Source organism: Anolis sagrei, chromosome Y, assembly GCF_037176765.1.
Source record: "Anolis sagrei isolate rAnoSag1 chromosome Y, rAnoSag1.mat, whole genome shotgun sequence".
Taxonomy (NCBI): domain Eukaryota; kingdom Metazoa; phylum Chordata; class Lepidosauria; order Squamata; family Dactyloidae; genus Anolis; species Anolis sagrei.
In genome coordinates, this window is record NC_090035.1 from 65,789,392 (window position 1) to 65,861,480 (window position 72,089).

The 72,089-nt window shown below is 41.5% G+C and overlaps 2 protein-coding genes across 8 annotated transcripts; one reads left to right on the forward strand and one right to left on the reverse strand.

The window, feature by feature from the left end:
* The first annotated feature begins 6,109 nt into the window (after nt 1–6,109).
* Nucleotides 6,110–10,733, forward strand: LOC132780254 (hepcidin-2). The gene is made up of 3 exons (XM_060783862.2): nt 6,110–6,298; nt 9,436–9,501; nt 10,424–10,733. The coding sequence occupies exons 1-3, from the start codon at nt 6,221–6,223 to the stop codon at nt 10,526–10,528; spliced, it is 249 nt and encodes an 82-aa protein (XP_060639845.2). The 5' UTR covers nt 6,110–6,220; the 3' UTR covers nt 10,529–10,733.
* Nucleotides 10,734–12,719: 1,986 nt separating this feature from the next.
* On the reverse strand, nt 12,720–48,402 carry LOC132780253 (B-cell receptor CD22-like). 7 transcript variants are annotated; one of them, XM_060783860.2, is made up of 9 exons: nt 48,273–48,402; nt 36,164–36,303; nt 32,952–33,332; nt 30,782–31,075; nt 25,131–25,403; nt 21,936–22,226; nt 20,401–20,500; nt 16,167–16,368; nt 12,720–13,468 (listed from the first exon to the last, which is right to left on the reverse strand). In XM_060783860.2, the coding sequence occupies exons 2-9, from the start codon at nt 36,204–36,206 to the stop codon at nt 13,325–13,327; spliced, it is 1,728 nt and encodes a 575-aa protein (XP_060639843.2). In that variant the 5' UTR covers nt 36,207–36,303; nt 48,273–48,402; the 3' UTR covers nt 12,720–13,324. The 7 variants fall into 7 exon arrangements, with proteins under 7 accessions (XP_060639843.2, XP_060639837.2, XP_060639841.2 ...); XM_060783854.2 differs by having other exon boundaries at nt 36,164–36,314; XM_060783858.2 differs by lacking the exon at nt 48,273–48,402 and adding an exon at nt 47,334–47,520 and having other exon boundaries at nt 36,164–36,314.
* Nucleotides 48,403–72,089: the final 23,687 nt, after the last annotated feature.

The window sequence follows — 72,089 nt, forward strand, 5'->3', positions numbered from 1 at the left end:
CCCTGTAGTAACCTACGGATGTGAGAGCTGGACCTTAGGGAAGGCTGAGCGAAGGAAGATCGATGCTTTTGAGCTGTGGTGCTGGAGGAAAGTTCTGAGAGTGCCTTGGACTGCGAGAAGATCCAACCAGTCCATCCTCCAGGAAATAAAGCCCGACTGCTCACTGGAGGGAAGGATACTAGAGACAAAGTTGAAGTACTTTGGCCACATCATGAGGAGACAGGAAAGCCTAGAGAAGACAATTATGCTGGGGAAAGTGGAAGGCAAAAGGAAGAGGGGCCGACCAAGGGCAAGATGGATGGATGGCATCCTTGAAGTGACTGGACTGACCTTGAGGGAGCTGGGGGTGGTAACGGCCGACAGGGAGCTCTGGCGTAGGCTGGTCCATGAGGTCACGAAGAGTCGGAGACGACTGAACGAATGAACAACAAAAATATATATATTCTTCTGTTCTGTATCAAAAAAGAGAGAAGAAAATTGGGAAGGAAAGGGGATGGAATATAATGAAATGGGGTGTCCTGGGGAAGGAGCAGAATTAGATGACTGAGTAAAATAATGGAATAGTAACAATAACAGTAATAATAGAGTAAAATAATAAATGTAATAATAGCAATAATAAATAGAGCAATTTCATGATATATATGTCAGCTCAGTGAGTAATCTGTTAGGAATTTTTACTTAGAAATTGTGTAGATTGCAATCTCTCAGAAAGAGAAAGAACAAGGTACTGTATATACTCGAGTATAAGCTGACCCGAATATAAGTTGAGACACCTCATTTTACCACAAAAACCGTGGAAATGGATTGACTCGAGTATAAGTCAAGGGTGGGAAATGCAGTAGCTACTGGTAAATTTCAAAATAAAAATAGATACCAATATAATTACATTAATTGAGGCATCAGTAGGTCAAATATTTTTGAGTATTTATATAAAACTGTAATTTAAGATAAGACTGTCCAATTCTGATTAAACCATTATTCACACCTTCTTCAATGTGCTTACATATCCTTCAAATAATAATAGAGTAAAATAATGGAAATGTAATAATAACAGTAATAATAGAGTAAAATAATAAATGCAATAGTAGCAATAATAAATAGAGTAAAATAATAAATGTAATAACAACAACAACAATAAGGTAACACAATAAATGCAATAATGATAATAATAGAGTAAAATGATAAATGTAATAATAATAATAATAATAATAATAATAAATAGAGTAAAATAATAAATGTAATAAAATAATAATAACAGAGTAAAATAATAAATAACCTTGATTTGAGTATAAGCTGAGGGGGACTTTTTCAGCTTAAAAAAGAGCTGAAAACTAAGCTTATACTCAAATATATACAGTTTTCACTGAAGCACAATAAATGTATATAAATACAGAGATATTGCAAGATCATGGTAATCTAAAGCAAGTGCTAATAGGCTTACAACTTTTTAAAAATTAGATTCTATATTTGTGGCTTTATTTATAAATTATAGACCCAACATGTAGTTCCTAGTGTAAAAGACATAAATATGTGGGTGAAATGTCAGGAGAGAATGCTTCTGGAACATGGCCATACAGCCCAGAAAACGTACAGCAGCCCATATAAATATACTTATATTTAAAACAATTTTGTATTTGAAAATTAGTACCATAACGAAACACAGTTCAAGATTCATAAATATTGCTTCTTATATGCTGAGACCATAATACTGCTGCAAATCATTTATTCTAGTACAGGAAAATTTTATGCTTTCCTTACCTCCAAACAATATTCCAGAAATCAACCCAATTACTTTGGAGCATTATTTCCAAACTCTAAAGATTGTACTATAAAACAAAGAAAACAGTTAAGAAGAAGCATGTTTTATATCTATTCTATGGCTTAAATTTATAAACAAGTTTTGGGAAAACAATGTTCTTTGTTGATTTTGAAACTGGACGATTTGGAGATATATCGCCTGAAATAGATAACTGCTGTATCTATTATTTTAATCCCATTTTTTCCCCCAGAGACAGGAGAATTATATATGTTTAACATTTGTTCCTATTGTACAACATTTCAGCGTTATTAACTTTACTCCACTGAACGGAGATCAAAAACAAGAGACTCGTTCTCCGCGGTCCTGATACTTTGGACACGGGAAGAAAGTCAACAGATCTTGTCACTGTGTTCAACATCAAAAAATAAGATAAAAAGATGCCAAAGAGGAGCTTTGGTTAGAATATTTCTTAAATTATGAAAAGCACCAAAATTCCTAATATATGTCAGGTGAGAAATGAAATTATCTATATTTCAGTTATCCAGGGAAATTGGAAGATAGTATTTGTTTTTAATTCAAGAGGAAAAGGCAATGACATTAATCCTATCTGATAATGTGTATTATCGGGTAATCCTTTTATTTTGATACACGAAGCCTCCTTTAAAAAGGTAATGCGGAAGTTTTGTATTCAGAGTTAGAAATTACATTATTGAAGAAATAATTCTACCTGTTTGATTAAAACAAAGGCAGGGGTCTTGGGTAAAGTTACTAGGCAAACATTTAGAGATTACGACCAGACCTCTGGTTGAGAACTATTACATACTCAGGCTTCTCTAGTCTATGTTAGCCCAGTTATCATCCCTGGCCATACAACCACTCTGGCCACAACAACCTAACAATTTTGTGAACGATAGTTGGCTTTTGTAAATTAATGTAATTTTTTTATGTTCAGATTTTACATCATTGTATTATTCTTGTTTGATTATCATTGCTTTAATTTATGGATGTTAGGTTCTAATATTGTTTTAATATGTGGGGCTTTTCTGGGGTTATAATGTTGGTACTTGTTTGCTTTATGGAGGCATTGAATGTTTGCTGTTGTATGTTGGAATCCACCTTGAGTTCCCCTGGAGATAGATTAATAATAATAATAATAATAATAATAATAATAATAATATGAAACACAACAAGATTTGTTCACATTATCAGTGAATAATGCATGCAGATCCCAGTAGGGTGGCCTTTTGCAGCTGACAGATGGTAATTTTGTCAGTGCCGATTGTGTTTAAGTGCAGGCCAAGGTCTTTAGGCACTGCACCCACTGTGCTGATCACCACTGGGGCCACCTTGACTGGCTTGTGCCAGTCTTTGCAGTTCGATCTTTAAATCCTCATATTGTGTCAGCTTTTCCAGTTGTTTCTCTTCAACTCTGCTGTCACCTGGGATGGCAACATCAACAATCCATACTTTGTTCTTTAACACGATCGTGAGGTCAGGAGTATTGTGCTCCAAAACTCTGTCAGTCTGAATTTGGAAGTCCCAGAGTAGTTTGATGATGATGATGATGATTATTCTACTTGTTGTAGCCAATTCTTACTTTACATTTTGTGTGTGTGTTTTAGTTGTCTTCCTTGTTCTTTTCTATTTGTTAGAATAACTTGGCATTGCGGTGATGTAGCTGCTGTACATATGTCCCAACAATCTCCCTCTTATTATGTTGTCGAAGCCTGGCTACTGTCTGCTTAGTGGAATCCATTGTTGGGAGCTGCTAGCTGGCCCTGATTTTTTTCAGTCTGAAATTCCTCTGTTTTCTGAGGGCCCTTCCACACAGCCCTTTATCTCAGAATATCAAGGCAGAAAATCTTACAATATCTGCTTTGAACTGAGTTATTTGAGTCCAGCCTTGATATTCTAGGATACGGGGCTGTGTGGAAGGGCCCGGTGTGTTCCTCTTTATTTACTGTACCGAATCTAGAGTTTTCTTTAATACTGGTAGCCAGATTTTGTTCCTTTTCATGCTTTCCTCCTTTCTGTTGAAATTGTCCACATGCTTGTGGATTTTGATGGCTTGTCTGTGTAATCTGACATGGTGGTTGTTAAAGTAGACCAGCATTTCTGTGTTCCCACATAATATGCTGTGTCCAGGTTGGTTCATCAGGTGCTCTGCTATGGCTGACTTCTCTGGTTGAATTAATCTGCAGTGCCTTTCATGTCACAAATATTTGTAAAATGGGCACATGATATGTGCTACCTGATGATTACAAAATGCAAGCTCACAGCAAAATAAATACATAAAAGTAATCAGACTTGTTTTTATACAATAAATTAATGGTATTCCAATTTGAGACATATTTTAAAATGCATATTCAAGTCTTCTAACAGCTTTCTAGCAGCTATTAACCTCATAAATTTTACAAGAGTCAATTAGTTAATCAAAGCTTCATGTTCAAAAACAGTTTTGCTTAACAAGATTCCTGAACCTTTTAAGTCATGCATATCGTCCTCTTCATCCTCCCCCTTTTCATCACCAGTATTCAGGCATTGCATATTTTACATTACCTTGCAAAAATAACAGAAGAGTAAGTAGGACTGCAAGATCTCATAAACAGTGCCTATCTACTGGCATGTGCTTATTTTTTAAAAAGACCTCTTTCAAAAGGAGGAAAATAGTAGGTCTATAACTTTTTACAAAGTTGTCAGACTTTGCTCAAGAGTGCTGAATGCTCACCAAGCTACAAATCGCATGATTTCACAGCACTAAGCCTTGCTAAAGTTATGTCAAACCCATAGTCATGTTACAACAGATCAACTGAAACCAGTGGAACCTCGGGTATATATGTTGAATTTTAGTCACAGAGATTTCGATGTGACTAAAATAAGATCCAGTCCTTTGCGTATGGCCATGTTCCAGAAGCATTCTCTCCTGACGTTCTGCCTGCATGTATGGAAGACATCCTCAATATTGCAGTCAACTGTGCTGGGGATGCCTTTGACTAATATGTGGCTGTTTATATAGTTTCAATCATGCTGTATCTATTTGGTATTACCTAGTTTTTAATTATGCAGGTGCTAGTCCATGCAGTATGTAGTATTTTAAAGTTGCATCATGCCATTGATATCTGTAGCATTTTAATGATTTATAGGATTTTAATGGTGTATTTTATATTGTATTTAATAATTTGCTTTTTATGTATTTATCTATTTGACTTATACGTGAAAGACTTATGGTCTAAGCATTGAATAAACTTGAACAGGGAACTTGAACAGAGATTCCAGAAGCATTCTCTCCTGACGTTCTGCCTGCATCTATGGAAGCCATCCTCAATATTGCAGTCGACTGTGCTAAGGATGCTTTTGACTAATATGTGGATGTTTATATAGTTTCAGTAATGCAGTATCTATTTGGTTTTACCTGGTTTTTAATTACACATGTACTAGTCCATGCGGTATGTAATATTTTAAAGTTGCATCATGCCATTGATATCTGTAGCATTTTAATGATTTATAGGATTTTAATGGTGTATTTTATATTGTATTTAATAATTTGCTTTTCATGTATTTATCTATTTGACTCATACGTGAAAGACTTATGGTCTAAGCATTGAATAAACTTGAATAGGGAACTTGAACAGAGGTTCCAGAAGCATTCTCTCCTGATGTTTCGCCTGCATCTATGGCAGGCATCCTCAGTGGTTGTGAGGTCTGTTGGAAACTAGGGAAAGGGGGTTTATTATATATCTGTGGAATGACCAGGGTGGAAGAAAGAACTTTTGCCTGTTGGAGGTCGATGTGAATGTTTCAATGAATAGATGCAGGCAAAACGTCAGGAGAGAATGCTTCTGGAACATGGCCATACAGCCCAGAAAACTCACAACCCAGTGATTCCGGCCACGAAAGCCTTCGACAATACATTTATCAGTATTGGGTTATCTCTTTTTGCTGTTATGCTTTTTTGGGATATTTCTGATTTGTAAGTTACAGTAAATCTTCCACAACAGTGAGCGGAAACCCCTGGAAGGATGAAAGAGTTTTACAACACTGGAAAAAACATGTTGCGTACAGCAGTGTATTAACCCTAACTTCAGCCTGAGACCAGAAACATGGAGTTCTCCCACTTGCGCAGGCATAAGCGAGGATGGGAAGTGTCGCCACGCAACCTCAAGTTACATCAGTTGGGAAATTTGGCCCATTTTCTGTCTCTGTGGATTATGAGCTTTTGATCAAACATGATAAAGCTATTGACCTGTTTGCTCAAGGCTTATCTCTTTCCAAATGTGTTTCTCGTAGTAACACGGCCGATTGGCCAATTTGAACACGGGGAGGACCTCTCCAGTCTATAAAGGCCTTTCCCTTGTTCGTTCAGGTAGAATTCTACCTTTGCCTGTCCTAGAGAAAGACAGAGAGAACAGGGAAAAGAAAGCAATCTTAAGGAAAAGGAACGTGCTATTCCAAGAAGGAAAGATGAAGCTGCATCTGATCTGCGTTGTCTTCATTCTTCTCTGTGCCGCTGTCCAAAACCTCCATGCTTTCACATTTCAGGTAAGACATATTCTTATTCCTTACACTAGCTGTCCCCTGCCACACATTGCTGTGGCCCAGTCTGTGTAGATATGTTTTGAGTGTATATATATTTGTGTGTATGTGTCTATATGTGTGTTTGCGTATATATATGTGGTTTTAAGCATGCGTTATAATGGGGTTTTTTTGTTTTTTGGCGTTTAAAGTCTCTTATGCTGTGTTTTTCAGTGTTTTTATGAGTAATGGTCACCTGTTGGCCTGAGAGGTGTACTGTGTCCAAATTTGGTGTCAATTCATCCAGTGGTTTTTGAGTTATGTTAATCCCACAAACAAACATTACATTTTTATTTATACAGATTTTGGGGCAGTTGCTGAATTCCTGTGTTCTTTCAAGGGCCTGTCACTCTCTACACTACACCATGATAGTGCTATGAGAGTGGTTATCAACCTTCCCAATGGCACGACCACTTAGTACAGTTCCTCATGTTGTCGTGACCCCCAACCAAAATGGTTTTTGTTGCTTCCTCACAACTGTAATTTTGCTATTGTTATGAATCGTAATGTAAATATCCGATATGCAGAATGTATTTTCATTCACTGGACCAAATTTGGCATAAATACCAGATATGCTCAAATTTGAATACTGGTGGGGGTTTTTTTGGGGGGGGGGGTTGATTTTGTCATTTGGGAGTTATAGTTGCTAGGATTTATAGTTCAGGCACAATCAACAAGCATTCTGAACTCCACCAATGATAGAATTGAACCAAACTTGGCACACAGAGCTCCCATGACCAACAGAAAATATGGGAAGAGTTTGGTGGGCATAGACCTTGAGTTTTGGAGCTGTGGTTCTCCTACATGCAGAGAGCAGGGAGAGGGCTTTTGGTGAGAGGATTTGTCGTCTGTTGCCAAAAAGGAAGAGAAGGACAGGTGGAGAAATCTTCAGCCATCTCTGCCAAAAAGGTTCCTAAGATGATCAGAAATATATGTTTTGTGACCCCTCTGAAACCCCCCTCTTGGCCCCCCCAGGGGTCCTGACCCCCCCCCCCCCCCAAACCGAGAAACACTGCTCAGCAAACTTGGCTTCTTGAGTTTCTTGGCTTCCATAGAATGTAGCTATAAGAGTAGAATCATAGTGCTGTAATTTTGTGATGTGAAAGGACTCCAGTTCTCCAGGAAAGGAAATAAATCCTGAGGGGTGGAATGAGTAGAGATGGGAGGGGAAATATTTTTTGGATGTGAATTGGCTTTAAAGTCTTGACATCCATCCACCTCACCTAGTACCATATCTTTGTGGCCCAGAGCTAGTATTCGCAGCTATGTTGCACTTGTGAAACTGTATTAAGGGGTCAAGGTATTAGGAAGGTTGAGAAACAGTGATCTAGACAGATATCTCCCTCTGTCAGAGAACCACCCAGCGTGTTCTGGACTTACAAATAGCCTACTGCTGTCAGGTGAAATGGAGGACACTCTCTTGTCACTAGGACTGGAGTTAAATGGAGCTGCCAGCCCTGTTCTCTTCTATACTTGGAATCTGGGGAGAAGGCATGCCATCTCACCCTTTGTATGCAGCAGAAGTGTAGCTACAGGGGAACAAAATGAGAACATTTCCTCCCTATATGAATTCTACCCCACCGAATATAGTTTCCCTCTGGTCCTCCAGTTGCTAGCATTGCAGAGATGCTGAAAAGTATTCATTAAAGCAACTCTCACATTTGCTGTGTTCATATTTCCTCGGTCACTTTGCCTGCCATTTTTTTGGAGGCCTGAGCTTCAAGTTTCATGTGCTAGCAATTAGGGGATTGATGTAACATTTCATCTAGAAGTGCTATCCAGGAGCAGTGATTCACCTTTTAAATAGGTACATCACTGCTTCTAGATCAGTGGTTCTCAACCTGGGGTCCCCAGATGTTTTTGGCCTTCAACTCCCAAAAATCCTAACATCTGGTAAACTGGCTGGGATTTCTGGGAGTTGTAGGCCAAAAACATCTGGGGACCCCAGGTTGAGAACCACTGTTCTAGATAGCGCCAGAAAAAGGAGCAATATGCCAGCATCTATTTTTCAAAACCAGGTAAGACTTCTGGGTTTGAGTGTTTAAAACAGCAATAAAACTTCGATGTGGCCTCTGAAGCAGAAAATTGACCCATGAGGCCATCACATTTGCCCATCCTTTGAAAGACAAAGTAAAGTGATTGTGTAGAGCAGCGTTTCTCAACCTGGGGGTCGGGACCCCTGGGGGAGTTGCGAGGGGGGTTTCAGAGGGGTCCCCAAAGACCATCAGAAAACACATATTTCTGATTGTCTTAGGAATCCCTTTGGCAGCAACTACAACTCCCAAATGACAAAATCAATCCCCCCAACTGCAGCAATATTCAAATTTGGGCGTATCAGTTATTTCTGCCAAATTTGGTCCAGATTCATAGTCATTTGGGTTCACAGTGCTCTCCAGGTGTAGGTGAACTACATCTCCCCTAAATCACAGTCAATTCCTCCCAAATCCCTCCAGTATTTTCATTGGTAATGGAGCTTCAGATCTATCATTGTTTGAGTCCACAGTGCTCTCTGGATGGGGGTGAACTGCAACTCAAAAACTCAAGGTCAATGCCCATCAAACCCTTCCATTATTTTTTTATTGGCCATGGGGGTTCTGTGTGCCAAGATTGGTTCAATCCCATCATTGGTGTTCAGAATGCTCTTTGATTGTAGGTTAACTATAAATCCCAGCAGCTACAAGTCCCAAATGACAAAATTGGGTATTTGTGCCAAATTTGGTCCAGTGAATGCAAATACATCCTGCATATCAGATATTTACATTACGATTCATATCAGTAGCAAAATTACAGTTATGAAGGAGCAATGAAAATAATGTTATGGTTGGGGGTCACCACAATATGGGGAACTGTCTTAAGGGGTTGGGGCATTAGGAAGGTTGAGAACCACTGCGTTATATGATCAGTGTAGACTCATATACTGGGGTAGAGTAATGTGGTGATGAGAGGCAGCAAAGAAACCAGAGTTGAAAACTATGTTATCAAGTTTGGTGAGTGTGAACTTGATGTTTTCTTTTCTGTGAATGTTTGGAAAACATACCACACCCTAGTGTTGTTGTTTTTTTTAAATACCTAAGTAAAATGGCATCTTTTTTTTCTCTTTGCAGTCAGAAGTCCAGAAAGACACAGACACCTTGGTAGAACCAGTGGCAGAAACCTCTGGATTGCAGCAGGTGAGACCCAGATTCCAATCCTTGCTTGTGTTACTCCAGCATGAACGCAAGAAAGCATCCCACTTTGGATGCTATGCTTTTTCAGATGCTGTCTTTTAATAGTGTTGCCCGGTGTCCCTTACTATAAGGGATGCCCTCTGTTTCTGTTTCTCTATTTCTTTTTTTTTGTTAACTAAACAAGATATTTAAAAAAGAATATTTTTGAAATGGGAGGCCCTTCTACACTGCCATTTAAATACAGATTATCCGATTGGAACTGGATTATATGGCAGTGTAGATTTATATAATCCAGTTCCAATCAAATAATGTGGATTGCCTACTTTGATAATCTGGATTATATGGAAGTGTAGATTTATATAATCCAGTTCTAATCAGATAATACAGATTATCTGATTTGATAACCTGGATTATATGGCAATGTAGATTTATATAACCCAGGTCCAATCAGATAATGCAGATTGTCTGCTATGATAATCTAGATTATATGGTGCTGTAGAAGGGGCCTGAGAGAAATGTCATGTGCCTTCAAGTACTTTCTTATTTATGGAGACCTTAAAGTGATCCTATCATGGGGTTTCTATTCCCTTCCTCTAAGTCTGAGGCCCCTTCCACACAACTGTATAAAATCCACATTGTACTGGATTATATGGCAGTGTGGACTCAAGATAACCCTTTTCAAAGCAGATATTGTGGCTTATCTGCCTTAATATTCGGGGTTATATGGCTGTGTGGAAGGGCCCTGAGAGAGTGTGACTTTCTCAAGGTCACCCAGTGGGTCTCCATAGCCAAGCAAGGATTTCAACCTTGGTCTCCAGGGTCCAACAACCAAACCACTGCATCATATGAAAGCAAGCTTTCATATTCGGAGAAGAGCAGAATATCGATAAATAGCATTTCTCTCTCTCTTCATTTCCTACCACAGGGTTTATTACGGAGACTCAAGCGCCACAACTCCCATCTCTCCATCTGCACTTACTGCTGCAACTGCTGCAGGAACAAGGGCTGTAGCTTCTGCTGCCGGACATGAAGTGGCTCAAAGCCTCCACGGTTGACTGCTGTTCCCTGTTGTTCCACCACACACACACACACCAACCTCAACATAGTTGCTCTTGCTCTCCTCCCGATATATCTTCTGTATTTATTAATTTGACATTCTTTTTGATGTGTTTGTTTGCTTTGTACATTGTTTCGTTGTTACTAGAAATTAAAAGTGTTTTTACCTCATTGAGAAATAGTGGCGATTCTGATTCCTTCATGCCCCAACTTCCTAGGAAAGATTCTATGCTTAAGGCACATTTCATGCCACATAGTTAAAGCACTATGATTGACCTATTAAGGTCAATGGACTCTACTGTCAAATAAAGGTGTCTGGGATCATTAATTTGCATATTCAATTATAGTTTTAAAGATAAGAGCCTCAATAGAGTACCCATGTGGCTTTCCAGAACTGATGAACTATTACTCCAGCTATATGTCACCAATGGCCATCTGTTGGGGATGCTTTGAATGAGAATTTCCTGCTTCTTGGCAGGGGGTTGAACTGGATGGCCCAGTCTCTTCCAACTCTATAATTCTATGATTCTATTACTCCAGCTATGTGTCACCAATGGCCAAGGCTGATTACAATTGTTGGCCTTTCCCTCTATTTTATTATATACTAGCTTGGGGACCCGGTGCTGCCCGGGTTATTTGAGAAAGGCATTGTGTGGCAAAGGTGTTCTTTATTGGTTATCAGTTAGTGAAGGTACTGCGAATCCCATAGTGCATGGTCCATCCTCCTCCAAACATGGATGTAGAGTGGGTTATGGTGGCTCTGTGTGCCAAGTTCGATCTTGCTCTGTCATTGGTTAGGGTCACAGTGATCTCATGAAGTGTGTGAAGGTACTGCAGGTCCCATCATCCATGGTGAATCCTCCTTCATACCACAACAGGATGTAGAGTGGATCATGGGGGCTCTGTGTGCCAAGTTTGGTCTAGATCAGTCATTGGATGAGGGTCGCAGTGGTCTCAGAAACTGAGTTAAGGTACTGCAAGTCCCATCACCCATATTCTGTCCTCCCTAAACTGCACCAGGATGTAGAGTAGGTCATGGGGGCTCTATGTGCCAAGTTTGGTTTTTATCAGTCTTTGTTGGGGGCCGCAGTGTTCTGTGGAAATTGAAGGGTTGGAAAGTACTACACATCCCATCATCCATTGTCTGTCCTCCCTCAAACCTCACCAAGAACTAAAGGGGGTCATGGGGGTTATGTGTGCCAAGTTTGGTCTTGATCAGTCATCGGATGAGAGTCGCAGCGGTCTCGGGAAATGAGTGGAGGTACTTGAAGTCCCATTATCCATGGTCCACCCTCCTGCAAACCACAGCAGGAAGTAGATTGTGTCATGGGGGCTCTGTGTGCCAAGTTTGGTCTTTATCGGTCTTTGTTGGGGGCCACAGTGGTCTCTGGAAACTGAAGGGGTTGAAAGCACTACAAATCCATCATCCGTTGTCTGTCCTCCCTCATACCTCACCAGGACATACAGGGGGTCATGGGGGTTATGTGTGCCAAGTTTGGTTCAGGTCCGTCGGTCGTGCAAGTCTCTGTGGCCTGTGAAAGTGAGAGCCAATCAGAAAGCTGCCACATACACTTCCGCCCTCCGCATACATACATACAAACAAACATTCACTTTTATTATATAAATAGATATAGATAGATTGTCTCTTCCAACTCTATGATTCTATGATCCCATCTTAGCTACCATGACTGCATTCCATGGAACCCTGGGATTTGCAGTTTACAAGGGCATTTACAATGCTCAACCAGAGGAAGGCATCACCAAACTACAAATCCTAGACTTCCATAACCCTGGCAACTACTATGATGAGATTGGACAACGTTTTAATTAGGAGATGCAAATGATTTATGTCTCCTTGATCTTGTTATGGTTTTATATTGTATGTTAATGTTTTAAAATGTTTTAAATGTTTTTGTGGTGTTGTGGGGCATCGAATTGTTGCCTCTGTAAACCACCTTGAGTTGCCTGCGGGCTGAGAAGGGCGGTATACAAATGTAGTAAGTAAGTAAGTAAATAAATACTAGATTGCTGGATATTATGCAGCCATCCAATACAGAAGAATCTGGTTAAGTATATGTAGTAACTTCCAGAGATATCTCAGTGTGATATTCCCCATCAGTATCCAGAATCCAAAGTAATCACAGTAATAGAAGCAGTAAAATGTGTTGAAAGTACAAAAATAGACATATACTTTGAAAGTCTGACAGAAAAAAAAATGCACTGACACAATGGGCTCGGCACAGCAGGAAAGAGTTTGGTTGTACAAAAAGAAGAAAGGGATGAAAACAGCACATCTGCATTTCCCTCCGCAGGCAGTCCTGGAAGGCAACCATCCTTTCCACTATCCCTTTGCAAATTGTACATCCTTGCGGGGAAAGATCAATAATATATCCTCAGAAGGAAAGAGTCTTAGGAGGTAATGCCAAGATATCTTCCCTCAATACTTTGGAAACCAGGATTCTACACCCATGAAATATTCCCTCTCAGACAGGAGGAAGTTTTGGGAGTTAACATTAATACCGCTTCCTGCAGCAGGGCATTCCAAGGTTTATTCTAATCATGCTTCCTTAGAGCCTTCTGTGAGTTAACCCTTTAGGCTGTGGAACCCCCAAAGGCTTACTTATTTAGGTATCCTAATGTGACGCCACATCTCTCCGCCTCTCCTGCCCGATTGCACTTGTTGCTCTACCTAGTCTTAATTCTAGTTATACAAGCACTTGTTAAATAGAAAGAGATTCAGACACACTCTTTTGTCCATTCCCTTCTTGGATCACACGTTTGAATAGATTTGATCAGGGCCAGAGGTGGTTTGCCAATTGCTCAGGTTCCCATAAAGTCCTCCCGAGGCTCCCGTTGATAAATTCTCATAATCCTCTACTATTTCCATGGTCTCGTAGGCTTCTGTGCTTGAATCCTAAAAAAATTGGAGGAGCCAGGGAGAAAAAAAAATAGACAGATTTGTGAGCAAATAGACCTAAATAGCCTTCATTCATCAATCAATAATAATCAATCAAACCAAGAATGGCAACTTGGAAGTCCCAGACTCAGAAGCAGATCAAAAGACAACCTGGCAAAATGGCACTACCTAAAAGAATCCCACACCTTGTGTGACTGTGGAGCAGAACAGACAACTTTGCACCTGTATGCTTGTCCACTATGCCCTGCCTCATGTATAGAGGAAGAATTGTTGGAGGCTACAGACAATGCCATTGCTGTTGCCCATTTTTGGTCAAAAGATATTTAGCCACCTGCACTCTTTCTATTTTTATCGGTTTTATACTAACTTATGCAACTTTATTTATTTTGATACAAAATAAATAAATAAGTCACTTCTGACTCTTCGTGACCTCACGGACAAGCCCACACCAGAGCTCCTACTCCCAGCTTCTTCAATGTCAAGCCAGTCACTTCAAGGATACCATCCATCCACCTTGCCCTTGGTCGGCCCCTCTTTTTTTTCCTTCCATTTCCCCCAGCATCATTATTTCCTCCAAGCTTTCCTGTCTTCTCATTTTGTGGCTAAACTACTTCATCTTTGCCTCTAATATTCTTCCCTCCAGTGAGCTGTCAGGCTTTATTTCCTGGAGGATGGACTGGTTGGCTCTTCTTGCAGTCCAAGGCACTCTCAGAATTTTCCTCTAGCAACACAGTTCAAAAGTGTCTATCTTCCTTCACTCAGCCTTCCTTATGGTCCAGCTCTTGCATCCATAGGTTACTATGGAGAATACCATTGCTTTAACTATGTGGATCTTCATTGCCAGTGTGATGTCTCTACTCTTCACTATTTTATCATGGTCTAGAAATGAGCATTGTTCCATAGGCACAGAATGCTAGGTGTGTGATGGAAGGGAAACACAATAATAGAAAGCGAGAATATGGAAAAACAAAGCAAATGGAATGGAATGAATTATTCCAAAATGTTCGTGGCTGCCTTCTAGAATTTGGAAAAGACAAAACAAAATGTTTTGTAGTGGGGTGTTTGCTATTTTAACCAATGATAGTGGATGTGATGCCAGATAAAATTTGTTAGTATCTTTGTTATATGTGATGCAAAAAGTAACCCTTCACATTCTGAACCTCGTTGTCAACTATAATCAAGCATCCTTGAAAACTTTATGGCTAAAATCTTGCTGGGGGAGATGTAGCCGTGATGATGTAACTAATCCCTCTCCTGACCCGACCCTATAAAAGGATGGATCCATCCACCATGGATTTCTCCAACGCTGATGAGTGAAGTGCTGAATTATGACCCTTCTAGTCACTTCCTACGCATGACTCGTGACATGATGAACAGTAGCAAGGGCTCTTGTCATAACAGCTTATTGAAATGTAGCTTGATGGCAAGAGGAGGATGGTCACATCATTCTTCAGCATCATGCACACCAGCAGAACTCTGGCTGGTGCAGCTTCCAGGCAAATAAGATGCATTTTAGGGGATTATATGATGATGACAATGGTGCCACAATATGAATGCTAAAGTTTACAAGTCAGATTATTTGGCTTAAAATATCATAAGTATTTATGATACTGGTAGTGCGGTGGGTTAAACTGCTGAGCTGCTGAACTTGTGATCGAAAGGTCGCAGGTTTGAATCCGGGGAGTGGTGTGAGCTTCCGCTGTTAGCCCCAGCTTCTGCCAACCTAGCAGTTCGAAAACATGTAAATGTGAGCAGATCAATAGGTACCACTTCTGCGGGATGGTAACTGCGCTCCAAGTAGTCATGCAGGCCACATGACCTTGGAGACAAGGCCGGCTCTTCGGCTTAGAAATGGAGATGAGCACCAACCGCCAGCATTGGACACGATTGGACTTAATGTCAGGGAAAACCTTTACCTTTTACTATCACAAATATGGAGGAGCCTGGGTTGGAGGATCCTGGGAGTTTGGCACAAAAAACAATAACTTTTCCAAGCTCTGGCTCTTGCCGTGGCATCATTAGAGGGGTGCAGGCTCTATCGGGTGATACTACAAGAGACGATGACCCCAACATGACTGTCTATCATTTTTTTCCAGTTTTTCAGCAGGAACACAATCTTCAGTTATATGTTTATATCAACATACCTATGCTAATTTACTTTATGAATCGTCTAATATGGAAATGCTCTGCTCACTGCTGTCATTATTATACCATTACAATGATGCTGTCAATCACATGGTTTCAGTTGCATGTGCTACAAGCATGCACTGCTTATTTATTTATTTACGTCATTTATATCCCACCCATTTCAGTCCGAAGGCAACTCAGGTCGGAGTACAAATCAGCAACAATCAGATGCCATATATACATTCATAAATCAGTTAAAAGCAAATAAATCAGATCATAATACATATAAAAACCATGCAAGCAATAAAAACAATAAAAATTATAAAATGTTGTTTCCATTGCTGCTGGACTTTTATAATTGCAGATTTTAGCCATAATATCATGGTCTGGAGTGGTACATGAGGAGGTCCATGGGCTACAGCACTGGCTAAAACCAACCCTAAACACTTTGAGTCTCCTTGCAGACAGATAAAGTGGAATAAATAAACATCAACAAGCGAGACCACTTGTAAATAAGTTGGGGTAAACAACCCTGCTGAAACTACAGACCTTGAGAGTTTCCCCTTACCTTGTCACCAGCAGTGTTCCCTCCTTTTTGGGTCTTACTGTACATGTTGAGTTGTTCATCCTTCTTGGATTTGGATTGTTTCTCTTTTTTGGCAGGTTTCTCTTTTTTGACAGGTGTCTTCTGTTCCAGGGCTCCATCCGTGACAAATAGTGCAGGATCTTCTTCCTCCTCCTCCTCTTCTTCTTGCTTTTCTTCATTTTTCCTAGAAACACCAAAATAAAAATAAGGAGAGATAGTGCTGCTAGATCCACTGTGATGGGATGCAAAGAATAAATTGGCAATTGCTCAGAGGAAAAGCCAGCAACTTTGACAGCGAGCCCTTGCATAAAAAGTGACCAAAGAAGTTCTTCAATATGTGAACGTAAACACTGCCATCTGACCTGGTAATGCAATGGTGGACAAAAATGAGACCCTTAGCAGCACTGTGGGTCATTAGAAAAAGTAAAGAAATGGGATGCTAAACTAAAGTGACTTCTAATCTGGGTTGCTGTGAGTTTTCCAGGCTGTATGGCTATATTCCAGAAGCATTCTCTCCCGACGCTTTGCCCACATCTATGGCAGGCATCCTTGGGGTTAGGAGTCCCCAGTAACACAATAGGTTAAACTCTTGTGCAGGCAGGACTGAAGACCAACAGGTCAGAGGTTCGAATCCGGGGAGAGCATGGGTGAGCTCCCTCTGTCAGCTCCAGCTCCCCAAGTGGGGAGATGAAAGAAGCCTCCTACAAAGATGGTAAAACATCAAAACATCGGGGCGTCCCCTGGGCAATGTCCTTGCAGACCGGCCAATTCTCTCTCACCAGAAGCAACTTGAAGTTTCTCAAGTCACCCCAGACACGGAAAAAAAAATCCTCGGGGTTATGAGGTCTTTTGGAAACTAGGGAAGTGAGGTTTATATATCTGTGGAATAACGTCCAGGGTGGGAGAAAGAACTCTTGTCTGCTTGAGGCAAGTGAGAATACTGCAACTGATCACCTTGATTAGCACCGAAAAGCCTTGCAGTTTTAAGGCTTGGCTGCTTTCTGCTTGCGGGAACCTTTTGTTGAGAGGTGTTAGCTGGCCTTGATTGGTTCTTGTCTGGAATTCCCCTGTTTCTGAGTGTTGTTCTTTATTTACTGTTCTGATTTTAGAGTTTTTAAATACTGTTGTTACAAAGTACTCATAAATGGTCAGTGTGGTCAAGATGACAAAATATATTACTGGGGAAGAGCAGACAAGCTAGGAGAGGCAGCATCACTATGCATATACCTGAGTCTATAGAGAAGGGCAAGATACTGTCGAGTGAAAGGAATATAAACTATTGTTGCACTTTGAATTCAGGGCCCTTCCACACAGCCATATAACCCAGAATATCAAGGCAGAAAATCCCACAATATCTGCTTTGAACTGGATTATCTGAGTCCACACTGCCATATATTCCAGTCCAAAGCAGATATTGTGGGATTTTCTGCCTTGATATTCTGGTTTGTATGGCTGTGTGGAAAGGCCCTGTTTGCAGTAATGTAAGTAATCTGGGACAATGATGGAAATGGGAAGAGACAAAACCCTGAGGCTCATCTATCGTGGAGCTTGATCTGTGATCAGTTTGGAGCAGAAGTGCTCTAGACTGGCTCCCAAAGTGACCCCTCACTCCATTCCTTAACTCATACCAGTGGTGCATAATATACATGACCCAGCCAGGCTAAAATCAGTTAAGCCCTGATGGACCAGAGAGTACCTACATGCTGCAGGGAGCCTTTGCTGGTCTCAACAAAAGTGCCTGCACAGCCAAAGAGAAGGAGGGGGAATTGGCCCTTTGCATCTCCCGGGTCATGTAGACACCTCTTATGATGGCAGAACGAGGCACATGCAATGGCCAAGATCACTTGCAGAAATCTGAAGCTGTCTAGCAGTGGTGATGACCAGGGTTTAGCACAGCTAGTAAAATCACCAGCAATTATAGCATCTAACAACCAAAAGGTTGCTAGTTTGAAGCCCCAGGTTGGCGTGAGCTGCTGACTATCAAGCCCAGCTTACTGTTAACCTAATTTATTATTTATTTTATTAACTATATTTCTATACCGCTTTTCTCACCCCTGAGGGGACCCAAAGCGGTTTACAACATAATAAATGGCAAATTCAATGCTTCACACACATACACACACACACACACACAGATATATATATATATATAGATATATATATACATATCTAAATCAATAACATATAACTGTAGATAAAAACCGTTAAAACTATTAAAAAATCAAATATAGACATAATCATGAAACATATTATTGCTGCAATTAACAATGTAGACCCCTTCTCTTCTCCCCCCCCCCCCCCCCCGACTCCCCAACTCTCTCTCCATAACGTTTCAGTCCTTCTTTTTATACGGTCCCTGCTTCCCCCACATCCCAACAGACACAAAGTTATTTAGGTACAGATTGAATACAAAATGAGGAGGGTAAAAAAAAAAAGCAGTTCGAAAACAGCTTGTGCTATAATTAGAAAAATTAGGTACTCCTAAAACAAGTGGGGAGGTATTTTATGACACCATAAAAAAGAAAAAAATCCAGAAAATGCAAGCGACCCAAAAGGAAGGAGGAAGTCCTGATGCCTCTTTGTTATAGAGCAGTGGTTCTCAACCTGTGGGTCCCCAGATGTTTTGGTCTTCAATTCCCAGAAATCCTAACAGCTGGTAAACTGCCTGGGATTTCTGGAAGCTGTAGACCAAAACACCTGGGGACCCACAGGTTGAGAACCACTCTCACAGAGGATGGAACAACAGCACCCCCCTGTGGCTGGATTTAGAACACAACCTTCCAAGGCACTGACGTCAACACAACATGCCTCCTTTCTGTCTGTTCTATCCTTGTCTGTCCAAATGGAATTGAATGTTTCTGTGTATGTGTACTGTGATCCACCCTGAGTTGCCTTGGAGAGATAGGGCGGAATATAAGTAAAGTGTTATTATTATTATTATGGTGGAATCATAGGCACAGTGCATCTCTTTCTCTGACATTGATGAGTGCACGGAAAAGGAGATGTCGGCAGTGGCTCCTGTGGCCCATGGCTCTGTGTCAGGCTCAGTTATGCTGTCCACAATGTGGCCAAAATGTGGGGTTGCTCCAAAAATTTGGCCGAACTCCAAAGCATCCTACAACTTTCCTTAATATAGGCCTTAACAAAATTAACACAGGTAAGGACCAGAAGTCCCTGGATGTCATAAAAACACCCAGGAGCTAGTTCACAATCAATGCATACTATTCAGCCCATGGAGACAGGCTTTGGGACATTTTTAAACCAGCTGAAAATGTGAGATAACAGGAGATTAATCCGAACTGTCCACCTATCTGCTAATACCGGCAGGTGCAGATCAAAAGGTATTGTGAAAAAAGCTTCCCAAAGAGTTGTCTTTTGAGGAATGGGATGGGAATGAAAAATAGATTTTGATTTTGTTTTGGGTTTAGCAGTGTATGAGGGTTGAATGAAAAGTAATGCCCCCATCTTTGTAACTCCTCAACAGATGGCAGTACTGGTATGCGGCAGGTACTGGCTTGGTCAGTAGACTCTCCTCTACAGTTCCATTTTGATGGGAAGCCTTAGTATTGAATGGTTGTGTTGTTAAAGTGTGAAGTATGGAACCCTACACAGTCGGTTAATGAAACTTAAGCAACGTGCAGTCATTGAATTCTTGACAGCAGAAGGTGTCACTCCAAAAGAGATTCATCAGAGAATGCAAGCTGTTTATGGTGATTGTGTTTATTTGAGTACTGTGTGTCGTGGGTAAGTTTAAAGATGTTGAGGTGAGAACATCTGACTTGTGTGGAAAAAAAAGAGTTGGACATCCTGTAACAGCAACCACTGAGTTTCACAAGCAAAAGATTGACAGATTGATTCAGGACAATCGTCATATCATTTAGAGAAAAATTTCAAGCATAATCAGCATTTCACAAGAATGTGTGGTTCACATTATTGCTTGGCTTGGCTATCGTATCGGAAGATCTGTGCATGATGGGTTGCAGAAACAGTGTCGACTTCTTCGGTGACAGCTTCAGATTATGTGGGAAAGTGAATGGTGGTAATTAAAGAGCACATTCTAAGTATTATTTCTGTGTTTGATTTATTAAAATATCCCCACCCAAACCCAAGTAACGAAGGTGGAGGCACTACTTTTCATTCAACCCTTTTAGTTCAAAGTCGGCTTCTACATAAAACTGCTATTGATTGCATGGAATTGATCTTCTGGTCTTCTTACCTGCTGGTCACCATCTTGTAGACCACAATCCCCATCAAGGTAAGGAAGAGGAGGCCCCCAACAGCACCTCCTGATATCATGAGAAGAAAGTTCATGTCCACTAGGGAAGAAAAAGAGAAAATCAAACCTTGCTGCAGTGGTTTCTAAGGATGACAAATACACACAAAAAATGGACATTGTATGTTTTGGACAGCTAGTGCACAGGCAGAAATGCAACTGTCAAATAAAAGAAAAACACAGTTTCAATGACCCTGCAATGCAATAACGCCTGGAGAACAATACCGTTATGCAAAAGTGGGACTAAGGTATCACTATGATGCTATAACAGCATGGTATTGGAAACTGTGGGAAATTAAAAAGATGGCAAAGCTCTGGGTTAGGAAAAAGGACAGTTTGGTCCATGTAGGTGGGGAGATTCTGGGCAATGTCGTTCTGTGGGAAGTTTGGCTCAATTCTGTCGTTGGTGGGTTTCAGAATGCTCTTTGATTGAGGTGAACTATAAATCCTGGCAACTACAACTCCCAAATGTCAAGGTCTATTTTCCCCAAACTCCACCAGTGTTCACATCTGGGCATATTGAGTATCCAGGCCAAGTTTGGTCCAGATCCATTATTGTTTGAGTCCACAGTGCTCTCTGGATGTGGGGGAACTACAACTCCAAAACTCAAGGTCAATGCCAACCAAATGCTTCCAGTATTTTCTGTTGGCCACCGGAATTCTGTGTGCCAAGTTTGGTTCAATTCTATTGTTGGTGGAGTTCAGAATGCTCTTTGATTGTAGGTGAACTATAAACCCCAGCAACTACAACTCCAAAATCACAAAAACAACCCCCACCCCCCCCAAATTTGGGTATATCGCGTATTTGTGACAAATTTGGTCCAGTAAATGAAAATACATCCTGCATATCAGATATTTACATTATGATTCATAGTAAAGGTAAAGGTTTTCCCCTGACATTAAGTCTAGTCGTGTCTGACTCTGGGGGTTGGTGCTCATCTCCATTTCTAAGCCGAAGAGCCAGCGTTGTCTGTAGACACCTCCTAGGTCATGTGCCCGACATGACTGCATGGAGCGCCATTAACAGTAGCAAAATTGCAGTTATGAAGTAGCAACCCAAATAATTTTGGTAGGGGGTCACCACAACATGAAGAACTGTGTAAATGGTTCGTGACATTAGAAAGGTTGAGAACCACTGATGTATATGAAAGATAAATGAATTTTATCTTTGTGTGTTTTGGTAGGGGGTCACCACAACATGAAGAACTGTGTAAATGGTTCGTGGCATTTGGAAGGTTGAGAACCACTGATGTATATGAAAGATAAATGAATTTTGTGTTTCCTCTTGAGTCCCATCACCAAGAGATATCATTATATATACTTACATATTCAAAAATTTAAAAAAATCCAAAACTTCTGGCCCTAGGTTGAGCATCCTTTTTGGATAAGGGATGCTCAACCTGTCCTTTAAAAATGCCTCACCTGCTAGAAAGTGTCATAGAGCACAGGTTCACCTTGCTTTCTCTGCCATTGCTTACCTGCCTGGACGGTTGGAAGGGTGAGGTAGCTGGGCCCATGTTTGTTGGTAGCTGTGCAAGAGACATTGACCAGTGTGGAGGCAGAGCCTCGTAACATCCCAATGACGGCTTCTCCCCAAGAGGCTGAGGCAGCCTGTAGATCCGAGCTGTTGAATTCCCCGGGAACAGTACGGTTGAAGAGACGCCATTCGATGCCAGGTAAGGGGTTTCCCTCTGCCACACAGTAACAGGTGGCAGTCTCTCCAGTCCTTGAGACAGTGCAGTTTCCTTGTGGCAGGATGACAGGCTTATCTGCAGTGCGACCAGAGATATTCTTAAGTGTGCAGTATGAGTATATCATAAAGTATTTGTTTTTCTATCTAAACTAAACTTTTTCAATATGGTCTTTTCAAACATGTTCAGTAGGCATGTGCAATCCATGGTTCTAAATGGTTCTAAAGTACTTACAAGCGGTCAACCCCCCTGTTTAAGGAGCTCCACTGGCTGCCGTTTATTTTCCGGTCCCAATTCAAGGTGCAGGTTATCACCTATAAAGCCCTAAACGATTTGGGACCCGCCCACCTTCGTGACCGTATCTCCCTCCATGAACCAACTCGGGCCCTCCGTTCTTCTGGGGAGGCCCTTCTTTCAACCCTGCCAATTTCACAATCTCATCTAGTAAGTACAAGAGAGAGAGCTTTTTCCTCTGTGGCCCCTCGACTTTGGAACTCACTACCAGGAGAAATTAGGAAAGCCCCTACCTTAGAAACCTTTAAAAAGGACTTTAAAACCTGGCTCTTCCGCTGCGCTTTTGATGAATAGGTTTATATTCTCACACTATTGCATAACCTCAACGTTTTGTCATTGGAGTATATGTCCCCCCTCCCCTTTGTGGGAAAGCCTGATTCCACAACCCCCACTATAATGAGTCCTCCTCCGCAAATAATCTGTCTCTCTCTTATCTCACCTGAGTTTCAATTAGTTTTAATCAGTCTCTCTTTTAATCATTACATGTAGCCCGCCCATTGTCATTGTGATTGTGCCTATTGTAATTTTATATTGCTATGTGTTCATATGTTTTATATAATTATGTTGTTTGTTGTTTATTGTTTGCATTTTTGGTTTTATTTTATTGTAATTTTCTGTTTAGGCTTGGCCTCATGTAAGCTGCTCCGAGTCCCCATTGGAGAGATGGTGGCGGGGTATAAATAAATATTATTATTATTATTATTATTATTTAAAAAAACTAAAGTTCTGGTTGTGAATACTAGGGGGCACTGGTGCTTTGGTTCTACAGTGTTGCTACAGTGGTTCTACAATGGTGAAAATTTCAGAACTCTAACAAAACTTTCAAAATTTCATTATTATTTCATTATTGGTGATTTTTTTTATGACAGAACCTATTATGAACTGCAATTTATAATGAAATTTTGAAAGTTGTGTTAGAGTTCTGAAAGTTTCACCACCGGGACTTTAACAACACTGTAGAAGCAAAGCACCAGCGCCCCCTAGTTTTCACCACCAGAACTTTAGTTTTGTAAGTACTTTAGAACCATTTAGAACCATGGATTGCACATGCCTAGTATTCAGCCACAAGCCCTACCACATCCTGGATCCATCAGCTGGGAATGAAAGGCCCCAGTTGGAAAGCTTCTCCACATACCATATTTACTTCAGTATAAGCCAACCTGAACATAAGCCGAAGAACCTAATTGGACCACAAAAAACTGGGGAAATGTGTTGATTTGAGTATAAGTCGAGGGTGGAAAATGCAGCAGCTACTGGTAAATTTCAAATTAAAATTGATACTAATAAAATTACATTAATTGAGGCGTCAGTAAGTTAGATGTTTTTGAATATTTACATAACACTGTAATTTACGATAACACTGTCCAACTCTGTTTAAACCATGGTTCTAACCTTCTTCATTGTAAATGTGCTTACGTGTCCTTCCAATAATAATAGAGTAAAATAATAAATGTAATAACAATAATAAATAGAGTAAAATAATGAATGAAATAACAATAATAATAAATAGAGTAAAATAATAAATATAATAATTTGAATAAAATAATAAATGTAATAATAACAATAATAAACAAAGCAAAATAATAAATGTAATAAAAATAATAATAGAGTAAAATAATGTAAATATAATAATAATAATGATGATAATAATAATTCTTAGCTGCTGCAAGAAGATCGCGCAGACAGACTACAAGCAGAGGCATAACAACGTTGCTCAGATGATTCATTGGAACTTGTGCTACAAAAACCATCTACCTGCGACAAAGAACTGGTGGGATCACAAGCCGGAAAAAGTTACAGAGAATGAACACGTCAACCTACTCTGGGACTTCCGGATTCAGACAGACAGAGTTTTGGAGCACAATACTCCTGAACTTGCGATCGTGTTAAAAAACAAAGTATGGATTGTCGATGTTGCAATCCCAGGTGACAGCAGGATAGAAGAGAAACATATGAAAATGATGACACGATATGAGGATTTAAAGACCGAACTGCAAACACTGTGGCACAAGCCAGTCAAGGTGGTCCCAGTGGTGATCGGCACACTGGGTGCAGTGCCTAAAGACCTTGGCCTGCACTTAAACACAATCGGCGCTGACAAAATTACCATCGGCCAGCTACAGAAGGCCACCTTACTGGGATCTGCACGGATTATTCGCCGATACATCACACAGTCCTAGATGCTTGGGAAGTGTCCGACGTGTGATCCAATACAACAGCCAGCAGAGTGTCTGCTGTGGACTCATTTTGTTGTGTGTCAGATAATAATAGAGTAAAATAATAAATGTAATAATAACAAAAATAATAGAGTAAAATAATGAATGAAATAATAATAATAAATAGAGTAAAATAATAAATATAATAATAATAAGAGTAAAATAATAAATGTAATAATAACAATAATAAATGAAGCAAAATAATAAATGTAATAAAATAATAATAGAGTAAAATAATGTAAATGTCATGATAATAATAATAATAATAATAATAGAGTAAAATAATAAATAACGAGTTAAATTACTATGACTCAAGTATAAGCCAAGGGGGTAGTTTTCACCCATAAAAAAGGGCTGAAAAACCTGACTTGTACTCGAGTATATACGGTATGTAGCCCACAGGCTACACTTTCCACACTCCTGCCTTCAACAAAGCAATCAACAAACCAATCCAATGGAAGAGTTTCCTTACACTCCACGCTGAGGTAGGTGGGTGGTGAGTCCTCTCCCATTCCCACATCATTCTCTGCAACACAGTGGTACGGGCCAGAGTCTCTCCGTATATCTGCCACCTTCACCTCTGCTCCCACACCTGCCGCCCGTAGTGGTGCTTTGCGTGGCCCACTGAACCAGCGGTAACTGACCGCAGGTGGATTACTTTGGCTGCTACACCGCAGGGTGACGGTGTCCCCTTCTTTCAGGATCGGGTTGCCCACTACGGAGACAACAGCATTTTTGGGAGTATCTGGAAAAAACAATCAGAGGTATAAAGAGTGGTTAGAGTGTTGACCTGGAACTTGGAATATATACAGTATATAAACATAGACATATACACACAAACTGGTGCTGTTCAGTTGACTTTTTTCAACCGAGAGAGGAAGGAATCAGTGAGCCATTAAACCTATTGAGCCCATCTTTGACTTTGCCTGCAAGGATAATAAAGTCGATCAACTTTCTTGAGTTCATTTGGAAAGTTGTAGGATACAAATGGAATATTAATTAATTTTATAATGAAGTCCACACTTCTAGTTTGTTTTTGCTTCTGCCCATCAAAAGTTGATGTTTGACTTCAATGTCCTTCCCTTCTGAATCTGTCAGTTTGGAAATCATCACCCCAGACAGTTTAGGAATGATGGATGTTGAAGGCCAAATTCTAAAAGGTCACATGTTCTTCACTGTAATTTATTTATTACTTGTTTACTGTATTTCTATACCACTATTCTCATCCCTAGGGGGACTCACTCCTGGGTTTGAATACAGTGAAGGCTTGTGTCTCCAACAACAACAACAACAACAACACGTTGTTTATATTCTGCCTTATCTACCCAAGGGAACTCAGGGTGGATCACAGTACACATACACAGCAAACATTCAATTATGTTTTGGATAGACAAGACAGAGACAGACAGAACAGAAAGGACGTATGTTGTGCTGACATCCAGCTTTTTGATGCCTTGGAGGTTGTGCTTGAATTTAGCCACATGGGGGTACTGTCCATCCTATATGACGAAGAGCCATCAGGACTTCCTCCTTCCTTTTAGTTGCTGGGCATTTTCTGATATTTTTCTTTATGGTGTCATAAAATACCTCCCCTGCTTGTTTTAGTGGTACCTAATTTCTCTACTTAAAGCTCAAGCTGTTTTCAAATTGTTTAGGTAAATAGTAAGCTGGGCTGACAGTTGGGAGCTCATGCTGACCCTGGGCTTTGAACTGGCAACCTTTTGGTTGGTAGATCTTATCATTGCTGGTAATTTACCAGCTGTGCTAAAGCCTGGCTCATGTCGGTGGGGCACTAAGTCTGTTTCAACTAGCTCCTTCAAAGTTCAGACGTTAACCTGGAGCAGATTCACCATGTGGAAGTCTGTAGGATTTAAAGCCATGATTTACTATACCAGGCGTTTTCTGATGATTTCTCCACTGCTTCTCTGTGCTTCCAAACATCATGGTGTTGCCACTATAGCATTACTTTAAAAGTGTCTATAATCAATCATACTATGACATTATGCCAAAATAGCATTATTACACTTTAGTGACTACAATAACTTCTTGAAACAATGACTAGCATGACAAGCACTTCCATTTCTTACAGGAGAAAGACATCAAAAATGTTGGGGAATGATGTGATCTGTTTGTCTTCCTTTGTCACCTCTCACAACATAAGATCTGAGCAGTGATGTGTGTACTGTAATGTTGTTGGGATATAACAATGGTATATATGAATGTATATGAATGTATGTGAAGCAGTTTTGAAAAGGAAGCTTGAAACAACTGATAAGCACTTTTCTGTTTCACAGGGGAAAGACGACAACAATGAATGATGGGATCTGTTTCCCTTGTTGTGCTACCTCTTGCAATGACAGTGATGAGTATGCCATACTGATGTTCTATAATGATGTTGTACTATATTAACATTATTACAGCTAGCGCTCCCCCCCTCACCCCTCTCTATAAAGTAAAGGTTTCTCCTTGACATTAAGTCTAGTTGAGTCCGATTCTGGATGTTGGTGCTCATCTCCATTTCTAAGCCGAAGAGTCGGTGTTGTCCGCAGACGCCTCCAAGGTCATGTGGCCCGCCAAAGTGGTACCTATTGATCAAAAACATTTCCATGTTTTTGAACTGCTAGGTTGGCAGAAGCTGGGGCTATCAATGGGAGCTCACCCTGTCCTGCGGATTCGAACACCCGACCTTCTGGTCAGCAAGTTCTGCAGCTAAGAGGTTTAACCGCTGTACCAATCACAAAGTACAAGATAGGCAAATGGGGAAATGATAATGACATTAGTATGAATGGGAAAAAACAAATCTGCAAATCACGCTCTTAGAAAGAGAAAGGTGTAATATATAGAATCAACAATCCGCTATCGCTGTGAGTTCAGCTGTAGTCATTTTCAAACAGTATAACCCAGCAAAACAGGATGGTGTTATAAGTGCGATGCTTCTTGCCCCAGGGCCCAGAGTCCTAAGCAATTCTCTTTCTGTGAACTCACATTCTCCCAGATTTTCTTTCAGGCAAAACTGCCTGCTTATGGAGCAGAAAGAAGAAATGGCAGAGTAACATCTTTTAGACATATCTGAATTAACCTATGAACACAGGACTAGCCTTTTCCTCGGGTATCTGAGCAGACACATTAATGCTTAACTCAAGCCTTCTGAACCGTAGCTACTTTCCCACATACTGCATTTCACCAGATTTATGCCACCATCAGATGTAAGGTGCACCTTGTTTTTGAAGCTTCAATTTCAGGAGAAAAAGAATGTTCTTGGTATATCTTTTAGAATATCTAAGGATGGCACAGTGGGTTAAACCGCTGAGCTTGTTGACCGAAAGGCTGCAGGTTCGAATCCGGGGAGCGGTGTGAGCTTCCGCTGTCAGCCCCAGCTTCTGCCAACCTAGCAGTTTGAAAACATGTAAATGTGAGTAGATCAATATATACTGCTCCGGTGGGAAGGTAACAGTGCTCATGCAGTCATGCCGGCCACATGACCTTGGATGTGTCTACGAACAACGCCGGTTCTTCAACGTAGAAATGGAGATGAGCACCAACCCCCAGGGTCAGACACAACTGGACTTATTGTCAGGGAAAAACCTTTAGCTTTGCCTTTCCAAACTTTGCCTCTTGCAGTGGCATCTCTTGAGGGCTGCAGACTTTGCAGTGGCATCTCTTGAGGGGTGCAGACTCTACCGAGCGACACCACAAGGTGACACCAAAATCATTGTCTATCATTTTCCCCCATTTTTTCAGCAGAAACACAATCTTCAGTTATATATTTGTATCAACATACCTATGCTAATTCACTTTATGAATCTTCTAATGTGGAAATGCTCTGCTCACAGCTGTCATTATTATACAATTATAATGATCACATGGCTTCAGTTGCATGGGCTACAAGCATGCCCCATTGGGAAGGTAATGGCACTCCTTGCAGTCATGCAGGCCACATGACCTTGGAGGTGTCTACGGACAACTCCGACTCTTCGGCTTAGAATCATAGAATCGTAGAATCATAGAGTTGGAAAAGACCTCATGGGTCATCCAGTCCAACCCCCTGCTAAGAAGCAGGACAATTGCATTCAAAGAACCCCCAACAGATGGCCATTCAGCCTCTGTTTAAAAGCCTCCATAGAAGGAGCCGCCACCACACTTCGGGGCAGAGATTTCCATTACTGAACAGTTCTTACAGTTAGGAAGTTCTTCCTAATGTTCAGGTGGAATCTCCTTTCCTCTAGTTTGAAGCCATTGTTTAAAGTCCTAGTCTCCAGGTAAGCAGAAAACAAGTTTGCTCCTTCCTCCCTGTGACTTCCCCTCACATATTTATACATGGACATCATATCTCCTCTCAGCCTTCTCTTCTGCAGGATAAAAATGATCAGCTCTTTAAGCCACTCCTCATAGGGCTTGCTCTCCAGACCCTTTATCATTTTAGTCACCCTCCTCTAAACACATTCCAACTTGTCAAAATCTCTCTTCCATTGTGGTGCCCAGAATTAGACACAGTATTCCAGATGTGGCCTAACCAAGGCAGAATAGAGGGATAGCATGACTTCCCTAGAAATAGGGATGTGCGATCCATTAAAAAATGGTTCAAAAATCATTACAAACTTTGGGGGTGCTGGTGCTTCATTTCTAAAGTGTTTCTAAAGTATACTTAGTGAAAATTTAATTACTATAACGATACTAACGAAATTTTGTTACTATTTCATTACAGTAATACAGTAATAACGATACTAACGAAATTTCGTTACTATTTCGTTACAGTAATTGCACATGTGCAAAATTACTATAATTGAAGAAACTCCATTATTTTCAAAGATATTGGGGTGAAACTTGCTACAATTGTAGAACACATTTACTGCTTTTAGCCCGACATTTACCGCTTTTAGCCTGAATCTTTCACTTATCCACAAATTTTTGGCAAATTTTCAAAATTTTTATAAACAACATTTTTAATAATAAAAAATCGGTTCCTAGTTTCAAAGTGTTATTTCCTGTTTAATTGTGTAGTCTTTACTTTGAAAGTAGTTGTTCTACTCCAGAAATTTTGTTTTTGTGGCAGAAACTCACTAAATTGGTGGAGACTCAGCAAGGCAAAGTGTGCTATAGGGCGATGTCCTTTGCGGAAAGACGTTTTTGTAGTGTAATAAACATTTGCCATGTTTTTATGATAGAACCAATTAGGAACTGCCATTTATAACCCAGTAACAGAAATCATAGTGTAGAATATTAACAAATGTATTGGAACTCTGCCTGGCTACAGACTGATCTCGTCTCCTAGTTGAGGTTTACTGATGCTGATAAATACTGGGAAATGTAGTTTAGGGCAGAATTTTGAATTCTTTAGCATAGGGGTCCTCCCTTTCCCAAACTACATTTCCCAAAGTTCTATGCTGTTCCTAAAATGCACTGCCCTTTTTTCTTGGCTTCTAATGCCAAAAAACAATTAATTCCAGGTAGGCAGGTAGGCAGCCTTTTTGGCTTAATAGCCTTGCTTCCTTGCACTAAATATGAACTTTGAGAGGCTTCTGAGATTTACAAAACTAAAATGAAAAAGTATAGGGTAAGTTTCGATTGTAAAATATTTGGTGTGGGCCATGCAAACGCTTCGGATATGGCTTCCGACTTACACAACTTCCGTTTTTCCTACGATTTCTGACACTTCTGATTTTTTTGCACATGCCTATTGTTAAGTGTTGGACTAGGACCCTGGAAGACCAGGTTTGACTCCTTGTTTGGCTAAACAAGCCAAGGTGACTCTGGGAAATATATGTACTCTCATCTTTAGTGGAAGGCAATGGAAAACCCACTCAAAATGCATTTTGCCAAGAAAGCACAGGCTGAATCTATGCTGCCATTAAACCACATTATATGGGTCTACGCTAGATATATATGCAGTACCAAACTGCATTATATGACGGTGTAGATCCAGCCATAGTGATAGGTTTGCCTTAGAGTGTGTATATGTTGAAAGCACACAATAACAACAAACTGATCCTAGAGGAATGCATTTTTTAACATTTCAATGCGTGCCACCTTTTGCGGATAGTGCACCTATACTTGAAGAGGGCATATATTGTACTGAATTTTTTTTCTACCCATAATCTGGGTGTACCATGGAAAGACACTCACATTTAACCTCCAAGTAGATCCCATTGCGAGACTGTTGCTGATTTGGAAAGGTGGCTGTGCATTGCAGATATTTGCCATGGTCTTTGTGGGAAGGGGTGTAGCTAAATCTTGACTCTGTTCTCCAGGATCCTCCTGCCAAGCGCTCCTGGACTATAACAGCCTTGGATCCATCAAGACTCCAAGTAAGGGTAGGCGGAGTTAAGGGACAGGTGTGCAGGGTAGAGCAGGTAACCATAGTGCGGTCCCCTTCTGTCAGCAAGCCTGGGTCACTCAACTCCAGTGGACTTGGAGTATCTGCAAAATAAGGGAAAGAAGAGTTAATAAGAGCAGATCGGTGGATGTCTTGGAGACACAGTTGAGTAGGAAAACCATCCTGTTGTATTTATGCCTGACATGAAACGATTACAAGTACAAGAATTCTCCTTGGAAGGAGGAACAAGGCTATGTACTTAGGAGGGCTTTTAAGGAAAAATATCACCAAAATTCCCCCCAAAATAACATACTTTGAAAAGCAGGCCATGTGTGTGTGAAATGGAAGTAGAATTGGTTCTCCACATTCACAGGTTTTGACTTTTGAAGATTTCATTATTCACAGATTTGATCAATATGGTCTCCCCAGAAATCTTTAGGTGCTCCACTGCAATGCTCTGGCCAACCTCTGACAGTACTTGACCAAAGAGCCACACTGGAGGACGTAGGGTGTGTCTACACTATAGAATTAATGCAATTTGACATCATTCTAGTTGCAATGGCTCTAGAGTGAAAATATGAGAGTTGTAGTTTGGTGAGGCATCAATATTTTTGGCAGAGAAGACTAAAGACCTTTTAAAACTAATTCCATTGTATTTAAAGTGGTCCCAAACTGTGTTAATTATACCCCATAGATGTACCCATAGATATTTCTAGAAAATTTTTCTCTCAAGTCAAAGAATTGTTTATTTGTAGTTGGTCAACCCTCCTGTTTAAGTAGCTCCACTGGCTGCCATTTATTTTCTGGTCCCATTTCAAGGTGCAGATTCTGACCTTTTATTATTATTATAATTATTATTATTTTGTCGTGTCAAGTCACTGACCTACAAAGCCCTGAATGGTTTGGGACCCGGCTACCTGCGTGACCGCATTTCTATCTAGGAAGCCACGCGACCTCTCTGATCTTCCAGAGAAGCCCTTCTCTCACTCCCACCTTCTTCGCAAGTGCGACTTGTGGGGATGAGAGAGAGGGTCTTCTCTGTGGTGACTCCCTGGCTCTGGAATTCGCTCCCCAGAGATATTAGGCAAGCCCTCACCCTGGCAATCTTCCGGAGGAGCCTGAAAACTTGGCTGTTCCAATGTGCCTTCAATGATTGAATGTATGACAACCCCTGACCAAACTCTGCACAAAAATGCCCTCAGAAGCACTTTATTTCTTGGTTTGTGCAATTGACTCCTAACTTATCCCCCGGCTCCCCTTCCTGGTATATAACACTGCTTTATCTCCCAGTGTTTTAAAATTTTAATCTTGAATCTGGCCCTGCCCATTGTGATCATTTTAGTGTTTAATGTTTTGTTTTACATTGCTGTGTTGTTTATTTATATTGGTTTGATATTTTATGTTATTTTATTTTCTGATTTTCTGTATTGTTTCTGTATTGTTTCTTGGGTTATATTGTGTAACTGTATTGATGGGCGTGGCCTCATGTAAGCTGCCCCGAGTCACCATCGGGAGATGGTGGTGGGGTATAAATAAGATTATTATTATTATTTTTATTATTATTATTATTATTATTGTGTTCCCTCTCTTGAAGCTCAACTGGACGAAGATGCCACATGCCAGAGTTGGCTCGAGAGCAGGGGTTCTCAAATGTTTTCAACCATAGAACGCTTTTTGAATCAAAGATTTCTGGTGGAGCCCCAAGAAACGGTTATATTATATCATATTATACTATATAAGGTAAAAGTTTTCCCTGATATTAAGTCTAGTCATGTCCAACTTTTTTTTCTCTTAACAACTAGAGGCTGTTAAGAATTGTGGCTGTTAGGAATTGTGGAAGTTGAAGTCCAAAATACCTGGAAAGCCGAAGGTTGCTTGTGCCAGACAAACAAATAATCAAAGTCTCCTTATCATGTCTTCAATTTAAATTATTTTCTTCATTGGGGGAAGAAAGTTATTACAGAAAAAGATCCCGCTCACCTGCTACTTCCACTCGGACTGTGACATCATAAAACCGGTGCTTGACTGAATCAGGGTTGATCCAGACATAGAAGCTGGAGGAATCCTCACTCCGCACAGGGTTGATGCTGAGGGTACAGTTGTTCATTTCCAGGTTCCCCAACACTTCTGTCCGTCCCTGATACTCAGGCAGAACAGTCTCTGGGCTCTTGCTGTTGTAGATTTCAGGGTAGCCTCTCGAGCGGTATAGGTACCACGCCACGCTGAATTTGTCGCCCCAAGAATCCCGGGAACCTGGGTAGGTGAATGAGCAGGGGATGACCACGCAGGAGCCCTGGAGGGCCCGGATTGTGCTTGGGAGTGTGGAGCTCCAGGCCTGCGAGACAGGGCTGTGAAAAAGAACTGGAGAGCAAAATATCAGTTTTGAGTGAAGATGTTCAGTTTCACAGAATCATAGAATTGGAAGAGATCACAAGGGCCATCCAGTCCAACCCTTTCCAAAATTGGGTTGGGAACCACACCTCACAAAGTCGTTCAGCTGTAACAATATAAAAAAGAAGGGGAGAGGAATCTGGTGGCAACTTTAAAAATGGTTGTTGCTGCTATTGTTGGAATCACTAGCTAACACACATTGTGATGCCTCACATGTTAGACTTGTTTCTGGGTATATTCGACCTGGTGATTCCAAAAATGCCACCCATTTTTCCCTATCAGCTCTAGTTTTCTGAGATACAGAACAAACGACATATACCAGTCTTCATCTGCATCTCCTATAAAAAACCACGATAATCCTATTTAAGAAACTATAGCTGATGTAATCTACCCAATGCAATTTTCTGAATCCCCCATGGCGCGTCCAGACAGTACCTTTATCCCAGAAGCTTCCGCAACAAACAGGAGGGTAGCTAGATGCCGTTTCCTGTAAATGCGGAAGCAATCAATACAAAAGGCAAAAAACACGAGATTTCCTGGTGCAGGAATATTGTAGTTTTGAGTCGATTATGCGGATCTTCGCATGTCTGTATTTCCCTGTAATTGGAAATCACAGGGTTTTTTAAAAAAAAATCTGGGTTCGTTCCCGAGTTTTTGATGTTTGTTTCTGATTGGTCGGTTCCTAAAAAGAAGGTGACACTTGAGTAGAAGGAAAAAAAAACTTTGTTTGTATGGTAGATATTTCATGAAATATCCAGAGGGCACAGTTTCTCTTGCCAGGACAAAAAATTGAACTTCTGCAGTGATTCGCTGCAGCGATTCTCCGCATATTTGTATATCCGTATCTTGAGGGGTTTTTTTTAACTGCTAAACTTTCCAGCAGAAGTCCTATTCTGGGAGCCTCTAAATCTTGTATCAAAGCATCAAGTCATTGGAGGCAGAAATCCCAAGGTCAACAGGTCTGTATGTGGACCTCTTTTGAAGTCCTAGGATTTTTTGCCCCTGTTTAAAATTTGTGATTTAGTGCTGTCTGGAAGTGCCTCCAATAATCCCGGGAACAGGTCTAAAAACTAAGACAACAAGAGAAAAATATTTTGGTGTGCTATGATGACTGTCTATTTTAAAAATTCATTTATATCCCACCTTATTTCCAGCCCAGGGGCCAAGGAGACTTATTAAAATTAAAAGCCAGACAAACTTAGAGCTGGGCAAGTTTAGCCTGCAGAATAGAAGGCTGAGAGGAGACATGATGAGGGTCATGTATAAATATGTGAGGGAGAGTCATATGAAGGAGGGAGCAAGCTTGTTTTCTGCTGCCCTGGACACTAGGATGCGAAACAATGGCTTCAAACGTTTTCTTTTCTTTTCTTTTTTGCATCATTTTTATTGAATTTTATAATAATTGTTGTTGTTCATTCGTTCAGTCGTCTCTGACTCTTCGTGACCTCCGACTCTTCAGCCCACGCCAGAGCTCCCTGTCAGCCGTTACCACCCCCAGCTCCTTCAAGGTCAGTCCAGTCACTTCAAGGATGCCATCCATCCATCTTGCCCTTGGTCGGCCCCTCTTCCTTTTGCCTTCCACTTTCCCCAGCATAATTGTCTTCTCTAGGCTTTCCTGTCTCCTCATGATGTGGCCAAAGTACTTCAGCTTTGTCTCTAGTATCTTTCCCTCCAGTGAGCAGTCGGGCTTTATTTCCTGAAGGATGGACTGGACGTTATAATAATAATCTCCCCTTTTTTTAACGTTTACCTTTTAAATTTTCCTATATTTTTTCCCTCCCTCCTCAACCACAGTACATTTCTACGAATCTTGCAGATCCAGCCACTGGTAAAGTCTTTGTATTTTCTCTTTGATGTGATTGTTGGCTTCTCCATTTTTTACCCAGTTGAAGTAGACCTTTAATCGATTTGTAATGTCCTTCTGTTTGTTTGTTCCTGTTACAATGGCTTCAAACTGCAGGAAAGGAGATTCCACCTGAACATTAGGAAGAACTTCCTAACTGTTCAGCAGTGGAACTCTCTGCCTCAGAGTGTGGTGGAGGCTCCTTATTTGGAGGCTTTTAAACAGAGGCTGGATGGCTATCTGTCGGGGGTGCTTTGAATGCAATTTTCCTGCTTCTTGGCAGGAGGTTGGACTGGATGGCCCACAAGGACTCTTCCAACTTTATGATTCTATGATTCTAAGAAACCATCATACAAAAGTTTAAAATATCATCGAACTATCAACAGACTATAAAACCATAATCATTCAACAAGCCTTTTGGTTTGGTATTGTGATATGGGCTAAGGGCTAATCAATAAAATTTACCCTAACCATTCAAAGGAGAATCAACAAAATGTTATAGATACGGCAGACAACATGATGCATTGTGAATTGTGACAAAACAACAATATTTTGCAGTTAATATGTTACATAGTGCATTCTGGACATTATGGCACATTTCACAATACAGTTAGCTTCCCACATTTGCTGGACTTAGGGGCACAGGATACCTGAGAATGTGGGAAAACACATCTCTAGACATTTCTAGACCTTCCAAAATGACTCTATAGTCCACTTCTGCTGGAAGAGGACTGAAAAATAGCATTGGGGGTCCTAGAGGTTTCTAGCAAGACTGTATTAATCAAATCTGCGAATAAAGAAATCAACAAAAGTTATAACCCTCAAATGGGGAGGGCCAACTGCATTCAAGCCACAGGAATTTTGGCACAACCGTTTGACATCTTATGACCAGTATTCTGAATTTGGATCCTTCCACCCTGATTCCACAACACTTAATGAAGGACTTTAAGAAACTCACCCAGGAAAAATGCCAACTGAAGAGCTTTGCTGGAGCGTTTCATGATGTGATGTCCCTTGAGGACTGCAAACCCGCGAGAGGGTCAGGGCTTGGGGAAAGGGGAGGTCCTTCTACTCTTCCTCTCCGACATCCACAACAAGCTGACAGAAAACTGGTTGGGATAAGAAGATGCAAATGAAATTCACAAGATTTTATAACTTTAGTTATAATAATACCAGCAATTTATTTATATTCCACCCTTCTCCCCATGGGGACTCAGAGTGGATTACAGTGTAAACCAGTGGTTTTCAACCTTCCTAATGCTGTGACCCTTTAATACAGTTCCTCATGTTGTGGTGACCCCCAACCATAAACTTATTTTTATTGCTACTGTTATGAATCATAATGTAAATATCTGATATGCAGGATGCATTTTTATTCACTGGACCAAATTGGGCACAAATTGGGGATTGATTTTGTCATTGATTTTGGGAGTTGTAGCTGCTGGGATTTATAGTTCACCTACAATCAAAGAGCATTCTGAACTCCCCCAACAATGGAATTGAACCAAACTTGGCACACAGAACTTCTATGACCAACAGAAAATATTGGAAGGGTGGGTGGGCATTGACCTTGAGTTTTGGAGTTGTAGTTCACCTACATCCAGAGAGCACTGTAGACTCAAACAATGATGGATCTGGACCAAACTTGGCATGAATGCTCAATATGCCCAAATGTGAACACTGGTGGAGTTTGGGGAAAATAGACCTTGACATTTGGGAGTTGAAGCTGCTGAGATTTATAGTTCACCTACAATCAAAGAGCATTCTGAACCGACCAATGATAGAATGAGTGTCTCCATGACCAACAGAAAATAATGTGTTTTCTGATGGTCTTTGGTGACCCCTCTGATACCCCTTCATGACCACCAGGTTGGGAAACACTGGTGTAAACATTTAATGCCTTGTAACAATACAATAAGATAGACAAACACAAACAAAGGCAGAGGTACTGTTCTCCATTTCCAAGGCAAGGAGCCTGCATTGTTACCTCCTGGTCGTTATTCTTATATTTATTATTTTACTCTATTATTACTGTTATTATTACATTTCCATTATTTTACTCTATTATTATTATTACAGTTAATATTTTACTCTATTATTTTTTGGAAATCTACGTAAGCACATTTACACTGAAGAAGATTAGAATAACGGTTTAATCAGAGTTGGAAGTGAGGTGAAGGCTCCTTCTTTGGAGGCTTTTAAACAGAGGCTGGATGGCCATCTGTCAGGGGTGAATGTGATTTTCCTGCTTCTTGGTAGAATGGGGTTGGACTGGGTGGCCCATGAGGTCTCCTCCAACTCTATGATTCTATAATAGAAGCTTTTTCTCTACTTGGACCTATAGCTATAAAGGAAAATCTTCACCTCTTGGATTTCTGCCACTGTCAATGTTGCTGAAACTCAAGCAGGAGCCCTGCCAGCCAAAAAACATCCTACTCCCGCCTTTAACTTTATTACTTGAATAGAAATATATCAAAATGCATGGATCTGACTGTGTGCAACAGTCTCTGTAGTCTGATGAAATGGGGGAAAGGTTTCCTGCAAGAGTCTGGAATACTATCTGGGCCACCTTCAGCCTCGTTCCCTGTCTCCCAAGTAAAAATGGCCAACTGTTGAACAGAAAACAAAAGCATACAATTGCAAGTTAAGACTTGTCTAAACTGCCATGATAGTAGTAACTACTACTACTACTACTACCTCTCCGCTTCCTTTTTCTGGTTTATACTTTCTAGAAATTCACAGACGTGGAAAGGGAATTCCTTAACTTGAATTCCGGGAACCAAAATCAATATCCTCCGCTTGAATGGCTGATATAGTGACACCTTTGCTTTCTGCTGGTTCAATGTATAGGGTATATATCAGCCATGGGCAAACTTTGGCCATCCAAGTGTTTTGGACCACAACTCCCACAATTCCTAACAGTGGGAGTTGTAGTCCTAATGGTGAGGATTGTTGGCATTACTGTCTTACACATGGAAAGCTCCCATTACCTATACCACTCCAGTGTGAACTTGTTTGCATATGTGCAACTTTACAATCCATACCAGAGAGAGAAATGCAATTGGAGGCAGCGATGATAAAGATTGACACAGGAACGTGGGAATGTGCAGGAGGCAGAGTTGCAAATTTTGGGTGGCAAATCTCTGCCAACACTGATAAAAACACCTCCCCTGAGAGTAGATTTTCTCTAGACCAGTGTTTCTCAGTCTGGGGGTCGGGAGGGGGGTGTCAGAAGGGTTGCCAATGACCATCAGAAAACACAGTACTTTTTGTTGGTCACGGAGGTTCTGTGTGGGAAGTTTGGCCCAATTCTATTTTTGGTGGGGTCCAGAATGCTCTTTGATTGTAGGTGAACGATACATCCCAGCAACTTCAACTCCCAAATGTACAAGGTCTATTTTTTTCCAAACTCCACCAGTGTTCACATTTGGGCATCTTGAGTATTGGTGCCAAGTTTGGTCCAGATCCATCATTGTTTGAGTCTACAGTGCTCTCTGGATGTAGGTGAACTAGAACTCCAAAACTCAAGGTCAATGCCCACCAAATCTTTCCTGTATTTTCTGTTGGTCATGGAAGTTCTGTGTGCCAAGTCTGACTCAATTCCATAGTTGGTGGAGTTCAGAATTGCTGTTATCTATTTGCACCAGCATTTTTCAACCTGAGGGTCGGGATCCCTGGGGGGGGGGGGGGGGGGGATCAGGAGGGGTATCAGAGGGGTTGACAAAGACCATCAGAAAACACAGTATTTTCTGTTGGTCATGGAACTCTCGATGGTAAGATTGGCCAAATTATATCAGTGGTGGGGTTGCGAGTGATACTATAAATCCCAGCAATTACAACTCCCAAATGACAAAATCAGTACCGCCCCCAACCCCACCAGCATTGAAATGTGGCCATATCTTGTATTTGTGCCCAATTTGGTCCAGTGAATGAAAATACACCCTGCATATCAGATATTTACATAATGATTCATAACAGTAGCAAAATTACAGTTATGAAGTAGCAATGAAAATAATATTATGATTGGGGGTAGCCACAACATGAGGAACTGTATTAATGGATAACTGCATTAAGAAGGTTGAGAACCACTGCTCTAGAGTCCATCGACTTGCTTTCGCTGGAAAGCAGAAGGGCTTGACATCCAGTGGCGCGTGAGCCAGCTATCAAGCGCATGGTCCCCTGAAGGTGCTGGCAGCATGCCAAGGCCTGGCTCAAAACAGAAAGAGACAGAGATAGAGAGAATGGAGCTCCTAGCCTCCATGTGCACCATGCACCAAAACCTCCAACACTGACCAGTCACCTCTAACATGGCTGAGTTAATTGTCGCCTGCAGCATCAGAGCACAACTCTCTCTGGTCTTCAACCCTTATTCTTGTTCTCCATCATCACCATGCAATGCATCAGAACAAAACCAAACAATCCCCTCTCCATCCCTCTCTTTCAATCCCCACTATCCCCACATCACATCCACAAACAATCTCCATATCCCCTTTTCTCACTGGTTCAGTTGCCATCCCACAGAGAGCCGGGGGTCTGTCAGCAGCAGCAATTGCAGCGCTCACTGTCATCCGCACCACCACAGAGTGTGCATCACGTTCTCTAGCAATGCACAGAGCTAGCTACGTAACCTAGGGGCAGTCAAAGCCGCTGTCCGCACCAATTTAAAGCCGCTGTCGCTCACCCAGGCTCACACCCCACTGGCTAAACAATCCTCAGTTTCACTTCTTTTTTGTGAAAAAGAGCACACAAAAAAAGACTGCTGCAAGTCACGCCTTCTGAGCTGAAAACCCTGCCCACAACTGTGCGCACTGGCTTTAACTCATTAAGGATGCAGTTGAGATTTTCCCCCCTCCTCACACATAGATCTGACAGAAAAATCCACAAGCCCCTGCAATGGAATCCCTAGGCATCTGCAACAACAGCACCTTTCCTGCATTGAAGAATGTGGCTTTCAGCACTCTGGACAGAAAAAGGGACAGAAAAAGGGAGAAAGTGTAGCACTTAGGCATGCTTTGGACATTCTCACACTTGATCACCTCGGAATGCATTTTTTTCTTCCTTGTTGCAAATTATAAGCGTAAAAGTAAAGGTTATCCCCTGACGTTAAGTCCAGCCGTGTCTGACTCTGGGGGTTGGTGCTCATCTCCATTTCTAAGCCAAAGAGCCGGCGTTGTCCATAGATACCTCCAAGGTCATGTGGCCGGCATGACTGCATGAAGCACCGTTACCTTCCCACCGGAGCAGTACCTATTGAACTATTCAGAATTGCATGTTTTTGAACTGCTATGTTGGCAGAAGCTGGGGCTGACAGTGAGAGCTAATGCTACTCCCCGGATTCGAACCTGCGACCTTGAAATAAAAGGAAATCTCTATGGCTCAAAAATGGAAAAAGAAATTAAATTTGGGGAAAAAAGCTTCCCCAACCAATCCAGATTGTTAGAGAAGCTGCTAGTGACCTCTGAAGGAATCCTAGGGCTTGAGGTTGAGAAACCATGGGATAGGGAAAATCAATGTTAATCTTACACTGACCAAAATATCTCTTGATAGGTGTTTTTGCTTTTTCAACATGTGACTAATGGGAATCAAAATTAGAGACCTTTTTGCTTTACCAAGCTAGGAATCCTCTTTCACACCTTTCTATTTCTTCATATATTCATGGCCACATTGTCCAAATGATCGATCACCATCTCCCAAAGCAGTTATTCTACTCCCAACTCAAAAACAGAAAGCAGAATGTTGGTGGACTGGAATAAAAGTCAACACTGACACTGAAATAGAAGACTGCCTGAGCTCTGCAAGTGCAGCATTTTTCTGAATAAAGCAGAGAGTGTTTGAGGATTGGGACATCTGTAGGGAGACCAAGGTGCTTGTCTATAAAACTATTGTCCTCCCAACCTTGTTGTATGCCTGTGAAACATGGACTGTCTATAGATGTCACACTCAACTCCTGGAACAATTCCATCAGCCTCCAAATACTCCTGCTCAAGCTGGAGGTCAGCTATGACCAGCAGTGCTGTGGAATTTGAAGAGGCACAAATGGAGGGCAAAAAGGAGAAACATGCAAAGAGGAAGGTTTGTCAAGCCAACCCTGATTGGGACTGTGTTCCACTTAGAAACCGATGTCTTCACTGTACGGAGAACATGCGAGTCAAGAAAAGGGCTCTACAATCACCTACGTTTCCGCCACCAAGACTCTACACTTGGAAGGACATCATACCTGGACAACGAGGGATCACCTAAGTAAAGTAAGTAGTGCATTCATTGAGAGTTTTGCTCATCTTAAGCAGTGTGCAACAGGCAGTGGTTCAACAGGTGCTGTTCCTACCAGTAAAGATCTCTTTTGGTGGCCGCCCTTGTTGATTTTGTGCCTTTTGCTCAGCTGCTATGGAATGGTGCAATATGCGACACAAATCTGAATGCTAGCTTAGTTTGCCCAAGCATACCTATAGGTAACTATTGTTTCTGAAAAGTGAATTCAAATGCATACCACAAGACCAGACAACTGGATTTCAAATCTCTTGATCTATCATGGTACAGTAAAGAGAGGACTTTGATCTGGAAGATCTGACTTCAAATTGTCATCATTGCCTAAAACGTCTTTTTGATCTGCTTCAGTGGATTTCTGTGAGAAAATAAAAGGGAAGGAAGAGAGCCATGGTTGGGTGGATGCTATATAAATATATTTGCAATGCTCAGCTTTCTGCATGTTTGAGACATCCCAAATATGTTTCTGTAGGAAATAACCTCACTGTGCTTTACAGTAGCATTGGCTGCATGTTTTAGGACTTCATCAGACGGAGGGAGAGTAATGTGGGGGAAAGCGGGGAAAGCATAGGGAACTATCTTAACCCATTCCCTCCTGTCTTTTCCCATCTTGAAGGATAGCCAGCCATCCCACATACTTGCCCATCTTTGCACTGCTTTCCCCCATTTTCTTCATTCAGGAATTAAATAACACCCAACTTCTGAAGATGTGTTTTGGGCACTGTTCAGTGCTCTTTGGAAATGGAACCTGATGCATTCCCACACGAAGTGCACTCAGGTCATGTGATGGCCTCAACAGGGCTCTGTTTCCTAAGCGCATGGAAGGGGAACCTGAAGAATGTCTGATAAAGTCCTTAGCCTTAAACATTGCAAAGGTATGTGAAATTGTATTTCAGCATCCCTTGCTGACAACATGCTGATTTTCTAATAGTCAGCATCTATATAACATGCTCAGATATATAACTTGCTCTCAGACACATAGCGAGATTGCAACCCAACATCCCATCAGTATAGTGAAAATATCCACATGTGGAGATATGCTATGCTAATACAGCGACAATGCAGAATGGCAACACTGTACAAAAACATGCCAATGACAGCATGTTGTAAACTATCCTACATCAATGACAATATAGAACCACAACACACTGTGCGCAACCATAATTCATAAGGCACAACCACAATGACTGTGCAGCTATGCTCTGCCATGGTCAACAGAATGCATCTGTTGTGTTATAACTAACAATGTGCCCTATATGGATAGTGGAATTCGAACATGTGTATGTCGCTAATGGCACTAGCCAGAGTAAAAACAAAACCTCATTAGCTGTGCCGCTGTAATTGTACACCCTTCAATCCATTCCTGACACACCCCTCCCTCTGTAACATTCCATCTATCTATCCCTTGGGTTCCCTCTCTTTGGCCATTCCCACCCACACATCCACACCTCAATCCTTGATTCTTGCATGGGAGGGAAAAATAGTTAAGATAGTTTTCTGCTCAAAGCAGGAGAAAACCCAATATTCTTCCACAATATTTTTCCTCAGCCTTGAGGAATAATTACCTGTAGTAGGAGAAAACATAACATAGTTTTCACACACAAATATTTTCTGCACAAAGAACAATGCGTTCTATGCAAGAAAATCATTTTTCTAACAGGTTTTGGGTTTTGGCACCAAATAACTCACCATGTTATCCACAAATTAATTCCCATACTCTACTGTGTGGTGTTTAAACACTGCAAAATGTACACAATTCTGTTCAGTCTGCTATTCCTCTCAGTAGGTTTCCCCAACTGCCAGAAAACTCATTGTTTGACCTAGGAAAGAGCAATTATGAATATTCTTTTGATAATAATAATCATCATCATCATCATCATCATCATCATCATCTTTATTTATAACCCGCCACCATCTCCCCAAAGGGGACTCAGGGCGGCTAACATGAGGCCAAGCCCAAAATAATACAACATGATTAAACACAAAATAACAAAAAAAAATACATCATAACAAAATATATAAACAACAAATAAAATAAACAATATAAAATAGGATAATAAAATCAAATACATAGGGTGGGCCAGATGTATGAGGTAAAATGTTAAAAGGTTAAAACCCTGGGCAAGATAGGGATAAAAGTGCATTTATAAGAGAAGGAGCCTAGAAGGGAGGAGCAATGAAGTTTGGCCTTTATAGGGGGACATGGGAAAGTGCTTTAATCTGAGGGCAGCTGTAGGTGGAACAACCAGATGGGTTAAGTGGTCACTCTCTGAAGGCAAATTGGAAAAGCCAAGTTTTTAGATCTTTCTTGAAAGCAGCTAGGGTAGGGGCTTGCCTGATCTCCCTAGGTAGTGAGGTCCAAAAGCGGGGGGGGGGGGGGGGGCAGAGCAGAGAAGGCCCTCTCCCTCATTCCCACAAGTTGAGCTTGTAATAGAGGAAGGGGTGAGAGAAGGGCCTCTCCAGAGGTTTGAAGAGATCATGCAGGTTTATGGTAGGAGATGCGGTCACAAAGGTAGGTAGGACCCACACCATTCAGTGCTTTCTAGGTGATGACCTGCACCTTGAATTGGGACCGGAAGATGAACAGCAGCCAGTGGAGCTCCTTAAACAGGGGGGTTGACCGCTCCCTCTAATTAGCCCCAGTTAGAAGACTGACTGCCGAGCGTTGGACTAATTGAAGGACTAATCGGGAAGCCCTTTGTAGAACCCCTATTCCTATTGCAACTTTCTAAAAGTGTTACAGAAAGCAATTACTCAAATGTGATTACTAACAATAGAATTAAAATTATCTAAAACAATTTAAATCAAAGGCAAAAATAAACATATAAAACCTCACTAATTATTCCAGCACACGTGCCTCTATCTAACTATCTATCTATCTATCTATCTATCTATCTCTAATCTAATCTATTCAGTCCACTGGATGAACTTGGGCAAGTCACAGTCTAGCAGCTTCAGGGGAAATAATGGCAAACTTCCTCTAAAGAAGCCTTGCCAAGAAATCCCCATGACAGGTTTCCCTTAGGAGTGCCATATGACTTGAAATCATACTGCACTGGGGAAAGGGACAGTGTTTGCTTACACCCACACAGCTGGTAGTCTCCAATTTCCCATTTTCCACAAACCAGAAGTGATAATGTGTCACTTTCCTTTTGACTCTTGGTCATTTTTCTGAACTAATGTTCCCAAGAAAGCCACTTAACAGGCCTTGGGACCATCATTGCTTGGAAACAATTTGAAGGTGCATAGTAACATCAACATCAACAGTACCGTCTGCTTCCTAGTTGGGTAGGTGACAGTTTAGGATCTGTCCAAAAGTTAGATCTCTGGGTAATGTGCAGTAGATTGACCATGAAGGATTTCTTATCAGTATGAGCAAAAAAAAAAAAAAAAAGAATTCCATCCTCCATTTTGGTGCTAGATTATACTGCCAAAATGAAGATAGTTTGGGATGAAAATTAAGAGCATATTTCTGTTTGGAGTGCCTCAATGCGTTCTACTACACAAAGGAGACCTACCTCCCTCAACTTTGCATCAAGCTGATCCACTCTCGATCTGCCAGTGGCAGCCGCTAGCCTTCATCTAAATGGGATAGCGAATCATCTCTGAATTTTAGTTTGAACTTCAAAGGAACTATCTAAAGAGCTGAACCACAACCCAAAATGGATTCAGCACCTTTGACAGCTCCTTGAAAAGTTTAGATTAAGAATTGGCTTCATCACCTTTCTGATCTCAGTCAGTGGCAATAAAGTGGCAACTTTATGTACAACATAAAGCAGCTTTCAACAAAAACAGTTTTTAAACATGTTCTGTGGGTATTTGCCCACAAATGCACAGAACCAAGTAATTACATGTAGCAAAACCCATCTTCCATGTACATCCACAACAGTCCTATGAATTGGCTTTTACTAAACACATAATTCACACTGAATGTAAGGATTCATGATGGATAGCAAAATCATGCCTTCCTAAGTTCCAGCTCTTTATAACATTATTTTCTCTATTTGTCATATTTCTAATATTCATCTTCCAACTTCAATTTTCTTTCTAAAGCTTAGTAGGTTAGTAGCCAGTAAAATGTACTATTAAATTCTGGTGGGGTTGTTGGACCCAGAGGGGAGAGAAACTCTCTTCTTGCAACCTGTTGGCTTCCTATCATAGATGCAAAAAAGGAATAGAGTACTCTATCCTGCTATTTATCTGGTCTTAAATACAAAATCTCTTGACACAATGCCCTGATATTACTCCAATGGAGTTTAGAGTGAATGTGTCCATATGGAGCACTTTCCAAATGTCAGCTTTCCAGTCCCAGCAGTGGAGAAATTTTCAATGGGTATTCTTCAAGGAAGGCTGAGATTGTAAACATTCACATTAAGGAGTACAATTCTGTCTTTAAAATGAGACTTTCCTCCAAGAAAACAGCAGATTTCTTCCAACTATTGAGACATCCTTTCAAGTAAGTAAGCATGAACAGGACTGTGTTGCAAGTTGATGCATTATGAGAGCTTTCGTAGATCAATCCATCAAATCTGCATACATTAACATACAGAAAAATTCCTTTCCTCTATCCCCCCCCCCAATGGCATAGTTCCCTGGCATTTCACTTATATGCACATGCCATAGCTGGCGTCACTTCAGGAGAGGATTTCCCTCTACTGTCTCTTGCACAGGAGGGAATGCCTCTTCCAACTAGGGCTTGGCACCTTTCATCCCACTTCTTCTAAGGTGAACTGAAACACCCAAACTGGGCTCTAGAGGCCAATGGATAGTCCACCACAGACATCAGAAGTGCTGCAAGACCAAAAACAAGCCACAAGATCCATCCAGAGGAAAAGTGTTCTTGCCATACATCAAGGGAACGACTGACCACATAGGGAAGCTGATGAAGAAACACAACCTACAAACTGTCTGCAGACCCACTAAGAAAATCTAACAAACAAATGCTTCATTCAGCAAAAATCAAGAGGGATCCTCTCACCTCTGCAGGAGCCTACCACATACCATGCAGCTGTGGACAAGTCTACATAGGGACCACCAGATGCAGCATCACCCAAACAAGAATCAAGGAACATGAAAGGCACTGCAGACTGAGAACACAGAAATGCTGGACCAGTTTAACAATTACCATGTCAGACTACACAGAGAAGCCATTGAAATCCACAAGCATGTGGACAATTTCAATAGAAAGGAGGAAACAATGGAAATGAACAAAATCTGGCTACCAGTATTAAAAAAAAACCTAAAATCAAAATGGTAAATAAAGAACAACACTCAAAAACAGAGGAATTACAGACAAGAAACAATCAGGGCCAGCTAATGACCTCCCAAAAAAGGATTCCTCTGGGCAGTAAGCAGCCAGACCTTGAAACTGCAAGACCATTAAATGCTAATTGGGATGGCCAATTGCAACATTCATACCTGCCTCAAACAGATGAGAGTTGCTTCTCCCACTCTGGACATTTCATAGATATATAAACCTAGTTTTCTAGTTTCCAACAGATCTCTATGGATACCTGCCATAAATTCATGTGAAATGTCAGGAGAGCATGCTTCTGGAACATGGCCATAATAATAAATAATAATAAACTTTATTTCTATAATGCCCTATCTCCCCAAAGGGACTCAGGGTGGTTTACAATAGTAAATTGGCAAACATTCAATGCCAGCATAACATAACAAACAAATCAAATCATAAACAATGAAATAAACAACATCAGGTGTACTTATAGAACAACTCAAAAATAACAAACTTAGACATTTAAATATATAAATCAAACATTTAGAACATGTTTACTATTAGATCTAATGATAGCAAACACTCAAAACATTAAAAGTAAAAAAGGCATACAACCAGGAAAACTCACAGCAACTCAATAGGATGCATGTTTGCATTTGGTGAAGCTGATTCTAACAAATGAATTCTTTCTTTCGCCTGATGTTGCTGTCCTGCTTTTCAGCATGCTGCTAACAAAATGGCAGGATGTAAGGGACAGATCACTAAGGGTTGTGGCAACAAGCACCACATCATGGTGTTTCACATTTTGGTCTGCAATCTGGGAGACAGAAGCATCATAGTGGTTGTCTGAGTTGTGTCTTTAACTGCAGGAGGGAATTGGGAGCAATGCTTTTTGGCTTTGCTAGTCTCCGGTGCAAAGGAATCAGGGTGGAAACTTACATAGGAAAAAGGCAACAGGCTCTGTGGATCATGACATCCTTTGAAGGGACTGGTAAAATCTCTGCCATCAAAGCTGAGTGTCCCTGCCCTCCACAAGAAACCCTACACTTCTTCTCAATTACTAATTCTCAGCTTTGGGGATTAAAGCTGCCAAATCTTGGCATAGTTTGGGGTGAAGGGGTTATACAGGAATCTTTGGTTTGGGTTGTTGTAAGTTTTTCAAGCTGCATGGCTATGTTCCAGAAGCATTCTCTCCTGATGTTTCGCCTCCTAACCTCTGAGGATGCTTGCGATATATGCAGGTGAAATGTCAGGAGAGAGTGTTTCTGGAACATGATCATACAGCCTGAAAAACTTACAACAACATAGTGATCCTGGCCATCAAAGCCTTCGCTAATACAATCTTTAGTTTCCCTAAAGCGAGAGTTAAAAAGAGAAGAGATGGCAAGAAAGCAGAACTCATTGGTTCTCTCTCTCACTCATCAGCTGTGGAAGGATGCAACTCTCCTAGTAAACACCCAAAACATGACTTTTGCTCCAACTGTTCCAAATCCCCACTCCCCAAAAAGTCCTACTTCTCCACAGTCTCTCTCTCACACACACACATCAATCTCTCCAAAGGTCTCACCTGGCACAGACTGGGGGCACCCCAATTCCTGCCCCCTGCACCTGCAAGCGGGCCGGCTTCCTCCTCACGCTCTATTTCTTCCTCCCTCTGACATCCTCTTTACCATTTCATCCCTCCCTCTCTTTCCCCCTCCCTCCCTTGTCCTCTCCCCGCTCCTGCCAACTATAAATAATCACTTCTCTCTCTTGCGCTGCTGCGCTCCCTTGCTCTCTCTCTCTGGCCCGGGGCCTTGCAAAGTTTCTGTGCTCCACTGCTCCCAGCCTGCATCCACAATTGGTCTCCACTAACCAACCTGCTCCGCTACCTGCTAACAAATAGTCGCCGACAAAAGCCAAAGGCTACCGCTATTTCCTCGGCACCTGCCTGGCATTTTTGATACATGGCTTGCGAAGCATTAGACGTCACCCTTTGGAACAGTGGTTCCCAACCTAATGCCGCAACCCCTTAATACAGTTCCTCATGTTGTGGTGACCCACAGCCATAAAACTATTTTCGTTGCTACTTCACAACTATAATGTTGCTACTGTTTGGAATCGTAATGTAAATATCTGATATGCAGGATGTATTTTCATTCACTGGGCCAAATTTGGCAAAAATACCCAATACGCCCAAATTAAAATACTGGTGGGTTTGGAGGGAAGATTGATTTTGTCATTTGGAAGTTGTACTTGCTTGGATTTATAGTTCACCTACAATCAAAGAGCATTCTGAACTCCACCGGTGATGGAATTGAATCAGTCTTGGCACACAGAACTCTCATGACCAACACAAAATACTGGAAGGGTTTGGTGGGCATTGACCTTGAGTTTTGGAGTTGTAGTTCACCTACATCCAGAGAGCACTGTGGACTCAAACGATGATGGATCTGCATCAAACTTGGCACGAACACTCAATATGTCCAAATATGAACACTGGTGGAGTTTAGGGGAAAATAGCTCTTGACATTTGGAGTTGTAGTTGCTGGGATGTATAGTTCACCTACAATGAAAGAGCATTCTGAACCCCACCAAAGATAGAATTGGCCCAAACTTCCACACAGAACTCCCATGACCAACAAAAAATACTGTGTTTGGCGACCTCTCTGACACCCCCTCATGACCTCCCCCCCCAAGGGTCCCAACCTGTTAAACTGTTATGCATTTAATTTGTTGTTGTTTCCAGCCTCCATCTATAGAGAAAGGCAGGTATGTTGATGATGATGATGATGATGATGATGGGGTGCCATAAATATCCTAAAGGCATTATATCCCGTCTGATCCTAGAAGCAATGCAGTGTCAGATTTGATTAGTATTTGGATGGGAGGCTGCCACCCCAGGTGGGGAAATACTTCTTTGGAAGCTCCTGAAACCAACATTTCGCCTTTTTGAATCCTGTGAATACTTTCTAAATTCTGCCAGTCCTAATGGGCAGAATGAAGCCATTGCCTTGGGCAAAATCGATAGCAAAATGTAAATTTTTCACTTTTTTGAGCATGGCATTTGATGCTAGACCCCAGGCTGCAAAAATCTCTATTTTTCTGTATCTGTCTATAGATGGGTATCTTTAACATAGCAAAGGGAGGCTAAGGAAGATTGAGATGCTAGTCTTCAAATATCAGAAGGAAGGATGACATGAACCATGAACATGCAAGAAAAGGATAAACATTGTGGATAAACATTAGAGGAAATATCTTGATGGTACACATCATTTGACAGTGGAACCGACTCCCTCACAACATGGAGGGCTCTTTTCATCTGGGCTCCATGGACAACTGTCTATCAGAGATGTTGATGCTCGAATAAGAGCAAACTGCCATGCATGATCTGGATTGCCACTGCTTAAAGCCTGAAATGTATCATTATTCCCTCAATGGGAATTGTACTCTGTGCTCATGCAGTTGCACTGTTGCCTATGTTCGATTTCACATGTTCCTAGGATGTTCCCTGGCGTTGCAGCCGGCTGCAAGCGCTTGTTCCCTAGCATTGCAATAATCCCCCGGAGCGAGTACAGCCTGACATTGCAGTCCAATTTGGCTGGCAGGAGGCCCACTAGGTTCAAGACTCGCTCTGCGAGAGAAACCAAGCCAAAGTTAAGGGATTTTCACAATTCTGTGCCATGCTTAGTTTGAGATAAAGCAGAGGCTCAGGCGCACACACATACACTGTATTCTCTATGGTATTATTCCCAAATATGTTCCAGATTGCAGCACTGGATTCTGGAACTACTGTTTTTAGTGGGAGATGATAATGCTCCTACACTAGAATCAATGGGTGCTTCATTTGGGACGGATTGTACCTCTGTGCTCAGTGCGTATTTGTGTGTGAGAGAGAAAAGGGTGAGGCCAACACTGAAAATCAATTTACACAGCATGTTTAGAGAAGCACAGAGGCGTGTCAGCATCAGACTATGGACTATATTCCACACACACACACAGACACACACACACAACTCTCTACAACAGTTTTTCTCAACCTGGGGGTTGGGACCCCTGAGGGGTCACGAGGGGGTTTCAGATGGACTGCCAAAGACCATGGTCTTTGGAACCCCTTTGGCAGAGAAGTCTGAGGATCTCTCCACCTGCCCTTCTCTAAATTTTTGGAAACAGACAGCAAATCCTCCCACCAAAAACCCTCCTCCACTGTGATTAGCCAGCCTCTCTGGGGAGGGGAGGACAGGCATGCTCGGTGCATGGGAGTGTGGTGTGCATGTGCGGATGAGGGACAGCGTGCAAGGCTGGAGTGAGGTTTGTGCCAGCTAGTCCCTTCAAGGCATGGGGGTTCTGTGTGGGAAGTTTGGCCCAATTCTGTCATTGGTGGGGTTCAAACTGTTCTTTAATTGTAGGTGAGCTATAAATCCCAGCAACTACAACTCCCAAATGTCAAGGTCAATGCCCATCAAACCCTTCCAGTATTTTCTGTTGCTCATGGGAGATCTGTGTGTCAAGTTTGGTTCAATTCCATCATTGGTGGGGTTCAGAATGCTCTTTGATTATAGATGAACTATAAATCCCAGCAACTACAATCACAAATGACAAAATCAATCCCTCCAACCTCACCAGTATTCAAATTTAGGCAGTGAATGAAAAGACTTCCTGCATATCAGATATTTACATTATGATTGATAACAGTAGCAAAATTACAGTCATGAAGTATCAATGAAAATATTTTTATGGTTGGGGGTCACCACACGAGGAACTGTATTAAGGGGTCCAGCATTAGGAAGGTTGAGAAACACCACTCTACAATTTACCATTGTAAGTATCCCCATTTAATACCTCCTTTTTTCTGATGCTCACCTCTCAAGAAAACATTTTTCCAGTTTTCTTTGGGGGCTGAGTTGAAGGTGTTTGACAATTTAAATACAAAATATTTGAAATGTTAGCAAGCGTGCATCTGTACTTGAGTTGAATTTTCACCCACACCAGAATATTTTCTTTGAAGGCTTTTAAACAGAGGCTGAATGGCCATCTGTCAGGAGTGCTTTGAATGTGGTTTTCCTGCTTCTTGGCAGGGGGTTGGACCGGATGGCTCACGATGTCTCTTCCAAGTCTATGATTCTACGGGTCTCTTAAGAAGGTTGTGTTCATGGTTAAAGATAAAGATATAGAGGGAAATGTGGTGGAAAGGGTAGTGAAGGGAGGTGAGAGGGAAAATTAAAAATGTAATGTGAATGAACCTGTAAATAATGTGAATAGATAATATAGAAATATTTTAGTTCACTGCAAGCCTACAATAGACATTTATTATATGTTCAAATATTATGTTATTTTGCATTCAATAAAAATATGATTTTATGATTTTAAACGTCAATCTTTTGAGTGTTGTATGTGACTGAGGAATAAAGAAAGACATTTTGATTTTCCACTGGCATAGGTTATACAAGGGACAATGTGGGAAAGAGTGGAGCCATAGAAGATATTGTGAGTTCGTTGGAAGAAAGCTGGGACATAAATGTATATGATGGATGGAAAGAAGGAAGAAAGATGTGTCCTACTTCCGTCACTATATGGTTTGTTGCTATTGCTGTGCCCACGAAAGGCTCTTATCAGCCTGTAAAAGTTTGCAGTCCAGGTATTCATTTGACAGCCCCTAAAGCCACATTCCTGTCAAGAGTGATAGAAATGCAGACAGCTGCACTGACCCATACTAACGGAGCAATTCTTGCAGTTTTAAATTTCACTAGAAAAAGGATTTCTCATAAAGTAAATAGATCTTTGGCCATTCATGATCAAACCACACAAAGAAGCTGTCCATTGTGGTAGGGATGGCTCACATATTCAATATCTTTAGGTTAGGGCAGCGTTTCTCAACCTGGGGTCAGGACCCCTGGGGAGGTCATGAGGGGGTGTTAGAGGGGTCACCAAAGACCATCAGAAAACACAGTATTTTCTGTTGGTCATGGGGGTTCTGGGTGGTTTGGGGTTCAAAATGCACTTTGATTGAAGGTGAACTATAAATCCCAGCAACTACAACTCTCAAATGTCAAGGTCTATTTTCCCCAAAATCCGCCAGTGTTCACATTCGGGAATATAGAGTATTCATGCCAAGTTTGGCCCATTGTTTGAGTCCACAGTGCCCTCTGGTTGTAGGTGAACTACAACTCCAAAACTCAAGGTCAATGCCCACCAAACCTTTCTAGTATTTTCTGTAGGTCATGGGAGTTCTGTGTGCCAAGTTTGGTTCAATTCCATCATTGGTGGAGTTCAGAATACTCTTTGATTATAGGTGAACTAAATCCCAGCAACTACAACTCCCAAATGACAAAACACTCCCCCCCCCCAACCCCACCAGTATTCAAATTTGTATCGAGTAGTTGTGCCAAATTTGGCGTAGTGAATGAAAATACATCCTGTATATCAGGTATTTACATTACGATTCATAACAGTAGCAAAATTACAGTTATGAAAGTAGCAACAACAATGATTTTATGGTTGGGGTTCCCACAACATGAGGAACTGTATTAAGGGGTTGCAGCATTAGGAAGGTTGAGAAACACGGGGTTATGGTGAAGAGTGCCCCTAAGCTCAGATGAAAGCTGGAAGGAGGTGTCCAGGGATACCATTCTCCCCCTATCAAAGAGACCTGATGTTCTGACCCTACTGTTGGGTTTCATCCCTGCATAATTCTCTTGTTTCATCAGGTTTCCAGACCTCAATGAGTACCTAGACTAGAAATAAGACTAGGCTAAAGGATTCCTCCCCCCCCCACCCCCACCCCACCCCCCCATGCATGTTTCCCAAAACAGCTTTACTCTTTACTCTTTCTCCTTGCCACTGTCTCCTCTTCTTTGATGATGTAGGAATGGAATTCTGTTAAGGAACTTCCTCTTTAAAGCTATTTTTATTGCCCTGGGCTAGCCATGCGGCCATTTGCCATTTCTCCACTCTCTTCTGCTTTTTCTTTCTACTTACGAGGATGCACATTTTGCCTCTCTCTAGGCGAAATGTAGCTGCATGGATTTTTTTTTTACCCCTTTCCCTCTTTTGAAGATGAGATTTGATTAGTAAGCTAGTTAGCTCCAAGACCTTTTCTATCAAGTTGTATTTCTTTTACTTCAATAAATACTTTTGAACCTAAAGTTCTGACTCTGCAATCCTGTGCCATCCTAAAGAATAGAAGCTTATCACAGCTCATCGTATGTAAGTTTCTGCTGATTGTGAAGTTTACTTCTGGTATTCTGCTATATTTATAGTGGAATCACCCCAACTGAGAGCTATTTTTGAGCCTCACGGCTCGGATTCCCTGATTTCCCTATGTTACGGCAAAGCACATAAATCCAAAAAGGAGTAAAGGGAGGAAAGGAGAGGGAGAAGAAAAGAGAGAGCAGCAGAGAGAAGGAGAGATTCATCAGTGGCCTCCTCCACCTTCTCTTTCCCTCTCGCTCTCTGCTCTCCCAATGCTGCTGACCAGCACCCTCAGGGGATGTTGCTTTGCTGCGTTGGCTTTGTAACAGACTAAATTATTATTGCATACAGACAGCAGCTGAAGATAGCGTGGGTCAATTACAGATTTCCATGAAAGCCAAAAAAAGGCACATTTTTTTCTCCGAAGTGCAACTCCCTTAGACAATGAAGTGAGGGGTTATTGTGCTAGAAGGTCAAGGGCAGAAGGACACCCGCCACCCTCCTCTTCTCTCTGAGTTAATGACTTTCGGAGGGCTGGGCTGGCGTGTGCGCTTGCATGTGAGGGCCTCAGGGATATTCCACCCTCACCCCCATTTCTGTGAATCCTTCCTTCCTTCCTTCCTTCCTTCCTTCCTTCCTTCCTTCCTTCCTTCCTTCCTTTTGCCCCAAGCTTTTTTATTTGTGGAGATGGAAGCAATCATTTTATCTTGTTGCTCACCAAGAAGCTATACAATACAATCCTCGTAAACATAGCGAGCAAATTTCTCTCTGGGGAGGACTACCACTCCCAGACTTTCACACCATGTAAAGCCCAATGGTTGTGATTTGGAAGGGACAATCCCAATCTTCTATCATCCCGTTTTTGCAACTGTGGTCAGAGCATCCCAGTTTCTCTATTTATTTCTAACTTTTCTACCCGTCGTTCTCAACCCCTGAAGGGGGACTCAGAGCAGCTTACAGTAACAGCAATTTGATGCCGAGAGCGTGCAAAAACACAAACAACTTTTTACAAAAGATAAAACATTGAAATAAAATACATTTAAAACATTATTATTCATCATATAAGCGAATCGACATCTAATTTACATATTTATACCCTGCCCTTCTCACCTCGAAGGGGACTCAGAGAGGCATTTACACATAGGCAACAATTCAATACCATAGAATCAACATACTATTAAAATAAAAATTTACATTAAAACCAAAGAATTAAAATATCTAAGGTAAAGGTAAAGGTTTTCTCCTGACATTCAGTCTAGTCATGTCTGACTCTGGGGGGTGGTGCTCCTCTCCATTTCTAAGTCAAAGAGCCGGCGTTGTCCGTAGACACCTCCTAGGTCATGTGGATGGCATGACTGCATGGAGCTCTGTTACCTTCCTGCAGAAGCGGTACCTATTTATCTACTCACATTTGCATGTTTTTCGAACTGCTAGGTTGGCAGAAGCTGGGGCTAACAGTAGAAGCTCATGCTACTCCCTGGATTTGAACCTGCGATCTTTTGATCAGCAAGTTAAGCAGCTCAGCGGTTTAACCCACTGTGTATTAAAACTACATAGTCCAAGATCATCCTCCACACAGTGTTCCTTGGCTACAACTCCTAGGGTACATCTACCCTGTAGAATGAATGCAATGTTGACACCACTTTAACTGTAATGACTCAATGCTATGGAATTATGGGAGTTGTAGTTGTACTAAACCTTCTCTTCCAAACAGTGCCAGTGCCTCACCAAACTGCAACTCCCATGACTGAGTTTGACACTCTTTTCACTACCATGGTTCAGCACTATGGAATCTTAAGCATTGTAGTTTCACAAGATCTTTCATTTTCTCTGCCTTTGGGGATACACCAGCACACTCTCTGGCAGAGAAGGCCTTGTGAAACTACAACTCCCAAGATTCTGTAGCACTGATCCATGGGATGTCAAATGCAGATCCCATTGTAAACCGAAGTTTTAAAGTTTTGCTTCCAGTTTTGTCTTTGCACCTGAGGAGAGGAGAAAGGGTTAATATTTGTTTAGTTTTTGGAAGGGATATTATGCCTTCCCCATCTTCCCCATCCTCCCAGTCCCTCTTTTAGAAAAACATGACCTTTTAGAGATCATAACCTTTCAGAGAAAAGCCAAAAACCTGTTTGAGTAGAATCTTCTCAACTGGTACACAACCAAATGTAACCATGCCAGACAGTTGGCTTCAGTTGTTAGACTGAATGACTCTGATCTGTTAAGAAACAGAGAATATGCCAGTGCATAAAAAATAGCAGTTCTTCAGAGGTGTTTTTCAGTGCCCAAAATATATATCTACTCTCCCATAAAACAACTTGTTTTATATTATGCACTCAAGAGACAAAACAATGTAGACTTTAGTAAAAATAACATATTTGTTTTACTCACGACCATCATGTGTCCAGCATACACAGGTACACATCTTATCAGTCAGTTACAGATATGTTTGAGATAGGTTCTGTGCCATCTGGTCAGAACATCTCTTTTACAATAAACAGCAGGCAAGTGTTTGCAAGCAGTCCCAAAGTCTTAAAAAGTCTGTGCTCTGTGCTTGTCCCGGAGAGGATCACGTGGCCTGCAGCCCTTCCCACAACTTCTCAGGAAAAGCATAGAGCAAGGAAAGAAAGCTGCATAGCAGAACATACATACAATAAGTAAGCAACAGGATTATAGATAAATTACTAGAGGCGGCTCGAAGAAGGTTTTTTTTCCAGACAGGAAAAATACAGAGCCAGACAACACCTCCCACCAAAGAATTACTCCAGGAAGTAAGCATCCAGGCTTTGAAGCTGCAAGGCCATTAAATGCTAATCAAGGTGGCCAATTGCAACATTCACATTTGTCTCAAGCAGACAAGAGTTCTTTCTCCCACCTTGGACATTCCATATCTATATAAGCATCACTTGCCTAGTTTCCAACAGAACTCACAACCTGAGGATGCCTTCCATAGATGTGGGCGAAACATCAGGAGAGAATGCTTCTGGAAGATGGCCATCACAGCAATCTATATAAGGGTTACTTACCTTAATCGTTCATTGCAAGCACTGTGGTCTGTTTTGAAGTATCTTTGTGATCACCACAAACCATTCTAGCTAAATGATGGTGAAAATAATTTGAATAATAATTTAAATAACACAGTCATTTAACAAGCATATTAAATATAACGATGAGACTGTTTTCATGCTTGCGCTTTCACTACCGCATTTATCTCATTCTGTTTTTAACAAAAATAAAAGTCCTTTTCTATTTTTGAAACCACGTTGAGCAACTTTTTCTGACACATCATCTGCAGCTGAGAATGAGTGAGAATGGAAGCAAGAACAGAAAAGGAGAAATAGCTTGTCTTCTTTCATGTACGCTGTTCACATCTGAAGCACTCAAAAACCACATACATAGTTGTGGTACGGCTGTTTCCTCTCTCTTCATTTAAGTTTAGTAGAAAAAAAACATGTTTATACACCACAAACTGGTGCATACATATAAAACTAACCTCATTGTGGCTGTTTAGAGTTATCTTGGGATAGTTTCTTACATTAGTTTTTTAAAATGTGATTTTACTTTAATCTAGCATTGAAACTCACATTCCTTGAAATTTAATATTTGGCCAAATTTTCAGAATTTAACAGTATAGTAGAATCTCACTTATCCAACCTTTGCTCATCCAACGTTCTGCATTATCCAACGCAGTCTGCCTCCCGCTGGGATACACAGCTGTTTCAAAACATTGCGATGTTTTGGTGCTAAATTCGTAAATATAGTAATTACTACATAATGTTACTGTGTATTGAATTGCTTTTTATGTTGATTTGTTGTAAAAGGTGATGTTTCTGTGCTTAATTTGTAAAATCATAATATAATTTGACATTTAATAGGCTTTTCCTTCATTCTTCCTTATTATCCAACATATGTTGGATACACTAATACACTTTATTTATATTCCACTTTATCTCCCCGGAGGGACTCAGAGTAGATTACTTACTTACTTACTTACTTACGCGATCCCTCATAGTCTGAGGATGATGGTCCTCCAAGTGTAGTATCCTGGCGGTGGGTCCGTAGATGACTGTGGAGCCCTATTCTTGATCTGCATCTTCTCCCACAGTGAGGGCATCGGTTTCCAGGTCAGGGTTGGATTGACGTGCCTTCCTCTTGGCACGTTTCGCTCTTTCGCCCTCCATTCGTGCCTCTTCAAATTCTGCAGCACTGCTGGTCACAGCTGACCTCTAACTGGAGTGCTCAAGGGCCAAGGCTTACAGTAGATTACAGTATACATATAAGGCAAACATTCAATGCCATTTTACATGAACAATGACATACAATGCACATCTCTGGCGTCTGGAGGCAATGCTCAACTTCTGGCCATGGGGAGGTGCTCTTGTTTTATTTTCCATGCTGAAGGAGCCTGCTTTCTGCAGACATCTCCAATCTTTTTGATGGCATGTCTGTCCCTTTTACCTTCCTGCTAAGGCAGTTCCTATTGATCCACTCGCATTGCATGCTTTCGAACTGCTTGGTAGGCAGAAGCTAGGACTGACAGTTGGGAGCTCACCACAACTCATGACTTTGAACTGTTGACCCTCCATTCAGCAGCCTTTCCAGCAGCTAGCGGCTTTAACCGCTGTGCTACTGCAGCCCCTATAATAGTTAACATAATGTAGCATAATATTATTTATTTGTTTGTTTATTTACAGTATTTATATTCCGCTCTTCTCACCCCGCAGGGGACTCAGGGCAGATTACAATGTACATATACATGGCAAACATTCAATGCCATTTAGACATACAATATCTATAGACAGACACAGAGGCAAGTTAACATTTCAGCTTTTCTGGCTTCATGAGAGTATGCTCGATTCCGCCCACAGAGGAGCTACCGCTTCACTGTCCACTTGTGACACCAAGTCCTTTGATGGAATACTTCCTCATTCTTCCATGCATGCTGCTAGGAAGGTTTTATGGCATCGTAAATTAGTTAAATTAGCCTTCTTGCATAAAGCAGTACCTAAATTGCCTACTTGACAGATGCAACTGTCGTTCGGGCTGCATAGGTCAACAGCAAGCTAGACTATTAATGGTCGGGAGCTCACTCTGACCCAGGCTGGCTTTGAACTCATGACCTCTCGGTCAGTAGTGATTTAATGCAGCTGGTTACTAACTAGCTGTGCCACAGCTATTGTACACTATAGTATAGTATAATACAGTACAGTCTCACTTATCCAACCTTCGCACATCCAATATTCTGTATTATCCAACGCAGTCTGCCTCCTGCCCGGATCCACAGCTGTTTCAATAAATTGGGATGTTTTGGTGCTAAATTCATAAATACAGTGATTACTACATAACGTTGCCATGTATTGAACTGCTTTTTCTGTCGATTTGTTGTAAAACATGATGTTTTGGTGCTTAATTTGAAAAATCATAACGTAATTTGATGTTCAATAGGCATTTCCTTAATCCTGCCTTATTTTCACTTATTCAACGTTCTGCCGGCCCGTTTATGTTGGATAAGCGAGACTCTACTGTAGTTCTAGGTATGTGGGATTTTTTCTCTTGTTCACTTTAATACTAGAAATTTGGAGGAAAGTTTCATGAGGGAAGAAATGAAATGTTACACCACTTCAAGCTACTTCCATGCCCTGGGCTACAACACTCTGGCAAAGAATTAAAGTGCTATCCCATTGATATGTTTGTGTACTACGGATGTGGGTCTGAGTAGACATGGATATGTGTGCTCTGGCAATGACAGCTATTTCGTGAAAGAAGTGGCAAATATTTGAAGAGTCGGAGAGTATCGGAAGTATATTTGATTTATCCTTTCCCCCCAAATCAAGTGCAGTGGAATTTTGCCACATCCAAAATCCAATAACTCATTGCTTTGAAAAGTTTGTAATGCAGTTCCAAAAATCACCTTGGTTGCCTGGCCAGTTTTTCAATCCAACCCATGACGAGGCTGTCACTTCCGTGTCACCACTGGCAAACATTTAACCTGAGCCACGCCTGGTAACTGACGAACTGAAAGCTACATGGCGAAGGACCCTCCACATTCTACGAACAGGTAGGAATCTCATTACAGGCAGTCCCAGAGTTACAAACATCTAACAGACAAATGATTCATAGTTTAGTATGGGGGTGAGACAACAGGAAGGGAGAGGAATCTACCTCTAGAAAGGGAAATTTATTCCTGCAAGAGTTATCATGGGGAAAAGGTGTTTCCACTGAAGCTTGATCCCCAATCCTTGTTTCCACAACAAGCCACTTTTATTTCAAAATCCAATTAGCACAGAGACAGAAAGTAAGAAGTAATCTTCTGAACGGGGGCACAGACAGCAAAACATACACCACAGGGGTCTTAATCTTTTCCTATGTTATCCAAAGCTAAAAATTTTATATATTTATCTGGCTGGAATTATACTTAACTAATGTACCTGTTCCGACACACATACACATTCAGCTTAAGAACAAGCGCACAGAAATTCTCTTTTTCGTAACTTGGGAACTGCCTATATTGCATTTTGGACTTGAATCAATGGGTAATGATTCCTGTTTAAGGAGCTTCATTGGCTGCCGTTCATTTTCCGGTCCCAATTCAAAGCGCTAAATGGTTTGGGACCCGCCAAGCTGTGTGACCACATCACTGTGTACGAACCCACACGATCTCTTCGTTCATCTGGAGAGGCCCTGCTCGTGCTCCCGCCTCCATCGCAAGCGCGATTGGTGGGGACGAGGGACAGGGCCTTCTTGGTGGTGGCCCCTCGACTCTGGAACTCACTCCCCAGGGACATCATACATGCCTCAACGCTGGCAGTCTTTAGGAGGAGCCTGAAAACATGGTTGTTCCAGTGTGCCTTCCCAGAATAAGGAAACTCCCAGCAATATGTCCCTAAACTCACTTTATTAGTGATCTAGGATTGTCTGCACGCTCTATCCCTCTCCAAAATTTCTATCCTGTTCACCTGGTCACACCCAGCATTATTTTTTAAATTTTTAATTTAGTACATTTGGCCCTGCCATAGGTTTTTAAACATTGTTGTTTATTGCTATTTTCTGTTTATGAGTTTTATTTATTGTTTGTATTACTGTTGCTATTGTTTTTATTGTTGTATTGTGGGCTCAGCCTCATGTAAGCCGCACCGAGTCCCTTGGGGAGATGGTAGCGGGGCACAAATAAAGTTTAATTAAAAAAATTTTATTATAGGAGCATTGGTTGGGAAGGACTGATGTTTCTTCTACATTGCTAGGATGTGGAATGGGGAACTATTCTAAAAAATGACATTTATCTTAGTAATTAGACAACTTACTTTTTGGAGTTGTAGTTCACCTACATCCAGAGAGCACTGTGGACTCAAACAATGATGCCCAAATGTGAACACTGGTGGAGTTTGGGGAAAATAGACCTTGACATTTGAGAGTTGTAGTTGCTGGGATTTATAGTTCACCTTCAATCAAAGAGCATTTTGAACCCCAAACGTCCCACACAGAACCCCCATGACCAATAGAAAATACTTGGTGATCTTTCTAACACCCCCTCGTGACCTCCCCAGGGGTCCCGACCCCAGGATGAAAAACACTGCCCTAACTTAAAGATAGTGAATATGTGAGCCATCCCTACCACAATGGACAGCTCCTTTGTGTGGTTTGATCATGAATGGCCAAAGAATGGTCAAAGAGCATTTTGAACCCTACCAATGATAGAATTGGGCCAGACTTCCCACACAGAACCCCCATGACCAACAGAAAATACTATGTTTTCTGATGGTCTTTGGTGACCCCTCTGACACCCCCTCACCACACCCCCCCCCCCCCAGGAGTCCCGACTCCCAGGTTGAGAAACACTGCTGTTTTGTTCTTGTTGTTCATTCGTTCAGTCATCTCCGACTCTTTGTGACCTCATGGACCAGCCCACGCCAGAGCTCCCTGACGGCCATCACCACCCCCAGCTCCTTCAAGGTCAGTCCAGTCACTTCAAGGATGCTATCCATCCATCTTGCCCTTGGTCGGCCCCTCTTCCTTTTGCCTTCCACTTTCCCCAGCATAATTGTCTTCTCTAGGCTTTGCTCTCTCCTCATGATGTGGCCAAAGTACTTCAACTTTGTCTCTAGTATCCTTCCCTCCAATGAGCAGTCGGGCTTTATTTCCTGGAGGATGGACTGGTTGGATCTTCTCGCAGTCCAAGGCACTCTCAGAACTTTCCTCCAACACCACAGCTCAAAAGCATTGATCTTCCTTCGCTCAGCCTTCCCTAAGGTCCAGCTCTCACATCCGTAGGTGACTACAGGGAATACCATAGCTTTGACTAGGCGGATCTTTGTTGCCAGTTTGATGTCTCTACTCTTTACTATTTTATCGAGACTGGACATTGCTCTCCTCCCAAGAAGTAAGCGTCTTCTGATTTCCTGGCTACAGTCTGCATCTGCAGTAATCTTTGCACCTAGAAATACAAAGTCTGTCACGGCCTCCACGTTTTCTCCCTCTATTTTCCAGTTGTCAATCATTCTTGTTGCCATAATCTTGGTTTTTTTGATGTTTAGCTGCAACCCGGCTTTTGCACTTTCTTCTTTCACCTTGATTAGAAGGCTCCTCAGCTCCTCCTCGCTTTCGGCCATCAGAGTGGTGTCATCTGCATATCTGAGGTTGTTAATGTTTCTTCCAGCAATTTTCACCCCAGCTTTGCATTCATCAAGCCCCGCACATCGCATGATGTGTTCTGCATACAAGTTAAAAAGGTTGGGTGAGAGTATGCAGCCTTGCCGTATGCCTTTGACTCATATAATTATTTGAGTATACACTGACCATATAATACAGTTCAATCAAGGAAGCCATAGTCCAGAATCTGCATGACTTAGAGGTCTCCCATTTATGAGACCACAATATGTCAAAGTTGTCTGGATCGCAGTTAAGAATAAATAAAGTTGCCAATGTGCTTCCAGTTTGAATTCAAGGTGCTTGAAAACAGGGTTGGTAAAAATAATCATGAAAGGTTCAAGAGTGCTCTCCAGTTGTCAGTCCGGCAACCCTATGAACTGCCATGGCATCTTAACATTTCAAAATAGGGAGAAATAATACAGCATATGGGCATCACAATAAAGCATATGGACACAGTAATAAACCATATGGGCTTTGGAGGCTTTACTTCTTTTTAACTCAACTCCTCCTTATAAGAAATGTATATTCTTGTTTTAGAGGGATTGCCTCTTTGCACACACACGCACACACTCTTTGGTGTCAGCTATCAAGAAATACAGAGTTCACTAAGCCTGGCATGGTGCAACTTTATGGCTTTATGATAAGGATTCTTAATCATTTTCTTTACACTTGTCCTGCTCAGAAGTGCTTTGTAATTCTTATCTTGTTTATCCTCCGAATAACCCCCTGAGGTGGTTCAGTGGAAGAGATACAGGGCAGTCAAGGTCACCCGATGAGCTCCCTGGATGAGGAGGGATTTCAGCCAGAGGCAGTTGCAGCCCAGATGGCAGCAACACCCCCCTCTTTCCAGATGATTGAATGTTGTTCTGCTAGAACAGGGGCGCCACTCCTTTTATGACACGGGCTCAGTGCCTTTTCACATCTGCCTAATGTTCAACAGATGCCTGTGGATCAGGGAAGGTTCAACAAGTGCTGCGGAGTCCTCTTCATCAGTCCAGTGGCATCAGTCCATGGGGATGCAAACCTTATCAGGTTACACCATCAGAAGGGCTGACACGAAAATGACAGAAGTTGACCCAGAAATCATTCTGGAGGTTCCTAGGTAAAACATATTAATCAAATTCACATACATGGGGAGCCAACTATCCCTACAAAGGAGACTTAATTCCTTTATTTATTTACTTAGTTTTTCTCCTGCTTTATCTCTCCATAGGGACTCTGGAGTGCCGAAAGATTCATTTTATATAGGCCCATTATGGGGGAGGGCCACTTCTCAGGTTTCCCATCATTTTAGGCATTTAAGCTGTTTTATTCCAGAGGAGATGCACTCAGCTGCAGGCAGATGTGCATTTTAAAGAGGCTTCTTACCTGTTTCTCACTCTAGAAAAGCTATTCGGCTGCAGGCAGGCACATGCTTTCTGGGCCTGCATGCCACATCCACTTTCCAAGGCAAGGAGGAGTTCTCTTACTCCAGAGGAGGGGCTTGGCTGCATGCAGGCATGCATGCTTTCTGGACCTGCATGCCATATGCACTTTCCAAGGCAAGGAGAAGCTCTCTTACTCTAGAGGAGGTGCTCAGCTGCAGGCAGGTGCATAAACTTTCTGGACCTGCATGCCACACACACTTTCCAAAGCAAGGAGGCAAGGTCTTACTCCAGAGGAGACACTCAGCTGCAGGCAGGTGCATGTGCTTTCTGGGCCTGAATGCTACATGCATTTTCCAAGACAAGGAGGCAAGTTCTCTTATCCAGAGGAGGTGCTTGGCTGCAGGCAGGCAGGTGTGCTTTCTGGGCCTGCATGCCACACATAATTTCCAAAAAGAGGAATTCTCTCACTCCAGAGGATGCACTCAGCTGCAGGCAGGCATACATGCTTTCTGGGTCTGCACACCACATCCACTTTCCAAGGCAAGGAGTTCTGTTACTCTAGAGGAGGTGCTTGGCTACAGGCAGGCAGGTGCGCTTTCTGGACCTGTATGCCACACACACATTCTCTTTCCAAGGCAAGGAAGCAAGTTCTCATTCTTACTCTAGAGGAGGTACTCCCGAAGGTAACAAAAGTAACAAAAGAATGGGTGAAATGATGGAAAATCATTCCACACACAACCTTACTTGTTCCCACCAGACGCACTTAATTTTAGTGTCCTATCAAGCTCATAAAGGGATACTCTCCTTCAAATAACTTGGACCCAAACTGTGTAGGGCTTTATGGGTCAGAAACACCAATTCCTTTCTTGCTTGATCCTTTGTGTGGGGTGAAGTAGGCTGGCAAAATGGTCACCTTATATCTAGTTCATGAATTAAGAGATCTACGTTTATTCCACACATTTTGCAAGTTTTATCCCCCACCCACACATAGGGGAGTAGTTTTCAAAGCCAAAAGGGTTATTTTGACACCTGTGTCAGAAAATCCCACAAGTGTTTCTTTGTTTCCCTGCTACAGGATAACAAATCACAATAAAAGGAAATAATTTGCTGCCCTTTCAGAAAACCCCAAAAGCTCTATCTGAGATGGCTGCCTCACTCTGCTCGACGGAAGGACTCATCTCAAAGACAGAGCTGAATAATTTTAATACAAGGCTTCCTAACATGTGGAAATCAGTGCTGTGAAAAGGCCGATGGCCATGTGAAAAGGGGAAAGGAGCGAGCTGTACAAACACACGTCAGCTGTTATGACTTTAGCAGCAGTTTGAGTTCCAAATATCAGCTGCTAAGGAAGCTAGAAGCATAGCCACCTCCTCCTGTTTGGACATCTAACTATTATTGTTCAGTGTACACTAACAGAGATTGATTTAAAAAGAGAACTTGGCTGGGGCCACTTAATTTATGTGTGGGAGTTGGTTTCCCAAGCATAGAACCATGGCCTTTTTGAAAAAAAGTAGCAAGCATAGTACTGATCCACCTCCTGTTTCCTCTTACTTATTAAACAATTGCTGTTGTGCTTTTGGACCTAAGCTGATCCTGTCCAGATAAAGATTGGGTGTATCTCATGTTGCATTCCAACCAAATTAACTGTTCACCTTCCCTTTAAATGCTGCTCCATCTCTGGATTGCTGCCCTCCAACACACACAGAAATCATGCATGTTTCAACAAAAATGCACTCCAGTTTAGAGTAGAAGTATTGAAAGCCAGCATTTTGTAGTGGTTTGAATGTTGAACTATGACTCCAGAGACCATGCTCAGCCATGGAAACCCAATGGATGACCTTGGACAAATCATACTCTCTTGGCCATGTTGTTGTTGTTGTTTTACTGACACAAGAACACAGTATGACATAGCAAACAAGATATATATGCTGGATTTCATATCACCAAATCACAAGTCGAACACTTCTCAAGCATTTAGGACTGTGTGATATATTTTCGAATGATGCGTGCAGATCCAAGTAAGGTGGCCTTTTGCAGTTGACAGATCGAGATTTTGTCAATGTTTATTGTTTCCAAATGTTGGCTGAGATCTTTTGGCACGGCACCCAGTGTACCGATGACCACTGGGACCACCTGTACTTTGCAGTTCGATTTTGAGGTGCTGATAATGGCTGAGTTTTTCCTGTTGTTTTTCTTCAATGCGACTGTCACCTTGTATGGCGACATCAATAATCCATACTTTTTTCTTTTCCACAATCATGATGTCTGGTGTATTGTGTTCCAAAAATTTTGTCAGTCTGGATTTGAAAGTCCCACAGTATTTTTGCATGTTCATTTTCTACTACCTTTGCAGGTTTATGATCCCACCAGTTCTTTACTACTGGCAGGTGGTACTTGTGACATAAGTTCCAATGAAATAAGTTCCAAATGCTGACTGAGATTTTTTGGCACGGCACCCAGTGTGCTGATTACCACTGGGACCACCTGCACTGGTTTATGCCTTTGCAGTTCAATTCTGAGGTCTTGATAATAATAATTATTGATAATTATTATTGATAATAATAATAATTATTATTATTATTTCTACCCCACTTTTTCTCTCCACAAAGGAGACACAAAGCAGCTTGCATTAAAAGCATTTCAGTGCAATTTAAAATCCTCAAATATACAAATATTAAAACAGAATTAAAAATCAATAATATTTTTTAAAATAAGAATTAAAATCTATAACACTGATTTAAAAAGTATTCAAAATTAATATCTTATGATAGATTTGCCTTAGAGTCACCATGATGTTTTCTTTAGAATTGTGTGCGGAACAATTTCCCTTCCTTTCATCTGTTCTTTTGTTACCTTCAGGAGCACATAACACGAAGGCCCCTCTTGGTATGAAAATCAGTTTGACATGAAAGTAAGCAGAAGCTGATCCTGACTCCTCCTCTACTTTTCATGAGCACATGGCACTCCATGCCTTCTTGCCTTGGAAAGAGTGCATGTGAGGCATGAACGGCCCAGCACGCATGCCTTCCTGCAGCCAAGCGTCTCCTCTAGAGTAAGAAAGACAGAACTTGCCTCCTTGCCTTGGAAAGACTTTGTGTGTGATGTGCTGGCCCAGCTTGTTCACTTGCCTGCAGCCGTGCAACTCTCCTCTAGAGTAGAAACAGGTAAGACGCCTTCTTAAAGCTTGTGCCTGCCTGCAGCTGAGCGCCTGTCCTCTAGAGTAAAACAGCTTAAATGCCTAAAATGATGGGAAGGGGAGCCTAGGAACCCCTCCTTCCCCATAATGGGCCAATAGAAAACAGATATTTTAGCACCCAGACAGAAAACAGATATCTGCCCTCCCAATTTTGGGAGGCTCCCAAAAAAATTGGATTGGGATCCCCATCGAAAGTTGGGACACAAAATGGGTCAAGGTTTACCCCAAATGCACAACTTTCGTATTCTTATGTTGTAACAGCAGTTCAGGAACAAAATCAGTTCTAGCATCATGCAGTTGTGTATAGTTGTGGGCAAATAGATAACCATCCTATTTCTTATCACACTTGGTGATATAAACTGGCATTCCCATTTTTACCCTCCTCAATGGAAATTAATATCATACAGGTGAGCTAATGGGATTTGGTGGTCTAGATGCTGTACCGGGACTCTAAGAGAGCAGGGTATGAATCTTCATAATGCCTTGGAAATTCACCAGGTGACTTTGAAGAAGTCTTTCATCCTCAGGAGACAGTAATAAACCCTGTCCAAACAAATTGTACCCCATGTTAACTTTACTTTAGTGTTGCTGTATGTCATCAACAACTTGTGACAACTAATAATAACAATACCACAGAGGAAAATTGTCTCAATGGTTCAAGCATAGGTACTAGGCTTGTTTGATTTTTAAAAATGGTTCAAAATTCGTTTCGGATGTAGAGGGCACTGGTGGTTCAATTCTAAAGTCAATTCCGATTTTCACAGAAAAAATGTTCAAAACTTGTTGAAACTTCCAAGACTTCTGAATCCTTTCATTAATTGTTTGAAAGTGCTATTTCCTGTTTCATTGGTCTTTACTTTGTAAGTAGTTGTTTTACTCCAGAAGCAGGGAAAAGCGAGCAGAGGAAATTCTTTCCTTTTCTGGTTTAGAACTGGCTTCTCTGGCTTGGGCTGAGGCCAGGGACCAGAAGCGGGGAAAAGCAAGTGGAGGAAATTTCTTCCTTCTCTGGTTTAAAACTTGCTTCTCTGGCTTTAAAACTGCTTCCTCTGGCTTGAGCCGAGGCTAGGGACCAGAAGTGGGGAAAAGCTGAATCATTTCTGACTCACTTCATGAGTCATAACAAATATGGCGGAAAAACTTAAAAACTTCGAAATCGCTTCAAAAAGGTGATTTTTCTGACTTTATTCTGAATTACGAAGATTCCGATGGTACCTAACCATGCCTAATAGGTACGCATGTGTCTTTGGAAGGAAATTCTACTGAGTTGGAAAAGGCATCTAAAGAAATGGATTGTATTCTTGGAAGACTATATACCAGACATTCTCCAAAGTCCTAGAACTTTTTTTCCCCTTAAGATTTGATCATATTCAGAGTTGACTCATTGACTGTCATGGTTTACTCCAGAACTACCACATGTGGATTCAACTCACTGAAATATCAGGATTGAGCAAAATTATGGTCTCCCAGATGTTGCAGAACTGCATCCTCCAGGATTCCTGACAATTTGTCATAGTGCTTAAGGCTTTGGTTTAGATGACTGCATGATTGCACTCCTATGCTACATAATGAAGACTATTCCCAGGTACATATACATTGTGGTCTTCTTAATTTATCACCACCACCACCACCCCACCACCCCCCGCCCTTGGGCTGAATTGGGGTGAAGAGGACAGCCCCACAAGGGGTTGCGAGACATCAGTATTTCTTGCTCAACTCTGAAACTAACTGTGCCTTGATCAGCAACTAATTCCCCTTATCACTACATGAATGAAAGGTCAGCTTCTAAGCTTCTGTTATCAGCTCCTTCCTTCTGTTCCTTGGAGAAAATTCATGATAAAGCAAAACATTTTGTCCTGTTAAGTATTTGCCACCCTTCCCTGATCAAAAGAGCATCTGAACTGAAAGACTGCCCCAAGTAAATTTTGCCTGTTAATGTAACAGACCTATTAATAGGCTTATATATCTTTTCTTGAATGGCTCCTAATATAGACTTGCAGCAGGGTTCCTTCCCCTCCAACTCCATCTGAAGGAAGGCAATTTGGACTCTTTGACCCACATAACACCTCTCACATCATGAATCCTGCTCTTAGCAGCAAAACTTCCACTAGTTAAGATGTGGAAGAATTTGCCCCATTTCTCTACGGACGTTCTGAAAAACACAGATTGCCCTTTCTGTTATTATAATTAACCCAGGGGGTTGTTTTCATGTAATTATGGTTTAGTGGCTTCAGGGTGGTCAACCATTTACACTTTCACACTACACTATGATAATGGTAGGTCCCACTTGCAATATATATTTGAGTATAAGCTGACCTGAATATAAGCCAAGGCACCTAATTTTATCACAAAAAACTGAGAAAACACACTGACTCGAGTATAAGCCGAGGTTGGGAAATGCAGCAGCTACTGGTAAATTGCAAAATAAAAAATAGATACCAATAAAATTATATTAATTGAGGCATCAGTAGAATCATAGAATCATAGAGTTGGAAGAGACCTCATGGGCCATCCAGTCCAACCCCCTGCCAAGAAGCAGGAATATTGCATTCAAAGCACCCCTGACAGATGGCCATCCAGCCTCTGTTGAAAAGTAGGTTAAATGTTTTTGAATATTTACATAAAACTGTAATTTAAGATAAGACTGTCCAACTCTGATTAAACAATTATTCTCACCTTCTTCAATGCAAATGTTTTTACGTATCCTTCCAATAATAATAGAGTAAAATCATAAATAAAGGAGTACCTGAGTAAAATAATAGAGTAAAATAATGGAAATGTAACAATACCAGTAATAAGAGAGTAAGATAATAAATGTAATAATAATAAAGAGATAAAAATTCTAAATATAATAATAACAATAATAAATAGAGAAAAATAATACATGCAATAATAATAAATAGAGAAAAATAATAAATAAACTTGATTTGAGTTTAAGCCGAAGGGGGCTTTTTCAGCCTAAAATATACGGTACCATATCTACTCATGTATAAGTCAACCTCATATATAAGTTGAGGGCAGGATTTGGAGCCCAAAATATGGATTTTGATCATTCCAAGGAGAGGGCCAATCTCAAGGAGCCAGCAGTCCTGTTGGCAGAAGGAATTAACCCATTGCGCCACCAGGGGCTCCTAAGAATTGGCTGAGAACCAGATTTCTCAAGTGTTGGGGAAACCCTAATGACGAAACTCCTAGAAGAGCAAAAAGCATAGCAGTTTCAGAGTGAATTTGCTTACACATACACAAAATCACATTTTTTGCACAGAAAATGCATTTTCTGCACTAAAACCCCCCAATTTCTACACAAAACATTCCTGCACAGTATATAGCTCTTTGAGATCTTCATCTTGTTGATGGGAAGCTTCCCACTGGAGTGGAAATCATCTATCAGACAGATGACAAGCTATTTAAGCTGAGCAGACTGAAAGCCAAAACCAAGGATACAACAACATCTGTTATAGAACTCCAATATGCTGATGACAACATCGTCTGTGTGCATTCAGAAGAAGACCTACAAGCCACTTTAAACACCTTCACAGAAGCATACGCGATGCTCGGCCTGTCACTGAACATTGAGAAAGCCAAAGTGCTCTTCCAGCAGTCACCAGCCAATCCCTCTCTAATGCCAGAAATACAGCTTAATGGTGTAACATTAGAAAATGTTGACCATTTCTGCTACTTTGGCAGCCACCTCTCCACAAAAGTCAACATTGACACTGAAATTCAACAGCACCTGAGCTCTGAGAATGCAGCATTTTTCTGAATGAAGCACAGAGTGTTTGATGACTAGGACATCCGCAGGGATACCAAGGTGTTTGTTTATAAAGCTGTTGTCCTCCCAACCCTGCTATATGCCTGCGACACGTGGACTATCTATAGATGTCACATGCAACTCCTGGAACAATTCCATCAGCATTGTCTCCAAAAAATCCTGCAAATCTCTTGGGAAGACAAGCGGACAAATGTCAGCGTGCTGGAAGAAGCAAAGACCACCAGTATTGAAGCGATGGTCCTCCACCATCAACTCCACTGGACTGGCCACATTGTCCGAATGCCCGACCACGTCTCCGAAAGCAGTTGTTGTACTCCGAACTCAAGAATGGCAAACGGAATGTTGGAGGACAGGAAAAGAGATTTAAAGATGGGCTTAAAGCCAACCTTAAAGACGCTGGCATAGACACCAAGAACTGGGAAGCCCTGGCCCTTGAGCACTCTAGCTGGAGGTCAGCTGTGACCAGCAGTGCTGTAGAATTTGAAGAGGCACGAATGGAAGGCGAAAGAGAGAAACGTGCCAAGAGGAAAGCGCATCAAGCCAACCCTGACTGGGACCGCCTTCCACCTGGAAACCAATGCCCTCACTGCAGGAGAACGTGTGGGTCAAGAATAGGGCTCCAAGGTCACCTATGTACCCACCACCAGTACACTGATCTTGGAAGACAATCCTACTCGGATGATGAGGGATTGCCTAAGTAAGCTCTTTGAGATTTATGTGTGTGTTTAGGGTACATCCATTCTGATTGAAAAGCTCCAAATTTTGTATTTTGTTCTTTCGAATGTTATACCTGGTTAAAATAAACCAACCTAGGGAGCTGGTATAAAACAGTCTCTGACCATATTAGGAGTTGATACAAAATATTCTTGGATCAATAAAACAAGTAAGAAACTATAAAATAAAATAAGACAGAACAAGAACAGGACTTTCTGCTTTAAATCAGTTTGGTTGTGCCTCATGTTAACCTCTTTCTTTTATTGTTGTATTGTGGGCTCGGCCTCATGTAAGCCACACCGAGTCCTTTGGGGAGATGGTAGCGGGGAACAAATAAAGTTTTGGGTTGTTGTAGGTTTTTTCGGGCTATATGGCCATGTTCTGGAGGCAATTTTTCTCCTGACGTTTCGCCTGCATCTATGGCAAGCATCCTCAGAGGTAATGAGGTCTGTTGGAACTAGGAAAAATTGGTTTATATACATTCACAGCTAGCCCCAGCAAACAAAAGTCCTTTGTCTCACC

Coding starts and splice junctions, on each gene's coding strand:
- LOC132780254 (XM_060783862.2), top strand. CDS start 6,221: ATGAAGCTGCATCTGATCTGCGTTGTCTTCATTCTTCTCTGTGCCGCT. Junction 6,299..9,435: donor TCCATGCTTTCACATTTCAG/GTAAGACATATT, acceptor TTCTCTTTGCAG/TCAGAAGTCCAGAAAGACAC. Junction 9,502..10,423: donor AAACCTCTGGATTGCAGCAG/GTGAGACCCAGA, acceptor TTCCTACCACAG/GGTTTATTACGGAGACTCAA.
- LOC132780253 (XM_060783860.2), bottom strand. CDS start 36,206: ATGAAACGCTCCAGCAAAGCTCTTCAGTTGGCATTTTTCCTGG. Junction 25,404..30,781: donor GATCTACTTGGAGGTTAAAT/GTGAGTGTCTTT, acceptor TGTTTTTTCCAG/ATACTCCCAAAAATGCTGTT. Junction 22,227..25,130: donor CACCTACCTCAGCGTGGAGT/GTAAGGAAACTC, acceptor GTCGCACTGCAG/ATAAGCCTGTCATCCTGCCA.